Here is a 72,089-nt window from a genome sequence, read left to right as displayed (position 1 = left end):
AAAACTAAATTGTGTCCTCATCGGTGAAGAACAGCCTGTATATTTTATATTATACCACTACTGCAATCTTCAGAGAGAGAGAGAGAGAGAGAGAGAGAGAGAGAGAGAGAGAGAGAGAGAGAGAGAGAGAGAGAGAGAGAGAGAGAGAGAGAGAGAGAGAGAGTCAGTCCTGCAGGCGTTGATCGAGACGAACGTTCCGGGGAGCTTTTAAAGGCTGTAGTATTGCAGATTCACCTCCGACATCATGCATAAATGAGAGGACCAATGCAGGGCAGCATGCTCTTTGTCAACTTGTCCACCAGCCATGCACATCTTGCAAAAGGCTGTGCGTTGGACGCTGCAAGTCTGACTTGAAAAGCCTGATTACTCGTTTAGGCTTTAAACCTATACATTTAGGCAATTCACAATTAACGGCTTTTCTAATATTTTTTAAACAGAGGCCTACTGTAATTTAACAAATCCATTCATTCATCATTTTCTGACCCGTTTGCTCCTTTATTCAGGGTCGCAGGGAAATTAACAAATGTTCAAGAATATTTTATAGTAAATTCCACCCGATATATATATATATATATTTTTTTTTTCAACATTTAAAAACAATCGCATAATAAATAGGTAAAACACGCTAAATTAATTTTAATGCTACGCAAATGCGAAGTTGCATTAAACGCATAAGCTCTGCAGAGACGCATTGCAAAATATTGCCTATGGCTGGAAACCTTCATTTTGTATAAAATAATATTCAATACATTTTTCCTTTTTCAAGAAACGTCTGAAAAAGCAAGAAACATTTTTATAGTAATGGAGTAGTCCTATGGCCCGCTGAACCTATGAGTCAGTATTTTTATTAAAATGTTATGAATTTGTTTTAACACATAGGCTAGGAAACAAACAAACAAAACAAAAAAAAACATGCTCTTTAAGGTGTGTATTTCAGTGTTTCCGCATTTCAGAAACCTCTAAAACAGCGTTTGAGCCGTCGCGGTGAATATACGCACCGCCAGTTCGAGCCTGAACCTACACAGATACTGTATGTTGTTTCTTGCTCATTACACAGCCAGATTCTTATGAACAGCAGGCTGCAAAGAAATTCAACTCGTTGCTGGTGTGATGAACATGCAGCAGCTGCATGGCCTTCAGCAGCCACAGCACAGTCCGCACCTGCAGAAAACACAGGGGCACACTTGATTAACCCAACAGCAGTTGATGCATGAATGTGAAGTGGATTATTAGAATAGATTAACACAGAAGAGCTCACAGTGCTTTTATATGTTTGAACCGCAGGAGCATGCAGTACCTTCTCCTTGCCACTGCTGAGACAAGGCTGAGCAAATCAGTCACATTTTGCAGTCGAATTGCTGAAATGTGGTATGTGTGTGATATTTTTTTCTAAGTCATTATTTTACGAGATAAAACATGTAATTTAATTGCAGTAGGCCTAACAGAATTTATAAAATCTTAGTTAGGCAGCAGGGATATTTTCCATTAACGACAAAAACAAAATGATGAAGAGGTCTATCTATATTTAGACAGCAGCTAGCGGACAGAAAAAGTTCCACTTATTTTCATGGATCGTTTGGGCTGATATTACTATTTCAGCTAGTAATGTGTGTGTGTGTGTGTGTGTGTGTGTGTGTGTGTGTGTGTGTGTGTGTGTGTGTGTGTGTGTGTGTGTGTGTGTGTGTGTTTGAGTGGGCGACTTTGTGTGTCTTCCATGTCAAAGGGTATGTATGGTCCTGAAGGCATATTCCCTCCTCCTCCTTCCTCATGTGCACAGTGCAGGGACGCAGGATTGTCCGCAAATGTCACGCACACACACACACGCACACACACACACACACACACACACACACACACACACACACACACACACACACACACACACACACACACACACATACACACGCGCGCGCGCGCGCACACATTCATATCTTTGACATACACACGCATGCCGGCAGCTTTAGTTGAAACCGGCAAAATCAACCCAATCCATTCCATTATCCATTGTTAATAAAATGTTTTTTTTTTCTCTGTGAATGCAGAACTCAGGAGAATTCTGCTTTTTCACTCGTTTTCTTTCAAAGCTGGAGCTTCACAGAAAAAGATTCATTCCCTGTTTGAGTGCATGCTTGTGCGCGCATACACACGATGATTATTTGCGTCGTGTGTGCCTGCGAGCGTGTTTGTATTATAGGCCCAAAATACAGAGAGGCTTATAGCGCCTTCGCCTGTACCGGGCAGCGCGGACTGCGAGCAATAATCTCTAATAGTGGTCATGGTTACCATAATTGGACGGGAGTGTGCACAGTTTTTTGGAAAATAGATTTTAATATAATAATAATAATAATAATAATAATAATAATAATAATAATAATAATAATAATAATAATAATAATAATAACTGGAGTACATAAGTGAAGAAATAATCGACCATTTACAGTTTTTTTCATTCGCTAACAAGCGTTTTTCCAACCAGTTGTCACATTTTCAAAACTCTAAACACAATAAGCACAACATCGGTCTTTTGTGGCCATACCATTCACACAATTCATGTCGTTTTCACACAATATGCAGTCAGTGAACGCATTTCCACAATGCTTACATTTTCTTAACAGACAAGCTATACCTCCCAACAAAATTATGGATTGTTTTTATATTATTTATGAATGTTAACACACAATATCTCAAAAGAGTAAAAATAATATTCCAAACCTTAGATACAGTATAAAAACCTCTGCTTCTGCAATGATATCAGTTCAAAAACAATATATCTCAGCTAATAAACAAACTTTTGAATAATTGACACACAGCTGATTCATTACTTTGAGGAGTGATGTTTCTGGAAACATAAACATAAAAAGACAAACACTGTAATGTCCGGATGAAAAAGATTAAGAGCAAGGAGCCCAGGGAGAAGAGCAGAAGCAGTGAGAGGAGCAGGGCCAGAGAGTAGAGCATGGCCAAGTGGAGGGCAAGGTATAGGTGTAAGAATACGTGGTGGTGGCATTCTAAGGGCTGCAAGAACAGTAGTCACTAATGAAATTCATGCCACTATCATAGACCCTGCAATCAACCACAGTCTTTCACGAAGAGAGGCTGGTGAAAGAGAGCAGCCCAATTTGAGGCAGTTAACGGTTGCCTCCATTATATGCATCTTTCAACAAACCACCAGGCAAATATTGTATTCTACATAGATTGTTTCTATTCTCACTTGACATGTCAATAATTCTATACAGTAATGCATATGTTAATTTATTTGTCCCTCTAAAGAATGCAACGTCTTCCTCCCTCTGGAGGAAGAGGAAAGCTCCTCAATAATGATCAAGAGCTTGCCATTGTAGAATGGTGTTACAATAATGAATAAAACTGCATGAAATTCAAACAAGAATTGTGTAGGACCATAAGATATTTGACAATATCAATAGCCTCACAACCATCGTCCAAACACAGAGTGCGGATGAAGCAGCTCTACACTGTTCCCTTTGAGAGGAACAGTGAGAGAGTCAAGGAGCTACGACGACAATATATCCAGGTATAGTTCTGTCTATTCAATTCAATGTCCAGTTCTATAAGCTTTGCACTTTGCAAGTAGGTAACCTACACAGTAATAGGTTACAGCGTGGATACAGCAATATGATTTACATAAACTTTATTTCAGAGAGTTATGGAATTGGAGGCCAACCAGGCCCCTCATGAATTCATATATATAGATGAGGCAGGATTCAATCTGGCCAAAAGGCGTCAATGTGGATGAAATGTAATTGGAAAAAGGGCCACAGTTGATGTTCCAGGACAGAGAGGGGCAATCATTTCGATGTGTGCATGCAGCAATTGCAAATACTGGATTACTCCTACAAAACTGAGCGCCTCCTTGCCTTTCTCAGTGATCTCCACCAGCGTCTAGTTCCAGAGCAGGATCAGGAGGGTGAAAACATGAGGACCTTTATAATCACCTGGAACAATGTGGCTTTCCAACATTCGCAAGCAATAACAACATGGTTTGAAGTCCACCCAAGACTGGTACGTCTCTTTTTTCCACCCTATTCACCTTTCCTCAACCCCATAGAGGAGTTCTTTTCTGCATGGAGGTGGAAGGTTTATGACCATCAGCCACATGACCAGATGTCCCTCCTTGAAGCCATGGATGCTGGCTGCAGGGACATCACAGTTGATGGTTGCCAAGGGTGGATCCGACATACCAAGTGGTTTTATCCCAGGTGCATCACCTTGGATAATATCAAATGTGATGTTGATGAAAACATGTGGCCTAACCCTGAAGATCGCATAGATTAGGTAGTAATTTTGTGCTTATTTTAGTTCCCTCCCTTTTATCTGAGCTTTTTGCTGTTGTTTCTTTGTGAGAATGCTCATGGATATTTTGTTTCAAGTGTAAGCAATACTGTAATTTTTTTTTTGTTCTATCATATGTAAATAGTATTTCTACTGTACCTACTGTGATAAACAGTAAAGGAACAAAAAAAAAAAACTGATTTGCTTTTGTCTGGAATGCTTTTGAATGTTAACATTACATGTGGACATACAGTTCCCAAACAAGAAATGTAGTGTAAAAACGGTGGATTGCATGTTTTGCATGCAAATACCTGTAAAACTGAAACAAAAAAGTCTATGCAGTTTTTGTAATGTCAACAATAGCCAGTATTTTGAAACCTGGTGTACTTTGATTGACTGCATGTACCTTGTGAAGTTAAAACAAGTGTTATTCTTTGACAGGATCATTTCATTTTGAGTCAGATTTCCAGTGTTGGTAAAGTTAGTGTGTGTAAGAGAAAGATGTGTTCTATTTTGAAATGAAGAGTTAGTATATATTTAACAAAATGTGTTTTTGAGAAGAAAATAATCCATTTGGCCAATGTGTTTTGTAGGTGTGAGTCTGTGTTAAGAGTTTAGAAAAAGTATCTGAAATATGGGTAAGCACTTGTTAGCGATTGAAAAAAACTGTAATGCTTTTACAATTTACAAGAAGGGGGAACGCTGCATTAAAAAAATCCTAAGGAAAACTCTAAGCCTAGCATGGCTGTTCAATGGGCGAAAATTAATTATTTGGCAAACTCGTTTCAAAATGTAAATAAATAAATAATATTGCATATGCGGATTTGGCCTCCTTAAAGGGGACATATCATGCTAAATCCACTTTTTTAGCCCTTAAATGCATTTTGTTGTATATTTAGAGGGCTTAGAAGTACAGAAAAAATCAAATTAGTCTCTTCTGGTGCTCCATAGATATCTTTATATTCTGTTTTGGTCATATTTTTCAATCTGTTTCGATTTTTCTTTTCTCTATTACGTTTTTTGAACTATTACGTCACAGTATTTGCAGCGGAACTGCCAAATTAAGACATTGACTCCAGGCCCAACACTGAGCAATCCACCATTTTTTTTTCTCGCTTTTATTTTGTAGTCCAAGCTCCAGGATGCCGAAGTTACGAGAGGACAAGTCAAAATGTTCAGTTGCTGGATGTAGTAACCCACACACTTCATTACAACGTCTCCCAGCATCAGAACCTTTTCTAAGTGCCTGGTTGTGTTTTATTTTTCACGGAAATGTACCCACATCTGTGGGTAAGGTCATTTTTGTGTGCGCGAAGCACTTCAAGGATGACTGCTTCAGCAACCTCCGCCAGTATAAAGAAGGATTTGCCGAAAGACTTTGTCTGATTGAGGGTTCAATTCCTTCTATCTTTGGAGACGACAAACAGAGCACTTCGATAAGCTGTATATAACGCTATAAAGTGTGATGATAAGACGTCCCTGTCATTGTTTTGTTAGCATTAGCAGTTGCACCGTCTTCATATGTTAGCGCTGTGTGCTCGTTTTAGATCCTTGATGATATGGCCTACGTGATTTAATTTAAGTCTAAAGTTTTCATTAGTCATTTCATTTTGCCATTTTTGTCTCCGAAAAGACTGTATTAAATTGCATTTCATGACGTTAGCGTGGCGCTAATGTTAGCTCGGTGCTAACGTTAGCTCGGTGCTTGTGCTAGCTCACTTGTTAGGGTTCTGCAGGTTCATCATCTTCATTTTCATCTCGCTCCGCTGGGTCAGACTCTGGCTTGAACATGTAAGGCTGGATGGACAAGTCTTCCGTTGTTGACATTTTGTAAATAACGTGTGAATAAAAAGTTTCTGCGCCGCGAGACAATCGTATCTCTTCTATCAAACTACAAAAATGGCCAAACAGGGTGGAGTTGAACAGAGTGTCACCTCTGCAACCTGGAGAGGGGGCGGGGTATGAAGTGTCTCATTTGCATTTAAAGAGACCGCACCAAAACGAGTTGCTCTCAGAAGCACATCAGAAAAGGGGTAGAAAAGGGGTGGAGCTATAATAATGAGGAATTCAGACCCAAGCATTGCAGTTCCACTTTATATAGACCACAACTGTATGATTTATATGTAAAAAGGAAGGATTTAAAAGCATGATATGTCTCCTTTAAGCTATAAATCAACATTAAAACAGGCCAAAGCCATATTAAAAAAGGGCACTTGTTTTTCTGCCGGAACGCATCATGTCACTAAAGTCTCACACTTGTCATTTTCTTAAACTTGGTAGCCCTGTTGTTACACAAAGACAAGTGTTTAACAAAAAATTGTTTGAGTATCAAGGTTGACTGGCAATAAATGCAGTAATAATGACATTTCGATCAGCAATTTAATCCACACCTGTGAATTGAATAACCTAAAATGTTGGAATGATGCCCGCTATCAATTTATTAGTTTTACATTATGACAGAAATAAACCTTGTTCATAAGCTAATAAAACGATAAGGCTGGATGGACAAGTCTTCCGTTGTTGACATTTTGTAAATAACCTCTGAATAAAAAGTTTATGCGCCACTACATAGACGTATCTCTTCTATCAAACTACAAAAATGGCCGAGCAGGGTGGAGTTGAACCGAGAGGGGGCGGGGTATGAAGTGTCTCATTTGCATTTAAAGAGACTGCACCAAAACGAGTTGCTCTTAGAAGCACATCAGAAAAGGGGTAGAAAAGGGGCCTGTGGAGCTATAATAATGAGGAATTCAGACCCAAGTATTGCAGTTCTGCTTTATATAGACCACAACTGTATGATTTATATCTAAAAAGGAAGGATTTAAAACCATGGTATGTCCCCTTTAATGATCAGCATTCCCCAAGTTTCCTCAGACTTTCCTTTACTGTTGCTCCCTCCAGGAAATACACGGGACCCAAGTTGTCATCACAGATGAATTTATTAAGTTCTTCACCAATCCGCTTATGTCCAACGCCAAATTCACCGTCAAACTATTACACAGAATAATGCTTAATGAACTTAAGTCATAAACAGTAAATATACGTAACAGAATGGACATAAATGTAGAACAAACACACATACCTCGCTGGCTGCATAAAACCACAATAGAGAGAATCTTGCACAAAAATGATGTAACGTTCCAGGTATTTCAGGTACTTAACAACCTTTTAACTTGCAAAAAGAACACACTTTAAACTTGTACTTATTCAAAAGCAGAAGGAAAAAACACAGCTGCACATAACACGGGGACATTATTTCGACCCGTTTTCCATTCCTGAGTGTTACATCCTAATGTGTCCCGAGTAAGGTCACTTCTCATGTGTTTCTCAACATAGTTAAATCCGTATTCATGAAATCAAATCTCTTAAACAATATGTGTGAACAATCAAATAAAATAAACACAACATAAATTACATTTATGGCAGTTAAACTCCCACCAAATAACAAACCTTGTGATTTCGCCTCATAATTTTCTTTCATACAATAAACATAATATCATCAGCATCATTATGAATAACCATAACACTTACTCTGCTGCAAGCAGTTGAACTGTCCTTTGCACTGGCCTATCAAGATAGACTAACCTAGTGGTACGTATACCCTGGTTGTTTAAAGGTATTGTAGACGATGTTTAGCTTCCAGGTGGATCATCAAAACTATTGGTCCTCCAAATTGTCAATCATGTTTACAAAAGGCCGTCGTACGTGCTCGTGCCCGGTGCGCACCGGGTCCTTTGAAAATTGATTTTCACTTACCGGTGGTGAGTCTGACATAGTGGGAAAAGTGCAAATCTTCTTTTGTAAGGTAAGCTTGTATGACCGATGTCCACACCAACTTGTAAACAGAGCTGTGCACGAGGAAAACGGGGCTCGTGCACGCTCTCCCGCACACGTAGGCGTGTTGCGCATGCGTGTTTTTTTTTCAAAATGTGGAGAGGGCGTTTCTTTTTTAAACATCGGCCACATTACCTTTAATGTCTTATCACTCATCAGCAGTTTCACCTTTCTGACTCTACCATCGGAACTGGGATATACCTCTACAACTCTTGCTAGTTTCCACTGGTTTCGTGGAGAACCATCATCTTGAAGAATGACAATGTTATTAACCTTTGCCTCTCTTTTATCCCTTTGCCACACTTGTCTTTGCTGAAGATTAAGGAGGTACTCCTTCTTCCACCTTGTCCAGAATTCATTTGCCAAGAACTGAACCTGGCGCCATCTCTTTCGTAGGTATAGATCTTGACTCACATGCTGACCAGGAGGGGGCAGTATTATGCTGGACTTCATCATGCGAATGTGGTTTGGTGTGAGTGACTCAAGACTTGTGGGATCATTTAAATGCTCTACAGTAAGAGGTCTACTATTTATAATAGCCATCACTTCATACAAAAATGTCCTAAGTGATGCACTATCAAGTCTTTTAGCAGACTTATCTAGGACTGCTGTTAGCACACTTCTAATTGTTCTCATTTGTCTTTCCAATATGCCTCCCATGTGGCTTGATGATGAGATGTTCATTCTGAACTCACAGCCAAGTTCTTTCATTTGTTCTTGATTCAGCTCCTTCATTGTGTTCGCGAACTCTCCTTTTGCTCCTACAAAGTTAGTGCCTTGATTGCATCTCAATTGCCTTACATTTCCTCGTATTGCAATGAATGCACATAATGCATTAAGAAAGGCATCTGTAGTAATGTCATCTAACATTTCAATGTGTATTGCTCTGGAGCACATACAAGTGAAAAGGAGACCATACTTCTTTAGCTCCTTTCTTGCTTCCTTCACATAAAACGGTCCAAAACAATCTATGCCACAATAAGTAAATGGAGGTGTTGTTTCCATCTTTTCTTCAGGCAAATCAGACATTTTTGGGTCTTGTGTGTTCCTTCTGTACTTTCTGCACGTTGTGCACTTATAAATATGCGAGGTCACAGCGTTGCTACATCCAATAACCCATATTCCATTGGATCACAATTAATTTACTGTTAGCCCTCTTCCTTGATGATGCACTTTCTCGTGGTAATGCTTGATAAGCAAGGAAGACACATGACTTGCCTTTGGCACAACCGCAGAATGCTTGACATGTGGGTGAAGGTTAGATCTTGTCAAACGTCCTCCAACCCTGAGCACACCGTGCTCATCTACAAATGGACTTAGTTTGTATAGCTTGTTTGCTTTGTCTTTGAGTTTTATTCCTTGTGTTGCCTTTTATCTTTGATTTCTTTGCTAAATGCTTCACTTTGGACCAACTTGATTATGAAAAGTTCTGCTTCTTGTCTTTCATCGATACTTGTAGCTTCACTTGTTTTTGGTTTGAGACCTTTGATTTGTTTGGCATGGCGTCTGAGGCAAGCAAAGGCTTTGACAGCTCTTTTCCAATCAGAAAACTTTGCCAAACGGTCCAGCAATGTCCTCTCTTCCTTTGCCCTGGTATTGAGCACTTGAACCTTTCAAAGTTCTGGATCACCATCAATGACTTCTTCCATCTTAACACCTTCCATGGGCAAGTCCCTTTTCCACAGAAAGTCTGGACCTGTGAACCAGTTTGAAGCAACAAGCTGCTCTGCCTTTAAGCCTCTTGAGGCATGGTCCGCAGGATTGTCTTGAGACTGTACAAAATGCCATTGCTTAGGATCTGTAGTGGACTTGATTCTTTGGACCCTATTAGCTACAAACACATGAAATTGTCTGGCTTCATTGTTTATATACCCAAGCACAACCTTTGAGTCTGTCCAAAATCTGTCTTGAATCTCATCTATTTCAAGCTCTTTCCTAAGCACAACACTTGTTCTTACTGCTACCACTGCTGCAGATAACTCGAATCGTGGTATTGTAGTTACTTTGGTTGGAGCAACACGCGCCTTCCCAAGAACTAACGAGCAATGGATTTCTCCATTAGTGTTGGATGCTCTGAGGTAAGTACACATGCCATAACCTGTGACGCTAGCATCTGAGAAATGGTGAAGCTCATACTGCTTGACATCTGTAAAGTCTGATGGAATGTAGCATCTTTTGATACTGACATTAGACAAGTTTTGAAGATCTTGTAGCCACAATTCCCATTGTGCTTTCAGCTCATCTGGGAGTGGCTCGTCCCACTCCACCTTGTCTTGACATAGTTGTTGTAAGATCTGCTTTCCACGAAGGATGAATGGTGCTACAAACCCCAACGGGTCGAAAATGGAAGCTACTGTTGATAGCACCCCCCTTCTGGTTAGTGGATGCTCTTTGACAGTAACCGAACTGAAAGTTATCAAAGGACACACACCACTGAACACCAAGAGCTCTTTCTACAAGCGGCTCTCCCAAGGCCAGATCCAGGTCTTTGACACTTTCAGTGCACTCTTCTCTTGGTATTGATTTCAATACCTCTTTACTGTTAGAAATGAACTTATGTAGTCTGAGTTTTCCTGTACAACAGAGATCCCTTGCTTGTTTGACGAGCTGGATCGCTTCAGCATCAGATGTTACACTCACCAGTCCATCATCGACATAAAAATTTCTTTGGATGAATGTCACTGTTTTTTGTTCAAACTGATCCTGACCTTCAGTTACTAGATGTTTGAGACCAAAATTGGAACACCCAGGTGAGGACGCTGCACCAAAAAGATGGACTTTCATCCAAAAAACTGATGGCGGAGACCCTAGATCACCATTCTCCCACCAGAAGAACCTCAGGTAGTCTTGGTCTTCAGGTCTTACGGGGAACTGATGGAACATCCCTTCCACATCGCACATGACAGCAATTGGACCTTTACGAAACCTACAAAGCACTCCCACCAAGGTGTTTGTGAGCTCTGGACCAGTAAGAAGGTTGTCATTTAGCGAAGTGTCTTGGAATTTTGCAGAGCAATCAAACACAACACAAATTTTCCCAGGCTTTTGAGGGTGGTATACCCCATGATGGGGAATATACCAGACTGGGTGATTGTTCAGTTCTTGCTCTGGGACTCATTCTGCATCACCACGAGCAATAATATCATTCATAAAGTTCACATTGTCTTCACAATACCTTTGGTCCTTCTTGAGCCTTTTGTTCCAATCTCATTAAACGCTTAACAGCACATAATTTATTGTTGGGTAGATTTGGTCAGTCTTGTTTAAAAGGTAGAGGCATCTCATAAAGACCATCATGTTTGTGTCTGATTCTGTCTTTCAACTTAGTCAAGAAGTGAAGATCTTCCTGAGAGACAGCTGCCTCTTCTCCAACTCTCTCACAGAAGTCGGATTCTAGCACTTTGATTATGTCATCTGAAGAGATAGTTTCTTTAATGAGTCTTGCAAACATAGTGAACTTCACCTCTGAGCTTGACTGATGGTTTGAGCTCAGGTGTCACTTGCTTTACAATGATGCGATGACTTACACCAATTGTGTCGCCATAGTGTTCACATGGGTCACCATAACTTACTATGCTCCAACCTTGGTTGGTTTTCTGAGCAAAGGGTTGGCTTTCCTCCCCACATACAACTTCCCTGGGCATTAGAGCTTGTGGGCATTTATACCCAATCAACAGACCAATTTCACACTCCCTTTGTGGAGCAATGTGTTCTGCGCGGTGCTCTAAGTGAGGCCATGCCATGGCAGTCTCTGGGGTTGGGATATGAGTTCGATTAGCAGGAATGAATTCACGAGTGTAAACTGTTGGCACTGTGATCTTCTTAGAGGAGAACAGTCCTCTTATTTGTAGACCTTTGATTCTTTTACATGATATGATGGTCCCCTTTGATGACATTGTAGATAGTTTTAGTTTCACTTGTTCTGTGTCTGTATCTAAGGTGTCCGCTACTTCTTCAAGAATGAAGGAAGAGTCACTTTGTGAATCGAGCAGAGCATAGACAAGAAACTCCCTGCTTGGATCACTTGGCACTGACACGTAAACAGACACTATTGCTGAAGTCTGTGTACTACTACCATCTTACACAACTCTGTTGGATGTGATTTCTGTGGTGATATCTTGTGTTTGGGCTGATTGTGGCCTTCTTTCCTCACTGTGACTTGTTTCTTTAGATTGTTTTCTCTTTGGTTCTTGCTCTTGTTTTGAGCGATCCTCGTGTAGGCATGAGGGATGACGTTTTGAGCAGGTGTTGCAGACCACCCGGTTTCTGCAGATTTTGGAATGATGGCCAGGACTCAAACAGCCAAAACACAGTCTCTCAGCTCGAATAAATGTGACTCGAGCAGCGATTGGCCTTTCCATTAATTTGTGACACTTATGTAAGGCATGTCCTATTTTCTTGCAAAACGCACGTGTCTATGTTCCTTTCACTGGTGTTTGTTGTGAATATCTTAGCACCTAAATTTTGGATCTTGGAGGCTGTTATGTTTTGGTGCATGAATTCATCATGGCGGCAAGGAAAACCTTCTGTTAAGCAGCAGGAACCTTGTGTGGATCCCATTCCTATGATGAACAGCCATCCACGTTATGCTGTGTTGGGTGTGTGCAGAGGAGAGGGTGGAGACAGAGCCGCTGAGACTCTGTAACTCCACACTAAGGATCCCACGGACCTGCAAGACAAAAGCCAGAAGGAGTACAGGAGCAAACACACAAGGGAAGAAGCAGACATAGAGGGAGTGTTAGAGAGAGGAATGGGACCCTCTCCGGTCCCTCTCTAACCTAAATGACCTCTCTCTTAACGCCCTCTCCAACCGAGCATGCCAGACACCATCCCCCCCCCCCCGGCAGTCTATGCCTATTGCATCTTAATTATGAGCTATGAGATGGTTCCTAACTCAAAGCTTTACCAAAGAGGAATGTTTTGAGCCTAACCTTAAAGGTAGAGAGGGTGTCTGCCCCCCAAACCGTGGTTGGTAGATGGTTCCAGAGAAGTGGGGCCTGATAACTGAAAGCTCTTCCTCCTATACTACTTTTAGAGACAAATGGAACAACGAGTAGTCCAGCATTTTGAGAGCGTAGTGTTCTGGGGGGATTGTATGGCACTACAAGCTCCTTGAGATAGGCTGGTGCCTGTCCATTTAGGGCTTTATAAGTGAGAAGAAGAATCTTGAATTCTATTCCATATTTTATGGGAAGCCAATGCAGAGAGGCTAATACAGGAGTAATGTGATCTCTTCTCCTAGTTTTAGTCAGTACACGTGCTGCAGCATTTTTAACCAGCTGAAGTGTCTTAAGCGACTTGCTCGGGCAGCCTGCTAAAAGAGAATTACAATAATCCAGTCTAGAAGTAACAAAAGCGTGGACTAGTTTTACAACTGCGTAAGAAGTCAACAAGCTTCCTTAGCTCAGAACTTTCTCTTGCATCTATTTTTAGCCAGGCATGTAGTCTGTCTCTGAGTGCCTTGGCTATTACGAAGGGCTCTCCAAATCGTTCATTGAGCAGGTCCCATGCTGCATCATAGGAGTCCTTTGAACCAACCAGAAAGTAGCCTTCTAAAGCTTCTTTAGCTGCTCCTCCAACATATTTTTGAAGGAAGAAAATTTTCTCTACAGTTGGAATATTTTTTCTCTCAATTAGTGTCTGAAAGGATGACTTCCAATGATTGAACTTTAGTGGGTCCCCACTAAATACTGTAGGTTCTGGTATTGGTAACCTATTTGCAGATATAGCGTCAGCTAATACTTTTACAAGCTCTCTTGTGTCATCTTGAAGCACACTTCTTGGAGCCATAACTGTCTCTGGTTGTTGGTACTGATCCGCTGATTTAACTTGATTAAATGCCTGCACAACCAGTTCCGGGTTCTGTGGTTCAATTTCTTGTTCAGGATAGGCCTCATTGTTATCATGGATTTGAAGCTTTGCTCTTGCTGCATTTAGTCTTTTTAGATCCTCCAAGTGCTGAACTTCTTTTTTCAAGTTTTCTACAGACTTTCTTCTTACAGCATTCTCTTCTTGCTGTTTCCTTAAAAGAGCAGCTTCTTGTTTCTCCCTTTCTATCTTACGTTCAGTCTCTTCTCTTTCTTTATTAAGACAACGAGTTAATGCAGCTGCTTCTTGATCTGCAGCTTCTCCTCAGCTTCTAGATTTTGCAGTTTTTCTCTGCAGCTCTCTTACTCAACCATAACTCGCAATACAGCCTGTGTAGCTGCATACTCTGCAGCTGCTTCTTGCCTCTGGATGGCTGTTGCATTAGAGCACATAGAATTAGGTTTAGTACAATTAGAGACTGGAAGTGAAACACTGGAGCATGAAGATGCAAATACAGAGCTATTATGTGGTCAAATCAGATTTTCTGTCGTTCCTTGAATTTGGGATTGATCATTTTGTACAACAATATTGGTGAAAATGTACACAAAGTTATTCCCTTCTTAAAGAAACTGAATTACCATCTTTATAACTTAAATCAGTAGCAAATCAATGTCCTTATGTTTCTTAATAAACACTGACATTGTTAGGCTTCACACAGTCCCTTGTAGTTTTCCAATCCTTGTGTCACTCTTCAGAACACACACTTTAGTGTCTGGCTTATGAACGTTTTCATGAAAAACTGATGAACATGTGTGTCCTTAACGCTACACAGTGGCTTATCTGTTTTTCTGTCTTGATGAGCTGTCGGGGAAGATCAGGTAAGGGTGTGTCCGCGCAGGCTCCGAGTTTGACTGATGCTCCCTCCAGGAAATACACGGGACCCAAGTTGCCGTCACAGATGAATTTATTACGTTCTTCACCAATCCCCTTATGTCCAACGCCAAATTCACTGTTAAACTATTACACAGAATAATGCTTAATGAACTTAAGTCATAAACAGTAAATATAAGTAACAGAATGGACATAAATGTAGAACAAACACGCATACCTCGCTGGCTGCATAAACCCAAGATGGAGAGAATCTTGCACAAAAATGATGTAACGTTCCTGGTATTTCAGGTATTATTATTCAAAAGCAGAAGGAAAAAACACCGCTGCACAAAACAACACGGGGACATCATTTTGACCCATTTTCCATTCCTGAGTGTTACATCCTAATGTGTCCCTGTGCAACAGGTGCGAGTAAGGTCACTTCTCATGTGTTCCTCAACATAGTTAAATCCGTATTCATGAAATCAAATCTCTTATACAATATGTGTGAACAATCAAATAAAATAAACACAACATAAATTACATTTATGGCAGTTAAATTTACTATCGGTGTTTCCCATGCAACCTTTTTTCTCTCATGTACCCTTTAACTGTGACTCTTGTAACCGGCATTCTGAGTAATAAGATTTGGACGAAACAAGGTCACAGAGGATAACTGTAGCGTCAGTTATTTAAGTTATTCGAATGTTAATAAGAAACACATTACTTCAAAGAAATGTCTTTCCCCCTTATACACAAAACACTATTAGATACATGCGCAAACACTTGTATAGTGACAGCTGCACAAACACATTAATCACTGGCCAAAAAAGATCTGCTGGGCTTAGAGGGCTAGAAATTGAAAAGAACGGATGTGACAGACAATGGGAGAAAGTGTGTGTGTGTGTGTGTGTGTGTGTGTGTGTGTGCGTGTGTGTGTGTGTGTGTGTGTGTGTGTGTGTGTGCGCATGCTGGAAGCACTTGTGTGTGTGTGTGTGTGCATTTTGGTATTTGAGAGAGAGAACTTTACTGTGAATGCATCTCAAATTGTGTGTATGCTTCTGTCTCCTTGGCGTTACACGGTATAGAGGAGAGTCACGGAGGTTGCAGGGGTTTTGGCCGTGTGTGTGATATATCAGAAGTGGTCAGAGTCACTGTTACGTAAACTGGGTTCTTCTTCTTTGTCTTCAGCAGTAATGTTTCCAGCAGACATTACACTGCTGACTTAACCATACTGCTGACCTCCCATTCTTATTACTATACATCACCTGATAACCTCATCTTCTGCTGAGGCACTACACTATCATTCATGATATGACTTTCTATTGACAAAGGAATTACTATCATAACACTGTGTATAAGTAACATTTACAGCTTTTAAAGACATTGTGAATGATGGGTAGCTAACATTCTGTATTAGGTGCCTACTGACCCCATTTTTACACTTTATTGTAACATTTATGTTAAGAAAATGCTGATATTTGTCTGAGATTTACAATAACATCTTGTCTTTGCTGACAGGTTTATGTCTCAGAAGTACATATTACTGCATCCCAAAACACATTTATCTGGCCCTCTCTTCCCCTCTCTGTCAGTGAGAAAGAACAGTGTGCTCATTCTTCGACAAAATGGAGGTTGCCTGACATCACGCATGGCAGTCCCACAGTCGTAGCCTATTAGTTCCACTTGTGCTACATCATTACTACCCGGATGACAAGCACAACAAGCAAAGGGCTGCAAGTGCTGCTTATGGACAGTGGCACAATGTTGGGCGCCTCTGTGTGTGTGTATGTGTGTGTGTGTGCGTGTGCGTGTGCGTGCGTGCGCGTGCGTGCTTATGTGGGCGTGGGTGTGTATGTGTGTGAGAGAGAGAGGCGTGTATTTGTTTGAGGTCGTGCATGAGTGGGATGTGTGGATAGTGTGTGTGTGTATGTTTAACCAGTGGATATGTAACCAGTTTAACCATGTGTGTGTTTGAGAATAGTGAAGTGACCCAGATCTGCTTATTAGCATTAGGAGGAGACAGAGAGGGAGGCGGGGGGGAGGGGGCTTTGTGCTTGAGCATTGAACTGTGCTCGGGCTTCCTCATGCTTCATACTGTAACTCCCCCATCACTTGCTCACATACATAACACACAACATGCTTACTTCATTCTTTTTTTCGCTACTGGGTACAGTATGAGGGGAAAAAGGAGAGATTTCTACCTGTTACATTGTTTATGAATGAAGGCGTTTCAAATTAAAAGTGCGCTTTATCATTTTCACGGATTTCAATGACATTTACAAGCGTTGGAAAAACTCATATTCCGTGATTTCTAAACAGCCCCAAAAATTACATCATGGTCCTTTCTGCCTCCCTGGCTTCAGACCGCCTTCATTCACAGACTACGCACTTTTGGTCGATTTATGCGCGGTGGGCGTATCAGGAGCCTGGACCGGAGAATACCTGCAGGAGAGAGGTGCGCAAAAATGCGCTTAAGTCCAGACCGGAGGATAGGGACCCATATGTTTATTCATTCATCTTCTGTGCCAGGTTTATCTGCCTCAGCTCAGATTGATTAGAAGGTGGAGTACACCCTAAATCGTTCTGTCACATGGCCAACACTCAGAGGTGGATTGTCATGGTCTTTGGGGTGTGTTGGGATCAGTTGTCAGTTTGTAACCATGCAGGTAAGTCAAAAAAGCAGCGCAGCGGCGCTGTTTTTGGCTGTGTTCTATTTTCCCCCTGTACTTAAGTCTGTCGCTGTGTGCCTTCATCCCAGTTAAGCGCTCTGGGTGGAGCGGCCCTGAAATGTGGGCATTGCCATTCAAATCTGGCCTTGTGCGCATTTTCCCGTCTGCAGTAGTACACTAGATATATGGACTTAGTTACAATTTAAGCCACACACACTCATAATATTGCAGAAGAGAATCCTCGAAAGAATTGATCAGCCTGCGCTGCAAAAAACTAGCTTGAGCAGGAGCACTGCTGCTAACTACGCACTTGTATATTGAAAGGAAACCAACAGCCGAAGTTGCAATAAGGAACCTAATGGGGCTGTCCAATGCCTGTTAAGGGCTGCAAATCGCCTCATTAGCTCGAGTGAAAAACACTGCTGATAACTAAGGACAATAACAACATAAAGCCACAGCCAAAGCTGTGAAAACACTGAGTGGGGCTGCAGATCGCCCTGTTAGTTAGAGCACTGCTGCTAACTGCGACTAACCCAGCGCCGGATCAAGGTAATACAAGGAAAAACACACCGGTTGTACGATACCGTCTTATGGTGTCCTATCCAGCACCTTGGAGGGCAAACACAGACTCGCAGCTCCAACCTATAGGTCACTATGTCTGTGTTGAAACTTTGCTTTATTAGCTCAAAGCATGTGGGAAACAGTCTTGTGCAGAATAAAATATCAAAGTGATCAATCTGTAGTCCATACATATTAGCTGTTGCTAGATAATCACACGGCGCCATACCTGTTCTGTATCCCGTTTTGGTAGGAAAACTACTGTATTTTACCCCTCTATCCCGCCATCGTCCCGTATTAGTATTTCCTTTTAAATATCTCACATTTTAATGTAAAAATAATAAAAATCTTAATAAATAAAAAAAACATTCCCCTGCCTATCCAAACTGAACGCTGTCATTAGCCTCTCGAGAACTGCCACTTGAAGTGGCTGGGTGGCAGTTTTCGCGAGATTAGTGTCGACAGCAGGAACACACCCGGAAACAACTCAGAAGAGAGATGGAAGGACGGAAGAAGAAGATCCGGCAAAAAAACAAAACAAAAAAAAAAACAAAGAACTTCTGATGTGTAGTTTCAAAACAAAACCCTGTCAAATTTTCAAATATGAGACTTACTACAAATGACTTTGGATTCATTTTTAAAGAAAACGCGCTGTTCTGACGGTCTAATTCCACTTCAGGGTTGTAGTACACGACCCCATAGTGTGACCCTAAAAGTTATTACAGTATAATTCCACTTCAGAGATGTAATACACAAAGCCATGGTGTGACCCAATAACTTTCAAGACCTTCTGATGTGTAGTTTCAAAATAAAAGCCTCTGAAAGTTTCAAATATGTGACTTATTACAAAAGATTTTGGATTCAATTTAAAAAAAAAAACACCCTGTCATTACAGTCAAAATCCGTTTCAGGGTTGTAGTACACGACCCCATAGTGTGACCCTAAAAATTATTACAGTATAATTCCACTTCAAGGTTGTAGTACACAACCACATAGTGTGACCCTAAAAGTTTCTAGTCATTCTGATGTGTAGTTTTAAAATAAAAGCCTGTCAAAGTTTCAAATATGAGACTTATTACAAATGAATTTGAAATAAAAATTTTTACAAACGCCCTGTTATTACAGTCTACTTCAACTTCATAGTTGTCGTGCACGACCCCATAGTCTGACCCTTTAAGTTTCAAAACATTCTCATGTGTAGTTTAAAAAAAAAGCCCACCAAAGTTTAAAAAATGAGACTTATTACATATGACTTTGAAATAACTTTTAAAGAAAGTGCCCTGTTATTACAGTCTAATTCTACTTCAGGGTTGTAGTACACAACCCCAAAGTGTGACTCTATAAGTTTCAAGTCATTCTGATCTGTAGTTTCAAAATAAAAGCCTGTCAAAGTTTCAAATATGAGACTTACTACAAATTACTTTGAAATCATTTTTAAAGAAAACGCCCTGATATTCCGGTCTACTTCCACTTCAGGGTTGAAGGACACGACCCCATAGTGTGACCCTATAAGTTTCAAACCATTCTGATGTGTAGTTTCAAAATAAAAGTCTACCAAAGTTTAAAAAATTAGACTTATTACATATGACTTTGAATTCATGTTTAAAGAAAACTCCTTAATATTACAGTCTAATTCCACTTCAGGGTTGAAGGACACAACCCCATAGTGTGTAAGTTTCAAGTCATTCTGATGTGTTGTTTCAAAAGCCTGTCAAAGTTTCAAATATGAGACCTATTACATATGACTTTGAATTCATTTTTAAAGAAAATGCCCTGTTATTAAAGTATTATCCACGTCAGGGTTGTAGTACACGACTACATGATGTGACCCAATAAGTTTAAAGTCATTCTAATGTGTCGTTTCAAAATAAAAGCCTTTCAAAGTTTCAAATATGAGAGTTATCATATATGAATTTGGATTCATTTTTTTTTTTTTATTATTATTTTTTAAAGGCCAGTTATTACAGTATAATTCCATTTCAGGGTTGTAGTACACAACCCATGGTGTGACCCAATAAGTTTCAAGTCATTCTGATGTGTTGTTTCAGAATAAAAGCCTGTCAAAGTTTAAAATATGAGACCTATTACATATGACTTTGAATTCATTTTTAAAGAAAACGCCCTGTTATTACAGTATAATTCCACTTCAGGGTTGTAGTACTTGACCCCATAGTGTGACCCTATACGTTTCAAAACATTCTGATTTGTAGTTTCAAAATAAAAGCCCACCAAAGTTTAAAAAATGAGACTTATTACATATGATTTTGGATTCATTTTTAAAGAAAACTACCTGGTAATAATCTTTTTTTTCACTTGTTTGCATATGCTGTCAAAAGTCAGCACTACAAGAAGTGCAAACATTTGGAGACAGCAATGCATGTTTTGTTATTGCAATGAAATAACTTAATTCATTTTATTGCATAATTGTAACCATCACCATCCCTCTCTAAGGAAGGGTAAGAAACATTTTATTATAGGGAGGATATAAAAAGGGAGGGCAGTGTTACACATAGGTCAGGGGTAGTGGGGGACGGGTAAGGGATGAGAGACTCAAGGCAGGAAATAGAAAGGGTGGGGAAGAATTGATTATTTTATAGTGAGAGTGAGATATGAAGTTGTAGTAGAACATATTGTGCTTATTATGTTGTGTAATCAAGCCAGTCTGTTGACAAGTGTGAAGCTTAGGTATGGTGGTGGCTGTGGACAGAGGGAAGGAGTGAGTGGTAATACCTAAAACAGGTATTTGGGATCAACGTGTCTGAAATTAAGCCCTCTACAAGTTTTATCCCACAGTCCAAGGCATGCCAGTGCATCGTAGACCGATGTATGTGCAAGAACCGCCACTGACCCAAGCACTGCCCTGGACCCAAAGATGCAGCCAGGCTAGCAGAAATAGCGGGGGCCAGGGAGCCCAGGCCAACCCCCCACAGCCGAGCAGCCCTCCAGACGCCCCTAAGACACCAAGCCGAGAGGCAGCCACATACACACCCGAGAAAGCACCAAGGAGCCGACGACCTAGCGCACCCTGCCACCGACCCCAACTTTCAACCCTAAGGTCCCCCACCAACATCCACCCCACTACCCCCACCCCTGCAACCAATCCCAAGAAGAGAGCCCCCAGCATGTTTCCTTTCTCCAACTTGAAGTTACAGGGGGGGTGATTAGAATTTCAGCCAGCATTTTTGACCTGTCAAAATAGGGATCCCCTCATTTAAAGCACAAATGTCACACAAACCTCAGTTGATGTGTATTATAATGTAAAGCACATCTTAATTAATAACTAGGAACATTTTCAGCATGTTTCCTTTGGCACAACGCCGGCTTCAGAGGAATGCATGCCTGCCTACAGTAGATGGTAAAAAAGTTACCTTAAAAGAAAAGTGAGGCTGTTCTGTCAAAAAAAAATGACAAAAAAAAAACCAAAACATCCGAATGTGTGTAGGTATTATTATTAGTTGTTGACATTCTTACGCGGAAATCATCTCCAATGGGATGGGATTAGATGAATATATTTAATTTAATATTATAATATTACAGTGCAGGCAGGTTAGCGCCCAATTTAGTTTATTGTTCTTAACTTGATAATTTTCTTGTCATTTTTAAGGTTGGGGAATGTCGCTTTCTATTGTGTCTATAAATGTAAGTGGGATTCGAGTGCAGCTCAAAAGAAAGAGCTTTTTTCTTTTTTGTCAAAATAAAGGTGCAGAGATGTTTGGTTTTCTTTTGATACTAATCGGTCAGCAGGGGTCACAATACTCATGGGTAAATTCAGAGGACAGATCATCAAACACATATCTGATACACAGGGCAGGTGGATCATTTTAGTAATCGAGTATAACCACACATAAATTGTATTAATCAATGTCTATGCATCCAATAATCAATGAGTTAACTCTAATATTTTAAAAATGGTGGAAGACAAAATAAGCAGACACGGGCAACTCTATCAGATATAAAAGTTATTTGGGGAGGAGATTTTAATACTGTAATGGACGAGAATATGGACAGATGGCCCCCAAAATCAAGAACAATGAATGAACTGCATTATATTGCTGAAAGGTTGAATTTGATGGATATTTGGCAGACAAAACACCCAGACAAAAGTGAATCTACCTGGAGCAATAAAGACAAATCCATCAAGCCATGGCTAATTTCAGCAGATATTGAGGATAAGGTGGATAAAGTGAAAATAAATCCTGCAATTTTGACAAACCATAAAGTTACTAGAAATCAACCTTGGGAAGCACAGAGCCAATGCATTTACTGACTGCTGGAAGCTCAACAACTCTCTTCAAAATAAATTGTTTCAGGATATTGTAAAAAAATATTGAGAACTATTGGAAGATAGCCCAAGAGACTAAAGAGTACAGTAATAACTGGGAATTGCTGAAATATAATGTTGGACTAGTGGCAAGGTAATTCGCACAACGTATATCTAAAGAAAAAAAGAAAGGAAACTCAGATATTGGATAAGTTGATAACCCTCTCAGGGAAAGCCTCTTTGACATCAGAAGAAACAATAGAATTAACAACAATACAGAGTCAGCTTGATCAGTTATATGAAGAGAGGGCCAGAGGAGCTTTTATCAGATCAAGAGTGAAGTGGTTAGAACAGGGAGAGAAATGCTCCAAATACCCTTTTTAGCTTAGAAAAAAGGAGCTATGAAGGCTCCTCTTTATGTAAACTAAAAATTAATGATGTAAAGCAGGGGTCCCCAATCCAGGTCCTCAAGGGCCACTATCCAGCATGTTTTAGATGTTTCCCTCTTCCAACACACCTGATTGAAATGACCAGGATTGTTATCAGGCTTCTGCAGAGCTTGATGATGAGTTCATCATTTGAATCAGGTGTGTTGGAACAGGAAAACATCTAAAACATGTGGATAGTGGCCCTTGAGGACCAAGGTTGGGGACCCCTGATGTAAAGTGTGAGGACCCAAAACAAATATCCAAATATGTTGCTGAGTTCTGAGGAGGTGTAGAGGAGGGGGAAATTAATAGATTACTAGACAAAATTAAAACCTCCAATGAGAAGATGAGCATTGATTTAAGTTTTAAGGTCATTTGTGATGAGGATATTAAGCTTCTAGAAATATATGAATGCATTGATGGCTTAAAAGACAATAAATCACCTGGCAATGATGGCATAACAGTGGAATTTTACAAAGCTTTTAAGTCATCCATAGCCCACTTCTTACTTAAGGTGTTTAAAGAGACCATTGATACAGGAGCTCTACCACCAACTCTCAAACAAGGCCTAATTAAACTGATCCCCAAACCAAATAAAAACAAATTAAATACTGAAAACTGGAGACCCATAAGCCTGTTAAATAATGATACCAAAGTGTTTGCAGCAATTTTTGCTAAGAGACTTAAAAGCTGGCTGCCAGACATCATTGATGAAGAACAGTCGGGCTTTATGCAAGGTAGAAATATAACGAATAATGTCCGATTAATTATTGATATGATTGAATATAAAGAACTCTTACCAGCTGAAAGCCTTATACTGTTCATAGATTTTTACAAAGCCTTTGATACAGTGAGCCACCAATTTATGTTTAAAACCCTGGAGGCGTTTAGCTTTGGACACAGATTTCAAAAAGTTGTTAGGGCTCTGTATAATGGACGCAATAGCTCAATAAAATTTGGCATTGGAACAACACCCAGATTTTTTATTAAGAGGGGGATCAGACAAGGCTGTCCACTAAGTCCATTTCTCTTCCAACTGGTTACACAAATTTTGGCTAAACAGGTTTTATGGGCATCAAAGCACTCAATACAGAATTCAAGATTGCACAATTAGCGGATGATACAACAATTTTTTTGTCCAATAAGGAGCAGGTGGGAAAGGCTGTGTAATGTATCAAGGAGTTTTCATTGATTTCAGGTTTAAGAATGAATTTGAAAAAATCTGTTGTCCAACCTGTCCATAGTTGTGAGATGGCAGATATAGCAGGCTTTCCATACTGAAACCATAACATACGTAGGTATTACTATAAACAAAGATCCTAAAAAGTGGCCATAACTTAACTTTGACCCCATTCTACAGAAAATCTCTAAACATTTCTCCGCCTGGCTGATGAGAGACCTTTCTTTAAATGGTAGTGTTATTAACAAAAGTGGGAAGGATCTCAAGGACAGTTTATACCTCATTAGCACTGGAGGTGCCCCTCTCCACAACAAAAAAACTGGACAAAATATTATTTAACTTCATTTGGTGAAGTTGTCAGGTGCCATTATTTAAATGACATACAGTGTAAACCGAAGGACGGGGGGGGGGGGGGGGGGCTTGAGGTGTTGTCATTTACGTCAATGAATAACTTATTTGAAATTAGGTGGGTGAATAGATTGTTCAAGAAAGGAGGTAATATATGGAACATCTCCCCTAACAATAGTTTTGATTCTGTGGGGGGGATTAATTTCTTACTAAGATGCAATTACTGTGTGGAAAAAATACCATTGACATTCGCACAATTTCACAAACAAGCTTTAACTGCCTGGAAGCTCATTTACAAACATAACATCTCTCCAACAAACTGCACAATATGGAATAACGCCTGGATTTTGTACAAAAATAAAATGGATGGGTGGAACGGTATAATATTAGTTAAACAACTGTTAAATGACCAAGGTTTTTTGTTAAACTATGAAGAATTCCTTAATTGGTTTAAGTTTCCGGTTCCACCCAAAGAATTTGCTATTTTTTTCAATGCCATACCAAATGGAGTGCTTTAGCTCCTGAAAGGGGGAGATAATATACATCGACCATTATTCAATAAAAGTGCCGGAATTTTCATTGGAAACATTAATGCAACTACTACCAACATCCCTAGATCAAACACTAACTCAAGAGACCCTGCTCCTCGTTGCTCAGTCCTTTTGGAACAGTCAATACACCGACATAAACTGGAGAAAAGCCTGGACCATTGCAGAAAATTTTTGTTTGAGAAATAAAGTTAAGAAGTTCATTATAAAATAATCCATAACATTTACCCTGCAAAAAAAAAAAAAAAAAAAAAAATCCATCAGTTTGGCATCGAAGAAGAGCCCAATTGTACATTATGTGATCAAGAAATAGTCAATTACTCACCTGATGTTTCATTGCTCATTTTCTAAGGTCTTTTGGAAGGATATTCAAGAATGCATATCAATAAAAATGAATAAACTTACGATTATCAATGCTAAAGACATTGTGTTATATGTTAGTGGCCATAGTAAAACCATTACATTTATTATCCAGTTATTATTTTGGGTAAATTCCACATCCACTGCATGAAATGGACAGAAAAAAAACCCTCTATTATTTGCTTTAATAATGAACTGCAACGTTACCAGGACACTATAAAATACATCAACACCAAGAAAACTGCAAAAACTCTTTCTGTTATTGAACAATTGAACATAACATTTTGAATTCCAACCTTGTAATTATGTTTTCCCTTTGTAAAATGTATGTATATATGTGCTTGTGCTGTGATGTGTGCTTTGTTAACTGTAAAAATAAATAAATAAATAAATAAATGAATAAATAAATGAATAAATAAATAAATAAATATTTTTTTACAGCAATGGCAGCTCATGGATGGAGCCTCACAATTGTTCTTGAAAGTGAACAGTTTACTATTGTAGCCAATGGAGCTAGACCGGATTTAATGGTTTGTAATGCACTTTTGAACGGTAAGATATTAGTATTATTATCAGCGTATCTAAACCCATTAACGCGTGCTTAAGGCATATTAGTGGATTATTCCCCGCTAAACTAGTAAATTTGTGATTTTATTTTAATTTTTTATTACTATTATTATTATCATAATTTTTTTTCATTGTGTTGTTTTCATGTTCAAAAAAAAAAAAAAAAAGAAAAAAAATCTAAATTCTTCTTAGAAAATTAAGGGATCATTAGCAGATGGGAAAAAAGTGCAAATGAAGTATTTGAATATGATTGCTTCACAGATTTTTTTTTATTGTTATAATCCTGATATATTTTATTTTTTTGATTGCTCCTGCAGACTTTGGCTAACCATTTCTTTCTCCTCTCTGGTTCGGTTGGGAAGCCATACATTTTCATTCCTTTTTTCTGAACGAGTGGAGCATCCTCATACAGCACAGCAAACTGCATGACAAGTTATTAATGTTTCTGACTTTGTTAGACATTTATTTAATGTATTTATCTTGGCACATAAGTGCACAGTAAACTAAAATCTAATGTCTATTTTTATTTTTATATATGTATGAACATAATATGTTTTCAATGTGTCCTGTCTGGACTGGATGTGGGTGTTTTTTAAAGACCCCCCCACCCCCCCCCCTTTTTTTTTTTTTTCAAAGAAAATTGAAAGCATTACATCCCATACATTAACACATTTTTTAACCAAATTCATGTTGGCCTTAACTATGTCAAAAAAACAGGTATGGTAGCTGTTTATCCTCATTATTAATACAAATTGCGTTAGGGAAAAAAATATTATGAAATTACATAAACATATATTGTATATACACATACATATGACGGTGTACTGTATATATATATTGTCAATTAATGCAGTTATTGATGACAAATTACCGAAAATCACAGTTATGTCACTAACTTCCGGGAATAAATTCAGTTTTACATGAAGCACGTGACGGTGAAGGATTTTGGACTTCCGTGTAGCAATTCTCTCTATACGGCTCTGGGAGGGACGCAGCCCACTTCTATACCCATTCACTCACGTTAAAAAAATGTACATGCAGAGTAACTCCTCTTCAATAGAAGTCAATGGAGTGTTGGATTACAAGTTTGCAGCTATCATTTTATTGGTGTAAATATCCTTCTACACATTAGTGAATATTTTTTTCTGTGACTATTTTCTACACGTTCACCTTTTCCCATCATTTGTGACATGACATTTATTTCACGTGTGGATTATTTATTTTTATTTTTTAATATCACATCACATTCTACAAGCTCTCACATTTACCTTAATAATTTTTACTGAGTAATGTGGGACACCTGAGACATGTCTACAAACTTATAGTTTACTCAGACTGCACTTTGTATTTAAGATTATTATACAAATGTTTGGTTAATATAGCTGACAAAGAGGACAAATACAATATATATATATATATATATATATATATATATATATATATATATATAGAGAGAGAGAGAGAGAGAGAGAGAGAGAGAGAGAGAGAGAGAGGGGCTGTTAAGGCAAATCATTTTGGAAAATTGTTCACACCAATATCCAAGATTTTTGTAAAAAAAAATAAAATGGCAAATTATTAGTTGATGAAATATTTTCACATTGTTTTAGTTTATTTGATTATGTACATCCCGCAAATCTCATGATTAGCTTTATATTGAAAATACTTCTTTAAACACGTTTGCTGATCGGAACTCTAAACAAGTATCTACACGGTACTATTTTGAAGTAGCAACATTTCAAAATGGCTTCTAGAGACGGTCCGGTGTGCCAGATTTTCTCCTTCCAGGACACCAAAACATCGCCGGATCCGGTTTTTGAGCTCCCGATTAATTGTCTAATGCCCACACCGGTTCCGCTGGTAATAGATAACGGATCCTTCCAAACCCGGGCGGGCTGGGCGGCAGTCGACCACGATTTCCCGCGGCTTCTCTTTAGGTCTGTGTCTGCGCGGAGCCGAGGCGCTGCTCGGAACGAGACTCAGATCGGAAACGACATCCCGAACCTGGAGCCTCTGCGCTGGCTGCTGAAGAGCCAGTTCGACCGCAACGTCGTGGTTAACTTTGAAATCCAGGAGCTAATCTTCGACTACGTGTTTAGTCACATGGGCATCGCCTCAGAGGTCAGTGTTGACTGTGGTGCAAAGAGAAGGGGCTCGGTGCAATGTTTCAATTGGGGACCTAGTTAATTGGTGAACGACTTCCTGAATTTGTCGCTGGTTGCTGGTGGTAAACTAAACTCGGCTAACTTCTGCAAAAACACGGGCGGGTCAATGTTATCGTTTAATTAGACAGTTATATATTGAGCGCAGTATTACAGTCAATTGCTTTACAGAAAAAATCCAAACATTATAAATAAATATGAATTCAATCATATATTTATTTATTTACCTGTGCTGTGCATGGGTAAAAAGGCTGTAAGCCATAATCACTGCTCTGCATAAATGACTTAACTCCATTCACACATCGCAGATGCCTTTTTACAATAAGCCTTTTCACACTGTCGCACTGGCGCAGTTTTTCCGCATGAGGTCAAAGGTCAAAAGGGATAAACTCGTCATGGCTGACGGTGTAGGAACCGAGTCTGACAGAGATTTAAATTAATTTATTCGTTTGAGCGTTGATTCCTTGAAAGATTTTTTTTTGCGTAAATGTGATATCGGTCTCCGAGGCAGAAAGACCTAGTTAGCTGCTAAAGCTAATGCTGCACACAAGCTAAAAATTCTGTTTTTTTTCCTGACTTTTCAAACTGTTTCAGCTGATGGTGTTACTCCAGTTCACTTGTCGACCTGTCCATCTTGTGCACTTTCTTCAAATTTGTAAATTGAATTAAAATACTTGCTTAAAAATAATTATGGACCTGGTTAGTGAATGGTGTGCCTTGTAAATTTACCTTTTGAAAGTGTGAACTCGTGCTGTCCTTTTCACATTCGGAAATCTTGCTTGTCCCATCAATAATAATAATATATTTTACTTATGAAGCGTTTTTCTCTAAACTCTAAAACCCTTTACAGTTGTTAAAACAACTACACAAGTCAAAAAAAGAAACCAACAACAGTAAATACAGAAAATACACAACAATCAAACGTTAAAAGCTTGTAAAAGGAGTGTGGAAGCAGAGGTGGTCTGTCGCTTTAATACTGTTTCTCTCATTGGATTTACGAAAAATGCTCAGATACGTGCATAATTCCCGGGTAGAGTTTGAATCCGCCCACTGGAGACCCAGGTAGTCGGTGTTTTCATTTACCAGGGGTGGAAGCGAGGGGACTGCCCTTGCTGAGCTGCTCCCATCAGTAAGTGCTCGGATCGGCTGAAATCTGCATCAGCGGAAAACGCTGGACACCTCCTCGAGTCCAAATATGTGTAATATTAGTAATATGAACACTATTAAAACACTAACGATTTTTGGAATAACATTACAAACACGGTTAGGTTGGATATATCAACAGAGTGGATGAGTTTGTTTATGTTTTTTATCCCTCTCAACCTATGACCCCTCAGGTCAAGCATGTGAAGTTTTAGAGTAGGGATGTAACGATTCACTCAACTCCCGATACGATTCGATTTACGATACTGGGTTCACGATACGATTTTCTCACGATTTATTTTACAAAATGGGAATGTTGACAAATGACTGAATAATATTCCTTTATTTTTTGGGGGAAAATACTATACTATTTTCCTTTTATTTTTCATTGTCAAAAGAATCCCTTGATAAACTATGCAAAATGATGCAATTTAACTAAAAATAAATCTTAAATGAAATACATAAAGGAATAATACAAATGAAGAAGAAACTTATTAATTTTAAATTCAGGATTCTATAGTAAACAATTCAAAACTGCATAATAGTTATTTTTCTTTTTAAAAGTGCAACTGAAAGAGTATTTTGTGCCTTAACAATTGGACTTTGAAAAAAAACAAAAAATTTTACTGTATTTACGTCAGATATTTGTTTAGACCAGCAGAGGGCGCTGGTAACCCAGTGGTCGGTTGGCATGCATTTATTCCACCAGTGAAGAAGAGAAGCTATGCTAGCAGACAGAGCTAATAGAAAAACGTGACTTTTACAGATATTCACGTAATATTACAGATATTCTTTCGGTGCTGAAGGAGTAAAGAATCATTTATGAGCATGTTTAACAGTAAATGGCGGCCAGAAAGAAAATAGTAGCAGATTCCGCCCGTCACTCCGCTTCTGGAAGGATTAATATATAGCGCCCTCGTTTGTTTAAAAAAAGTACTGCGATTCAATTTTCAGAGCATCGATGTGAACCGTGGTACCTATGAATCGATTTTTAACTGCCTTACGATTAATCGTTACATCCCTACTTATAAGTAATAATAATAATGTATTGGATTTTATATAGTGCTTTATCATAGACACTTAAAGCGCTTTACAGAATTACGGCATTATTCTTTCACTCCACATTTAGTGGTGGTAAGCTACTATTGTAGCCACAGCTGCCCTGGGGCAGACTGACTGAAGCGAGGCTGCCATAGTGCACCATCGGTCCCTCCGACCACCACCAACCCTCTCTCACACTCTACATTCATACGAGGCCATGTGGGTAAAGTGTCTTGTCCAAGGACACAATGACAGATACCACTGGAGCAAGTGCCACCCCACTGTGGCACCTGGAATTCTCAGTGGTCTCTCATCCAAGAACTAGCCAGGCCCAAGCTGCCACACGTTACATTTGTTTGTATAATAATGATGAAACTATCTAACTCTGTAGGAGTCATCAGTTTTTTTTCTTTCAAAATTTTATTTCAGTTCAACAGCATTGAGAAACATGAAAAAATTGCATAATTTGAACACGGGGTATATCCATTTAAATCACAGAGATTATTTTAAAGATTCCCAAAAGTTTATAGTCTGGAAATTTTTCTTTTTCGTTAAACCAGTGTTTCAAAGTGCATCTTCATTTTGTATTTAATTTGGAGGATGTTGGCTTTCTGCCACTTGCATTACGTTCCATATCCTTTTTCTCTAAATGAAAAATAACATCTGTTTTTTTGCAGATCGACCTTAATCCCACACGGATTCAAACATATTTTCAACATCAAACCAGAAAAACTTTACATGGATATATTTATAAAATAAATGTAGAATTGTTTCTGTCTCAACGTTACAGAATACAAAATAATCACAAGTATCTGCTCTGTATTTTTTAAGGACGTGGTTGTGAAGTAGATTAAGTGTATCATTTTAAAATAAACATTAACCTTATTGTTCTATTAATTCCTTAAAAAAGACTAATAATATTTGGCATGATAATTAGTTGAACATTGCTGCATACAGTATGTCTAAACAATGCATTATTTATTGCATTTGTTATCTTACGAGTACGATTTGTTATAGTTACGAGTAGAAATCTGTCCAATAGTGCTGTGGCTAAATTTAAAGAGGCCATTCCTGCTGCCTTAAACTCAGTGCACCATCCAATAAATAACTATGACATTAATTATAGCCCCTCTCAACTGGATCTGCTTGTCGATAGCTCTGCTAGTCTACTAAAATCCACCTTGGACTCAATTGCCCCATTGAAGGAAAAAACTATTAAACGTCAGAGGAAAGCTCCGTGGTTTAGCTCTGAAACTCACACACTCAAACAAACAACCCGTAAATTAGAGAGAATGTGGCGCTCCAATAAAACAGAGGAGTCACGAATACTTTGGCAAGAAAGCCATAGTAAATACATGACAGCCTTACGACATAGTCGATCTACATATTACTCCTCACTAATTGAAGAAAATAAAAATAATCCGAGGTACCTTTTCAGCACTGTAGCCAGGCTAACACAAAGTCAGAGCTCTATTGAGCCCATGATTCCTCTAGCCCTCAGCTGTGAGGACTTTATGACATTTTTTAACGATAAAATTCATAAGATTAGAGATAAAATTAGCCACTCCCTGCCTTCACCTGGGCCTGCTGTACCATTAAATGTAAATAGGCCTAACCTAAACTGTTTCACACATATAGGACTTCAGGAACTTAACTCTATTATTTCATCCTCCAAACCATCGACCTGCCTTTCAGATCCGATCCCAACTAAGCTGTTTAAAGAAGTTATTCCCCTAGTCTGCCCATCTTTGTTGGAGACAATAAATATATCCCTATCAATAGGCTACGTGCCACAGTCCTTTAAAGTAGCTGTAATCAAACCCCTTCTCAAAAAACCTACTCTTGATTCCAGCACTTTAGCAAACTACAGGCCTATATCTAATCTTCCTTTTATTTCAAAGATTCTTGAGAAAGTTGTGGCGGCTCAGCTCTGTGAATTTCTTCAAAACAACAGCCTGTTCGAGGACTTCCAGTCAGGTTTTAGAGCTCAACACAGCACAGAGACTGCTTTAGTTAAAGTAACTAATGATCTACTCTGGGCTTCAGATGAAGGACGACTCTCAGTGCTGGTTTTATTAGATCTTAGTGCAGCTTTTGACACTATAGATCACTATATTCTACTAGAGAGATTAGAGAAATTACTTGGAATCACAGGGACTGCCCTAAACTGGTTTAAGTCCTACCTATCTGATAGGTACCAGTTTGTACACGTGAATAATAGGTCTTCTGTGTACACTAAAGTAAGCTACGGGGTTCCTCAGGGCTCTGTGCTAGGTCCAATCCTCTTCTGTATCTATATGCTCCCCCTTGGTAATGTTATGAGAAAATACTCTGTTAACTTTCATTGCTATGCTGATGATACCCAACTGTATGTATCAATGAAGCCAGGTGAGACAAATCAGCTATCTAAACTTGAGGTCTGTCTAAAGGACATTAGGGCCTGGATGGACCAAAATTTTCTTCTTCTGAACTCAGACAAGACTGAGGTCATTGTACTGGGCCCACGACACCTTAGAGAAACCTATGCTAGCTTAACTGCCCTAGATGGCATTACTCTGGCACGAAGCACAACTGTTAGAAACCTTGGGGTTCTATTTGATCAGGATTTATCCTTCAACTCTCACATAAAACAAACTTCAAGAACTGCCTTCTTTCATCTCCGTAACATTGCTAAAATCAGATCTATCCTGTCTCAGGGCGACGCCGAAAAACTAGTCCATGCTTTTGTTACCTCTAGACTGGATTATTATAATTCTCTCTTAGCAGGCTGCCCGAGCAAGTCGCTTAAGACACTTCAGCTGGTTCAAAATGCTGCAGCACGTGTACTGACTAAAACTAGGAGAAGAGATCACATTACTCCTGTATTAGCCTCTCTGCATTGGCTTCCCATAAAATATAGAATAGAATTCAAGATTCTTCTTCTCACTTATAAAGCCCTAAATGGACAGGCACCAGTCTACCTCAAGGAGCTTGTAGTGCCATACAATCCCCCCAGAACACTACGCTCTCAAAATGCTGGACTACTCGTTGTTCCATTTGTCTCTAAAAGTAGTATAGGAGGAAGAGCTTTCAGTTATCAGGCCCCACTTCTCTGGAACCATCTACCAACCACGGTTCAGGGGGCAGACACCCTCTCTACCTTTAAGGTTAGGCTCAAAACATTCCTCTTTGGTAAAGCTTTTAGTTAGGAACCAGCTCATAGCTCATAATTAAGATGCAATAGGCATAGACTGCCGGGGGGGGGGGGGTCTGGCATGCTCGGTTGGAGAGAGGTTGGAGAGGGCGTTAAGAGAGAGGTCATTTAGGTTAGAGAGGGACCGAAGAGGGTCCCATTCCTCTCTCAAACACTCCCTCTATGTCTGCTTCTTCCCTTGTGTGTTTGATCCTGTACTCCTACTGGCTTTTGTCTTGCAGGTCCGTGGGATCCTCAGTGTGGAGTTAGAGTCTCAACAACTCTGTCTCCACCCTTTCCTCTGCACACACCCAACACAGCATAACGTGGATGGCTGTTCATCATAGGAATGGGATCCACACAAGGTTCCTGCTGCTTAACAGAAGGTTTTCCTTGCCGCCATGATGAATTCATGTTGGGTGTGGGATACATATGTATGTGTATATACGTATATATGCATATGTGTGTATCCATAAAATGAAGAGTCCGTCCTTAAGACTGCTCTACTGTAAAGTGCCTTGAGATACCATTGGTTATGATTTGGCGCTATACAAATAAAGATTGATTGATGAGATTGATTTAATATTGATGCCATTCAACAAGATGTCAGTCTTTAACATAGGTCAGGGGTCTTCAGCCTGCTGCTCTGGAGTCTCATGTGGCTCTTTGACTGTTTTACAATGGCTCCCGATAGCTTTGAAAAATATTGAAAATAGAGGTTTTAATTGTGTGGGGGACAGATTAATTGAATCGCCAATGTGCCGGTTAAATATGCATGCTTTGTGTTGACCACATGATCATGCATTATCAAACTTCATGTTACTTTTTGTGGCCCTTTAAATACACGAACTAAAAATAATCTTCTTTATATAACATTGTGTTCATGTTAACTGACGTGTAGGAATTTGAAGATGCAAGATACTGTTTTGTTGTTATTTCTTGATGTTCATTTATTTTAAACTATTTTTAAGATGCCATTTACATGATCATTATAAATTAAATCAAACATTATTCTATAGAATTTAATACACTGTATTGTCTTCATTGAGAAGGCATTTTTTCGCCTCTGGGAGGATTTTAATCCAAATGAGATGAGGCAAAATCGTTCCTTTGAGGGTAAAGGTTGCAGACCACTGACATAGATTGTTTATTAATTACATTGCTGCCTTGTAATAATCTTAAGAAACATGCTGTTATTGCATCAAAAACTATACAATATTCACGTGAAGGTATTGGAATACCGTAGGTTTTCCTGCACTTGAAAGCTGTTCCTTGATGGTCTGAATTACATAACGCAATTCATCTATAACTGTATCAAAACACGTTTTTAATCGTTCTGCAAAGATGTGAGCCAAAAATTTGGCATCATTGTTAATTAAAGTTTTAAGGTGATTAAACCTTGACACGTTGTTGCCAGGAGCTTACCGACTTCTATGGCCTCCTTTGAAAGATAAAAAATAAAATAAAATAAAGATGTAATGAAAATTTAGAAATGTGTTCTTAATAAGTAAAGTCTTATAAAACTCGCCGGTAAGTCCGTCATTTCCTACTTCTAATATTATTTTCAACTTCTTCCATGGATAAATCTTAATCACAAACATTTTTTTTGAACTTGGTCAATAAGCCTTTTCACACTCTAGAACTGTGCATGCGTGACCTGGGGGGTCATAGGTCTATAGGGATATAAACGTCAACAAGCTCGTTCACTCTGTTGATATTTCTAGGCCATAAGGTGGACCATGAAAAATTGTCTAGAAAATGATTTTTGTTTCCATGTCTTGGCACTACTTTTTAAATGCATTGTTGTTTAGAGTATACACTAATGGACTTTGGGTTAAAAGTTCTCCACAAAATATCCTGCAGTTTTTAGTCACAAGCCAAAATTTCTATGTAAATATAGATTTAAAAAATGAAAATTCCACGGTGTTAGATTCACTTGTTTTATTCATAGACATTGACTTTAGCAACACAAAATCTCTCACAAATTGACATTTATATATGCATGATAACATAATGTATGTACATAATAACATAACATAATAACTTTATGATATTTTTATTCAATGGATGATTTTTCTTAGAGGATGTTTTATGGTTGTTTAATAGAGGTGTCACGATCTGATATTGATATTGGATATCGGTCTGTTATCAGCCAGAAGAAAAAATATCGGATTTTATTGGACTGCATCTAAAATCTCCGATGTATATTATATTTATTCAATTGTAGAATACTGTAGATAATGTGTTGAAGGTTGAAATGCATGTAACCAATTGGTTAATAATAAATGGGTCAGTTATTCTCATACCTACTGTTGCTGACTATTGTTCTCTGTTTGAATAACATCACTTGATCAAGCTTTTTATAACATTACACACGACAAAATAAGTAATAAAAGTATGTATGATTCGTGCTTATATTGTATCGGATCCATATCGGTAATGGCCAATACTCAAGGCTGCAATATCGGTATTGTATCGGGACATCCCTATTTTTTCATGCGTCTAAATCATCCTCATCACTGTCAGAAACGTCTTCCCATGTAGTTAAAGCTGTGTCCCATGAAGCACAATGTGCTAATCTACTTAGTAGTGACACAACTTGTTATGAAGCTGTTAGAAGGTCAACAGTTAGACTGAGACACAGACTTGGGTATATTGACATAATATGCTAATGTGGGTGCACCTGTGATCTAAGCAATCAGATTATACAGTTCAAGTGGCACAACACATTTTGCTGTAGTCACATTTAAGTCATCAGATGTGGGAGGCCATGGGCATGTCATGCCAGGGGAGTCACATAGGAGCCTTTTTAACCTCAGTGCCGCACAATAAAGTGTCATTGTGTCTAGGCCTGTGCCGAGAACAGATTTTGCTGGACGATATATTGTCCCACAAATTATTGCCAATAAACGATATTATTGTCGACATTGTTTTAGACCAAATTAACCACTAATGTAATGATAACATCATAATAATGCAAGTACACCTATACAGATGCAGTCAACTTATATTTCTCTTTAGTGTTTTTTACCTTTGTAATTGGAATGTCATGAACTTTAAAAAAAACAATTAAAAATAAAATGGACTCCACGTCTCTGTTCGCAAAAAACTGCATTTTAAAATAGTCCATGTCGGCATACTGGCTCATCTATGTTGATTGGCTCACCATGGTCATTTGGTTTGAAACCGAAATATTCCCACACCTTGTGGCCTTGGCTTGGCAATCATTTTTTCCACCAAATGTCTCAGAGACGCCGACGTTACCTTGCGTTGCTCCTCACAAGGCTCACTTTACTCCTCTTTGTGTGTATATTAGTGGCCCCGCCTTCCCCCACAGAGACAAAGAGATTGGATGACTGACATGAAAGTTATCCAACCCGTGCGTTTGGCTAGCGCAAAGCAATGTTGCTCTCATAATTTTTGTGCTTTTTTGATAAGATTGTTCCTGTCACCACTAGAGGGTAGTTTTACATAGGTAAATGTGTATTGGTAATTTGTGGTAATACATGGAGGTTCCTGACTGCTGCTCTATTTATATTCTAGTTTTCAATGTTATCATATTGTTTTTATGTACCCCACTTTGGGAACCTAGGCTATAGAGAACATACTATTTGGATTTGATGGAGCCAAATTAGAGCTAAATGTTTTGTAGAGGAAAAAAATGAATGCGTTGATTTAGTTTGTTAAATATAGTTTTAAGTCACTTTTGTAATTTTTTTTAAATAAATGATTTATTTTATTGCAATAACAAAACATGCATTGCTGTCTCATAATGATTGCACTTCTTGTAGTGTTGACCTTTGACAGCATGTGCAGACGAGAAAAAAAAAAAAAAGGTTTAATTTTTACTCTTAACTTCCATATATATTTTGACATTTGATGTGATTTTTGATTTTTTTCAGTTTCCGACTTTTGACCCTGATGTGGTGTGGCATCAACTGAGAAGGGTGTGAAGTCATGAGTGACAGCTGATCATAAAGGCTAGGAACCTTTCCCAATTATGCTGCCTTTGGGCAACGTAGGAACTTAAACGACTTTGACTAAACACTTTATAGATGGAATATTGCATGTGATTGGAAGTGTAGAAAAGTGAATGCCCAGTGTCAAACATTTAATTAGAAAGCAGTTTGACTGCCTGATGTTCCTGTAATGATAGTTGTACAGTAGTTCTTCATAAGTTTAAGGTCCACAGGACTGTAGCCAACCTTTATGGACGTCTATGGAGAATTGATGATGAATTAAATAGACAGATAATACGAATGGTAACCAAAGAGCCCAGAACAACTTCCAAAAAGATTAGAGGTTGACTTTAAGCTCACAGTACATTAGTATCAGATCACACCACCTGTCACTGAAAGCAAATCCTAAAAAAGCAAGACTGGAATTTGCCAAAATGCATATTGACAAAGCCACAAAGCTTCAGGGAGAATATCCTTTGGACAGATGAGACAAAACTTGAGCTTTTTGGTGAGTCACATCAGCTTGATGTTCACAGATGCAAACATGAAGCATACAAAGAAAAGAAAACTGTATCTACTGTGAAACATGGAGGAGGCTGCTTTGCTACATCTGGCACAGGGTGTCTTGACTCTGTTCAGGGTACATGAGGAGTAGGACAAAATGTCTGGCACCTACAGGTGCAAAAGTCTAATTGAGAGTTATAGAAAAGTTGTGCAACAAAATATTAAGTTATGGGTACCATGATTTTTGTCCAGGCCAGTTTCATTATTTTGTTTTTTTTAAAGAATTCTTTTAAACCATAATTCAAAAGCAATGTCTGATTTTAATTTGTTAATTTTCAGTATTTTTTAAATTTATTATCACTTTTGTTAGTTTCAAGTTATTTCAGTTACCATTGTGGATTTTTCTTTCTTTCCCAGAAGCGTACCAACATTTTTGTCCACGTGTTTACAGAATATGGAAGTGAAAAGCGAAAATGAATCATTATTCAAAAAAATTACTGATGTGAATCCAAACTATATTTAAACTGAAAAAAACTATACTTTAGTTTTTTAAAAGCATCAAACATTTGGCCCTAATTTGGCTCCATTGATTTGATGACGCAACATTTGTATAGCATTTATACAGCTTAACTGTTTATGTCAAATCTTTAAAGATGTAACACCGTCATAAGGGATATAATAAGCATCTAACTTACTATTATGTTTAGCACTGTTGTCCTAGACAGTTTTGAGTCCATACAAGTGTGTTGTGAATGATATGACACAGAATGTTGTTTTTTCCACAGGCTAGGACATAGGGCTGGGCAATTTTGCCTAAAAAAACTCGAGTTTCGATTTGATTTTTTATTTTTATTTTTTTTCAATGCACTTAAAAATGACTGCAGACATTAGATATATTGTCAAAAGTGCAGCTTTATTGATGTGATTGTTCTCAAGAGTTAACATGCAAAGAACAATCCCAAAATAAAAAGTAAATGAGGGTCTGTCATTCATCAAATGCAAGCTTTAACCCAGGTTTAAGCAAAAGTACAACAGCAACTTCACAGTAGCTTAAATTTTCTGATTAAGAAATCTGATAACTACATAATTTCTAACATATAACATTACAATTAAAAAAATAATAAATTCTTCCCTTAGCATCTCAGCATATTGTGAATAAAAAACTAAACATGCCTATGGCACACATATAGCTACTCAAAGGGTAAACGAATGTAAACAAAGAGGGGATTGGCTCACATCAAACTACGGTAACCAACAAGGACGGAACGCGGTAAAAGTTGTTTATCTACAAATTTGATCAATCTATTTTTTTGCCCAGCCCTACTAGGACATAACATAATATGTGTGGTGGCCCCCCACTCTTTACACTCTTAAGGAAACCAACATTTCACACAAAATCTGTTTTAGCATCCATTTAATCAAAAGGAGTGTCTTAGGAAAAACTTGAAGTGATTACAGAATCTAAAGACTTGGGCCACCATTAAAAGTACAAATAAAAATAAAACACTAGTACTCCTTTGGCTGCACAACAAAACAAATCAAAACTTTTGTCAGAACACATACACATGCAGTCTGTATGTCTGAATACAAAATTCACACTTCGATGTATCAACGATACCTGTGCCCATATTCACAAAGCATCCTAAAGGTGCGTTCACAGCGGCCACGGTTACATGATGTTTTTTCATTCCGAATTAAATCATTCGGAATTAAAGTGTTCTGCTTCACGTTTACATGGCAATGGTAATTCCCGAATGAGGTTTACATGGAAAACAGGTTTGTTCGGCTTTAGTTAATTCCGCTTTAGGTCTAGGGGGAATTATTGGACGGGGGAGAACATGACGTATCACGTCTATCAGGAAAAACACACAACAAACTTTTTATTGTCTGCTATAACACAGAACACCACACATGAGAACTGTTTTCACCTTTATTTTGATTGTAGTTTTGAAGCAGCAGCTCGACAATAACACACGGTTTCAGTTTGGACCACGGAGCGGAAGAGAGATAGGAACTAATCACCGGTAAAAAGCCTAGTAAAACTCTGGAAACCAATCACCAGTAATACATAGTTGCTCCCTGGTAAAGATAGTAGCTCTAACAACTGGTAAAATGATAAAATTGGTGATATTACAGCCTGTGAATGCAGTACAGGGACGCATTTACTCCGTCTCTGGGTCCTAGTGCCAGCCGGCCGGTGAAGCCTGTTCCATTTACTGTGTTTACCGAGATTCGTGTGTGTTTAATAAGTCCGTGTGAAGGTCCGCATGTTTATGCGTCCGTCCATCCACGCACTCCCATGTAAACATGGCCAGTCACTGAAGTGACTAGATTACATTAAAAATTAATGTAAATGACACAACCTCAAGTTATCTCCCCTTAAGTGACGTGACTTGCGTGATTTGTTGAAAGTTGAAAATTTGAACTTTTTAAGTGACTTCAAGCGTCAACTCTTGCGTCCTTCACTGTCTGTAGAGCTGCAGCCCCTCCCTGCTCCCTCCCGCTTCAGTGCAGACGGCTGCTGCAGAGGGCTGTACAACTTCCTCAATTTATCGGGGCAAAATTAAAGCGGTTAACTTCTTGAAAACCACAGTAACTACTGATCATAACACATTCTCAGTGAACTCATCCTTTAACTCAGTGCCAGACATTTTCAGATTTTCTACCCCCCTCAGTGTTTTTGAGCATTTTGACTGATTTTAAAGACCCACAGAATATTTTCTACTATGACTATCTGAAATCTGACACCAGATTCTGAAATATTGAAGCCTCTACTTTCATCAAAATGGTTCTGGCTTGTTTCATTCTTTTGTAATCAGCCGTTGAATAGGGCAAGTTTTACACAAATCTTCAGTTTCAGAGCAAAAAGCTGAGAAAACAGCCTTTTTATTAAAAAAAAAAACCCTGTCAGTGACATTTAAGCTATTTTTTTTGCTTTAGTGACAACTCTAAAATCTGAACATTGTTTCCTTATATAAAACATTAAAAAAAAACACTGAGACAGAGCTTTTGATGGCAAAACTATTATTATTTTGCTATCTGGGTCAGAGTTGAATTGATTTCTTACTGTATTTTGGCATTCCTCCAACTTTCTCTCCCGTCAATCTGCACACACATAACTTCCTCCTCCTCCCAGACATACAGAGGGTCACTGCTTGCCCCGTTTTTTTATGGTTTTATCTCACAATCGCCACATTATCCAATGAGTTCCACACATGCTCTGGTCGATTATCCACTGCTGTGCGCTGCTGGGAACATCAGCTCTGTACGTAGCGCCATTTTCTGTCTCGTAAATGCCTTTCCTTTCTTCCTTTGAGCTCTGCGGAGCTACCTCCTACATGTCACCTATTATTTTGCTATCTGGCTCACAGACTGGGGGTATTTTGTACCCCCCTTCACACCCCCTCTCCTCCCCCTCCTCCCGACACGCAGGGATGACCCGTTTAGCCCTGTTAGTTGATGGTTTTATCTCACGATCACAACATTATCAATAATCCACTCAGGTCCACTCATGTTCTGTGTTAGTATGTGGAGCTGTGAGCTGCTGGATACTTCACAATATCACAATGTAGAGCCATAATCTCCCTTTTTCCTGCTTCTTCCTGCTTTGCTGGGTAACATCAGTGGCTAATCACTCATCTAAAGGTGCACTGCTGCCTTCTTCAGGACACAGTTGGTCACTACACCCCACAGCTTAGATATTAATGAGGGACCTCCGCCAGGGTGTTTTCTAGTAATCCCCGTGAAAAAATGCAAATGATGAGTTATCTTGTCAATGGCACTGAGTGAGTTAATATTTCCTTAAGTTGATCATTTAAACTGTAAAAGCGGCGCAAGAATTGAAATCAGTGTTTATCCTTCTCTACCCCGTCACCGGCTCAACACACACACACGTGAAGTGATGAAGTGACCAAAAAGCACCACTATGTGCAAGCGACTCATCAGGGGCGATTTAAGTGACTGCAGCGCTACAGTCGTGTTCAGTGTAAACACACCTTAAGGCTAACAGTAGCTGTGTTTTTTTGGTCATGTGTAAACACACCTTAAGGCTAACAGTAGCTGTGTTTTTTTGGTCATGTTTAACATCTTTGATTTGTGTGTAGGGCAATATAGCTCACCCCATAGTGCTGACTGAGGCTCCCTGCAATCCACTGCACTGCCGGCAGATGATGTCAGAGCTGCTGTTTGAGTGCTACCACGTCCCGTACGTCTCCTATGGTGTGGACGGCCTTTACAGTTTCTACCACAACAACAATCAGACAAACCATTCAGCGTCACCCACTGGAATTGTCCTCTCCTCAGGGTACCACTGCTCGCATATCCTGCCTGTTATCAACGGCAGGTGAGAACTGACAGACACAGATTGTTGAACACTCAACCATGATGGGAAATTAAAAATATTCCTTGCTGTTTATTTACAAAGTTCATTCTTGTTTATTATTTGAGGTTGGACGCAGTAAACTGTAAGCGTGTGAACGTGGCTGGGAGCCAAGCAGCCTCATACCTGCAGCGTCTCCTGCAGCTGAAATACCCAGGTCACCTTGCTGCAATCACCCTCAGCCGCATGGAGGAATTGCTGCACGAGCACAGCTACACTGCTGTAGATTATCATGAAGGCGTGTAAAACAGTGTAAACATGAACATCCGCCTAAGAAAACCTAAAGATTTTTTAACTTGTGGTTTTTACTCTGCTCCTTTTCTAGAGTTGGAAAAATGGCGCAGCCCAGAGTATTATGAGAGGGAAGTTCACAGAATGCAGCTTCCATTTTCCAATAAGTTGCCAGGTGGTGGCACGTGCATGGAAGACAGGCATGAGAGGCGAGCTCAGCAGCTTCGGCGGATTAATGAGATCAATGCTCGCCGCCGAGAGGAGAAATTGCAGCAGGACCAGGAGAGGCTGGACAGACTAATGACAGTACAGGCAAGGACATGCATTAAATGTATTAGCCGTTTGTCAAAGACCATTTCAAATCTATATGTGACTGGTATAACATACAGATCCACCTTTAAAAAAACACAAAAAAAAAAGTCTTGTGTATGAATGTAAGGCACTGATTGCAGAATTTTTGTGGGGGCAGGAGCTACTGGAGGATGGTCTGTTTGATCAGTTTCACAAGAGTCTGGTGGAGCTCAACATGGACTCTGCTGAGGAGCTGCATTCATACATCAACAAACTGCAGCTGGCGGTGGAGCAGGGCAGACAGAAGCTGCTGCATATTGATGGAGCCGAGGGAAAGGTGGAGGTACATGGCTTTAACTTTGGGTGCTCTCACACCGAAGAATCCCACAGCACTTAAAACGCTTTATGATTCGTTTTCTCGGATAGATCAAACAAGCAAATTCTAGAGGGATTGCTTCTGCCAGTCTCAAAGCACTTCCAACTGAAACCTAGAGCGATTCAGCTGCGTCCTGAACACAATTGGACTCAGCACGCATAGATATACAGTACTTGTGCTCGGCACAGAGTAACACCAGGAAGTATGGGATTAGAGTGCATGACAATGTGAGAGGGCAGGAGAACCAGCTGCAGTGCAAAACAGGGCATTGAAACCACCAAAAGCATGGCAACTTGCTGCTTCATTGTTGAAACAGAGGAAGCAGAATTATCTGTGCTCTCGAATGCACTCACTTTGACCAATAGATGAGATTCTCTCCTCTAGGTTTCTGTTTGTCTCCCCAGAGAAGTCTCTACTTTAGTAAGGATGCCCCCCAAAAGAAGTAGGGCCGGAAATGAAAAGTGGTATCTGGTAGGGCTGCTCGATTATAGAAAAAATAAAAATCACGGTTATTTTAGTCATAATTGAAATCACGATTGTTCAAACGATTATTTGTTAACCAAAAAGTTATATATTTTTTGTACAAAAAAACAGAAAATATATTCTTTAAACATAATAAAATTATTCACACACTAAAATCAATTATGTTCACTTTTGCACAAAACAAAACACTTCTTGCATGTGATGCATCTTTGCTTTAGGTCTTCATCAAACTCAAAATGTTCCTATATTAGAAAATTTGACTTGCTTTGCTTGTTTTTTACCAACCGTTTTTTCTGCCTTGTTGACCTGCAGGCTAGCTTTGGCTTTGAGAGGGGCGGGGCAGAGGGGAGGAGCTTGCATGTGCATTGATTAAACAACTTAATGTTAGTATTAATGTGTGTACCAAGCTGTAATATTTGTAGATGTCTGTAATTGACTTTTGCCTGTGTGCCTGTGAGCAGGCATGGACAGGGATGCACGCCTTTGGGCCAGTTCGACCCAAAGGTCCAGAAGTGCATCCAAATGAAGAAATCACAAAAGCGTAAAGGTGGTGTGGAAAAGCTCTGAAAAAAGACTAAAAAGCCTATAAGTGGATGCAGTAAATGTGTGAAGCTCACAGATATGTTTGCCATTGCCTTCACAAGTTCAACTGTGGCAGCAAGTGCAGCTTGGCTGGAGAAGGAGGGAGGATTAGCTTCTCAGGTGGATTCGGAGGAGAGAGACGAGAGCAAGAAACAGTTTGAGGAGGAGGTCAGAATATCAACTGTTAGCCCAGTCAGAGGTGGCCAAAATGTCAATTAGAGATGAGGTTTCATGTATGGAGGGCTGCTGTGTGTCCCTGCATGTGTGTGAGTAGACAGGGGGTGTGGGGGGTATGCTTGGTCAGCCAAGCAGTCAGAAAAGCTGTCTGAAACTTTTTGGCTTAAGGGCCACATGGACTTTTAAAAATTGACAGACGGGCCGGGCCAGCACCCGATGCATACATACATACATTCTTCTTCTTGTCTAAATTTCAAATTTATAAAACTTCATAACAAATCAACCATATGCCTTACAGATGTGCAACTTTCACCCAAATTTAGCCCCAATTCTAAAGAAACGTTTGTACATTTAAGGAGAGACAGGCCTGTTAGTAGAGCAGTGCTTCTTTATTTAGGCATGTGGAGAATAATCATAAACAAACTTTTAATAGCTGATTTAAAACATTTATTTACTATTTTTGTTCTTTTAAGCTTTTTGGCACAGATTGCAAACAAAGTTTTGTTGTTTCCTGTCTTTTTTGAGTGCTGTACTTTTACATTTGTTTTTTTATGCAGGTAATTAGTTTAATTTAGTTTTGGAGTTTTTATTTACTTATGAAATATACTTGCATTATAAAACATGATGTTACTTGTTCCCTGTTAGTTGATTTCATACTTGTATTCCTTTAAAACCGCAATGGTTTTTTGCAAATAAGGCATACAGCCTTTGACCGGACTTCAGTGAAAAAGTATTTACTTATCCATTCTTTATTAAACACTCGGCACTTACTGTCTTCTTTTCTTTGGGCCAGTCATTGTTGCAGATGGGTATAACCCTGGATTTCCACTGGATACGTAACTGCTGCGAAACAGCAATGCAGCTGATAGGTTTCCATTAAAGTCAATGTACCAATTTCGAGTGAATCTGCTCCAGTAACAGCACCGCCACTGCTGAGTCATGCTGGAGCCCTCTGCAGCCAATATGCAGCACTTCTATTTTTGCTCGACGCTGGAGTTTAGAATACAATATCCAGGTTTTATTCAAAATAAAATACTTCGTGTTCAAGGGGGAAAACACCGACCTTCCGGAACCTCCACCGGTCCCATTTTGGACTCTACCCAAAAACCGAATCGTAAAATCGTATTTCACATATAAATATTGCATTTATCCATGGTTCAATCACACACATGTATTACACGTGAATTAGCAGGATCTCCTGAGTCCTTGCTGCAACAGATGCGCAGTAAAACCGGAGGCGGTGGGGATTGCTGGACTGCAGATTGTGCTGAAGTTACGCAGCGGAACAATTTTGGTGCAGATACGCATCCAGTGTGAATCCAGGGTGAGGCTGTGTCAGCGCCGCGGTTTTGCTCCGTCAATCTCCACCTAGCGCGTCACAGCAGTGCAGCGCTGCCTTGCGAGCCAGCCATATTCACGCAACACCACAAGATCCCGCAATAAAACAACAGCAAACTTACTTTGATTCTCTGAAGTGGAAGAACGTAACAAACTGGGTTCTATGTTAATGAGTAATGTTCCACATGTAGTTTATTCATTGGTTAACAGGTGTTGTGGTTTCCCATGGCCTTGAAGGAATCATTGTTATGTACACCCTTCTCTGCCAATGTTTGTCTTTGTTTACATGTGTTCTGCGTGTTGATTGGCTGGGAGGCTGGAAAAAGGGCAGGCGTAAGCGGGGAATGGGAGAAAATTCTCTTCCCACTGGTGTTGAGGAGATAAATGACGGAGTAAGATGGTTCTGTTTGTTTTGTTTATCTTAGAGAGAGAGAGAGAGAGAGACAGACAGAGAGAGATCTTGATTTTAAGAAAACGCTTTATTAAACCACTTCACAATTCATTTTTCTGCAACATGATTCAAAACTTCTACATTATTTTAACTCACATTAAAATAAATGACTGAAAAAAAACATTGCTTTGTAGAACCTAAAATCCACCCGCACTCTGACTCTCACCATGGACACAAACAGGTCCTTCACCTCTTCTGTTCTTGAACTTATTTTTTCTACTTAAGTAAATATCAAGCTTAGCCTGTCCAGTTATGAAGTTTAAGAGTTTCCATTTTACTGCATTTTCTTTCCTGTAACCTGCTCCAAATATAAAAACAGTTTGTGACCTTACTTCTTTGAAAACATTAAATACATTTTTTAAAAGTTCAAACATTTCTGTCAGTCTGTCACACTGTACAGTGTACAATATTTTCAACGGATTCACAGTAAAAGCATTCTTTGGAAACCTGTGGATTAATGCGAGACACCAAAGAATTTACATCTACGGCTCTGTGGAGAAGTCTCCACTGCAGGTCTCCTGATCTCTTTGTTAGAGGGTCTTTATATAAAACCCTCCATACTGGTTTTATACGGGCACCCAACTTCAGCCATTGTCTCCATTTCATGTCTACCCTGCTGCACAGTCCGTTCCTGTTCAGTCCATTCACACACAAAAAGTAAAACTGCATTACTGTAGCAGTGTAAAAAACAGTACCTCCATTTTCCCACTGTCAGAGCCCAAGGAGAGGCCCAGCTCAGGAAAAGGATCACCTTCATCAGGGAGCTCAGTAACATGAAGCATCTCTTTTTCTTCCTCAGTGAGTCTAGCCTTCCATATTCTGAGGGCTTTGTCCACAAAGCGTGCAGAGTAAGAACCAAGAGCAGCAGTTACAGATGCACACCTGTTCAGATCAGGCCCTGCCACATCAACAAGCTTTCTCAGAGTGGTAAGACCTGTAGATGTCAGTGCATGGGACAACCCTGGTAAGGATATCTCTTGGACATCCAGGCGGGCTTCATGGATCAGAGGCTCTTCCAGCAGCCAATGTAAAGACAGTGTGCGCTCCAGTCTCCTTGATGAAAACAGTGTCCGGGTTTTAAATATGCTCTGATAGAAAGCAGACAGGGTGGACAGATTAAAGCAGTCAGTTTTCATAAGAAACAGGGAAGAGTCTAGACCAAGTCCATTCACTGTTTTAAAAATCATACTGGCCACTGATTTCTGAAGGAATTGGAGTTTGAAGGCAGCAACCCTACTGGTAAGATGCACCAGACCATGCCCACCTTCATCTCTTGGTAGGAACACCACATACTGTGGTTCCCAATGAAGATTGTCCCAAAAGAAATCCTACATAATAGACTGTAGTTGCTTAAGGTGACCAGCTCTAAACATACCACCTTGTGCCAGAGACAACAGGAGACCAGATTATTGATAATTAAGACCCTTCCTCTGTATGACATTTGTGGTAACAACCATCTCCATTTCTCTAACCTCCCCCTCACCTTTTCTACCAACCCCTCCCAGTGTTTCTGTACGGTGGCCTCATCCCCTAGAAACACTCCCAGATATTTAAAACCGTTTCTCCTCCAAGTTAATCCTTCTGGTAGTTTAGGCATGTGAGCGGATCAAAACCCAAGTGCCAGGCCTTCACTCTTTGCCCAGTTAACCTTTGCAGATGACACCTTGCTGAATTCCTGCACTATTTTTTCTTGTTTATTTATTTCAGTTTGAGTTTTTATAATTAAAATAATGTCATCAGTATAGGCTGAAACAACAAAAGCTCTCTGACATTGTGTAGCACCAGCCCCTGAATTGAGGAGTGCAACTTACAAAGCAAGGGTTCAATAGAGATGGCGTATAACATGCCTGAAAGAGCGCACCCCTGCCTTATTACTCTTTGAATTCTTAATGGCACACTTAATCCTCCATTATTTCAGTACACTCTCAATGTCCTGGTACAACACTTTCACCATAGCTATGAAACCAGGGTTGAGGCCAAAAGCCTTCAGAGTGTTCCAGAGGTAGAGGTGCTCAACCTGATCAAAAGCTTTTTCTTGATCCAAAGAAATGAGACCAAGTTCTATGCCCAATGAACTAGAGACGTCCAAAACATCCCGAATTAATGACACATTGTCATGAATTGACCTACCAGGCACACAATAGGTCTGGTCCTGATGCACGATCTCTTCCATGACTTCTTTTAATCTGTTGGCCTGCACTTTGGAGAAGATCTTGTAATCAGTGCAGAGCAGTGAGACAGGATGCCAGTTTTTTTTTTTATCTCATGAAGATCGCCCTTCTTTGGCAGCAAAGCAATCACTGCTTTTCTGCAACTAAATGGGGAGTCTCCCTTTTAACAGGCTTTCATTTACCACAGTCAACAGATCTTTACCCAGCTCCTTCCAGAAAGTCTTATAGAAATCTACAGGAAGGCCATCAATACCAGGGCTTTTTCCACCCTCCATAGCCTGCAGAGATGCAATCAGTTCCTAGAGATGTAGAGGTACTCCCTAATGACGGTTGGACTCCTCAGAGACACAAGGCAAACTTCTTAGTTTTCTGTTGTGTACAGTTCGGAAAAGAACTGCACAGCTCGTCTCCTGATGGCTCTATCTTCTGTTAGCTCCAGTACCGCTACTGATCTCAGAACATGGATATGCCTGCTCTGCCCATTCTTTTTTTCCAGCCCAAAGAAAAATTTGGATGGGGCATCCATATGAGTTGCACTCTAAAACATGGATCTGACCAGAACTCCCTGATCTCTGGTTCCTAGTAGGTCTGTAAGAGCTGACTTTTTGGCTTTTAGGACTTCAATATGTCCTTGTTTTCCTGTGGACTCTAGCAGAGATTGGAGTTCCACAATTTCAGCCTCTAGAGCTTTCATGGATCTTGTGATGTCCCGTGTTGCATTGAGTGTACGGCTGACAAAACATTTGCATTTCGACCTTACCACAATCCCACCACTGTTTATGAGACTTAAAAATTGTACACGTTGTCCTAAAATCATTCAATAAATATCTAAAACTCTCTACAAATTTTTTATCAAGCAACAAAGACATGTTGAAGTACCATGCAGCGCTTTTGGTTTTAAAATTGTTAATAAAAATATTACAGAAAACAATGGAGTGGTCAGTAAAGGGGGCAGGTACCATAAAAATATTCTTAAACACATTCATCTGGTACTTGAAGGTATAAAACCGATCAAGTCTGGCTAAAGAAATAAAACCATCACTGCTATGACTCCATGTGTATTGCTTCTCATTGTGAAAAAATCTCCACGTCTACAAGCTCGTGATTTTCAATGACCTGGTTCAAAAGTCTTTTAGAAGCAGGATGTGGTTCAATATGATTCCTATCTATAGAGTCCTCGGCAGTACAATTAAAATCACCTCCTAAAATCAAAAAAGTGCCTTGAGTAACACTGTTTAATAATGTGTTAATCTCACTCAAGAACAACAGTCTGTTTGGACCATTGGCGGGAGCATAGACATTTACCAAAAAAAGCTCACACTGCTCAAAAACAGAGTGAACTACCAACAGCCTGCCAGTGATCACTTCAGTCGCAGTGAAGGATATGGGCGCACATCTGTCAGAGAACAGCACAGCTACCCCTCCACTGCTGCTGCTAAGTAATTTTCAATTTTTACTCCCCACATGTTTTTTGTTTTCTGCAAAAAAAGTTTTATTTTTTCAATACTGTAGTCTTTTTTTATTTCGTTGTCTTTGAGAAAACCGGCAGTGAGTTGTATCACTATCAGTTAGCTGAGAAGAAACTTCATCAGCACTGAATTCTGACCCTTCAGATTCCTTCTGTTCTCTTCCTGATTTTACTTTTGCTTTCTTACTTGTTTTACTTGTTTCCTGCAAAACACAGTAATTATTTTTTGTTTTTCTTTTGAAACAAGAGGTGCTAGGAGTAAAGCCCTTTTCTCCATCCCCTCCTCTGTATTATCAGCGCTCCCGTCTAGGGACGCTGTGGCCTCTGTTTCTATCATCTCCTCAGCCTGTTCTTCAGCTTCTCTACTCTGTCTGCTCACTCGTATGTCCTTTATCTGCACCATTCTGTACCTGTTCACCTGTTTGTTTGCCATCTACACCATTCTCTTGTCCACCCTGTAACTATTTCTCTCCCTGCCTTTCATCAACACACTTCTGTGTTTTTATAACTGTTTCGAACTCTTCATCAACTTTTCTACGCTCATTTGCCTGCCTGTTTTTCCTTTACACCCTTTTACCTGCCTCGGTCCCGCTCTGTATCTGTTAATTTATCTATTCTCCAATCTCTAATTCACCTACCTTTCCTTTATTCCCGTCATTCTGCTCTTGCCCACCTGCCCTCCTCTCGTCTACGTTCACTTTGTTCATCTACCTGTCTGCCCTGTTCCTGCGGCTCCTCACCTGTCACCCCTTGGGTGTTCTCCTCACCGCCCCTTTCTCACCCACCGGTCTGTTTATCAGCTGACATGCTGCCGCCCCCAACAAAATCTGGACATGCCGTGACCAGGTGCCCCTCTTTCTTGCAGTGGAGACATTTCATATTTTCAGACGTAACATAAATAACAATTGAAATCATCCACTCTTAAACTTAACACAAGACTTATGTCCTCATTTCTTTTATTCAAAATCATGTACACTTAGTGTCTGTGTGACACTACATGACTCAACTGTGGTGCTTTGCATCCTGACGACAGCTTTTTTATAAGAAAGATTATTTTCCCATGCCGTGAAACTCTCTCACAAAAAAAATCATCACTTATGAAAGGCGGAACGTTCGACAAAGTCACACGTTTTGCCGGCAGGGACAGAGAAGATACGGCAACAAACATATCATTAATGACCACTCCGCTCTCCACCACCGCATTTGCCTTTATGTGTTTCAGGAGTTCAAAAAAACATGTCCAGGATCTGGTAGCTCATGGGATTTTGAGAGAGAGCAATAGCCCTTGGTCCTCCAATGGCAGTGATTGTGAAAAAGAAAGACTGTTGAACTGGAAATTGAACTGTGTCACTTTTAAAGATGCTTATCCTCTTCAAGAGTTGAGGAATCACTCAATGCCTTGGGTACAGCTGAATTTTTCTCATCACTTGATCTTATTGACGGTTACTTTCAGGTTGCAGTTGATCAGCAAGATCAGGAAAAGACAGCTGCGACCACGCCCTTTGGTTTATACCAGTGGTCCCGTATGCTGTTTGGGCTTTGCAATTCCCCAGCGACATTTCAGCGTTTGATGGAGGTGGTTCTTGGTGACCTGTCCTATGAAGTCCTCATTGTGTATTTGGACGATATTCTTCAATTTTTGAGTGATTTTGATTGCTATTGCAAGAGACTTGACCTGGTGTTTCAGCATCTTCATGAACATGGGCTTAAGCTGAAGCCCAAGAAATGTTTTTAATGAAGACGGAGGTAAGATTTTTGGGACATGTTGTCTCTGCAACTGGAGTACAAGTCGACATGAATAAAGTGAAAGTCCTTGAGGACTGGCCAAAATCTTGCACTACCAAGGATCTGCGTGAAAATGTTGATTCATGTCTTATTATTGCCGTTTTGTTTTTGTTTGTTTTTGCACAAATGGGTAGTGCCAAGAAAGGGAGCAAAGTCGCAGACTATCCCATTTGTGTCGAGTGAGGCATGTCAAACTGCATTTGACCGGCTTAAGGAGTGCCTGATGGCACCTTCAGTTTTTGCCTAGTTGAGTGGAACAAGTGATTGCTTATGTAAGTCATGGCTTGCGTGGATCAGATCGCAATGACAAAAATTACAGTGCTTTTAAACTTGAATTGCTGGCTCTTAAGTGGGCCATCACAGAATATTTTTGAGATATGTTGTCATTACAGAACACCACCCTTTGCATTGGTAAGATACGGCAAACCTTGGTGCAGTGGAGCAGAGATGGGTGGCACAGCGGGCTGAGTTTGATTTTGAGGTGCAATACAAGACAGGTAGAACAAACACAAATGCAGATGTTCTATCTCGGTTCTCTTTGGCAGTCAAGCCTGAGGTTGATGATGCGGAAAAGGATTTTCGACTGATGGGAGGGTGTGAGGTGCGTAACTGCCTTAGTCATGCTTTTGACAAAGATGTGTTGCAGGTGAAAAATAAGTGTCACTCAAGCTGCTGTAAAGGGAAAAGTTGATGGACACAGTTGGAAGGATCGAGTTACAAGAGCAGCAATCATAAGACCCTGAAATAGATGTGACAGTCACAAAGGTGAGAACTGGCATTAAACCTGGGCGTCATGAAGTGCATGACATGAGCCACTCACAACGAAAGTCTGGTTAATCAGTGGAAACGTTTGATGGTTCATAGTGGTGTGTCGTTTTGGCATTTGCAAGACCCTCGGGATAGGGAAGTTGTGCGGCAACTGGTTATGCCAACATTACTGCTTCACCACATTTTTGAGACCCAGCATGACCATGGTGGTCATTTTAGTGACAAAGGTATCATTGATCTAATAAGGCAGAGTTATTATTGACCCACTATGAACCAAGATGCCGTGTCATGAGATATATCTTGTTGGGAGACTATGGAGGCTATATTAAATATTGTTTGTTTCTTTAATGGTGTTTTATGATGTTGATTTTGTTTGATTGCTAATTGCTTTTTCATGTGGATCTTGTTGGGTTTTTTTCTTTCTTATTATGAATTTTATATTTTGATAAGTGCATTGAGATGACTTTGTTGTAAATTGCTTTATACAAATAAAGTTGATTTGAAATGAATTAACACTTGCCAGCAGAAACTAATGAAATTATCATTGGTGGTCTCGATTTGCAATGTGCCTACCCAACCCTAGTGGTCACGCCACGTCACTGCCAAATCCACATCAACAACTCTGAAATGAGCAAGAAACGTGGTTACCAAATAATTCTGTAATAATATTCAATGGGCCAGGGAATATTAAAGCATTGTTATTGTTTCCTAGCTTACCAGCGACAAACTGGCGAGCCTGCACCACGTTAGATGTAACGTTCATAATAATGATGAGGGAATATTGTAGCAAGCGTATTGGTAGTAAGCTAACAGCAGGGTTAAAAAAAACTTACTAGGATCAGTAACAGACTTCTGCAGGATGGGCTGTGCCGTGGCTGAAATTCTATTCGGCCCGTGCTCCATCCACTTTTCCCTGAATCTCTTTGGTCAACCACAGTACCAGGAAACAATGTTCTCCTCCTCTCACCACTGCTTTGTCTTTTTGGACTCACTTTTAAATGTTTTTTTGTCGGATGCGCGCTAATGCGACCAGCCACCCGGAAGCTCTAAAAAAATGGCTGCTTTTTGTTTTTGCTGGATCGTTAATAACCCTGCCAAGTACCCGCCCACTTTGGAGCTGTGCTCTGGCCTAGGAGCTAGTTGGGGCCAGCTCGGCTCTATTTTTCTAGCTCCGACAGCTGGAGCTCTGTTGGTGGAAACAGAAAGAATCAGTGCGAGTTAGCTCCGGATCCTGCCCGGTGGCAAAAGCCTAATAGTCCGCTAAGGTGGAAAAAAAAAAAGAAAAAGACAAATTAGAGGCAAGTGCGCCTTCAAGGCCATGTGCATAATAGCATGCATTCAACCCATTCAACCATCTTGCTTAACGAGCTCCGAGCCGAGGATGGAGATCTCGGCTTCGAAATCATGGAGGCCTGATTACCCTCATCATCTCAAAGTGAGATACTAAAGCATTGGCAAGGGCAGGGTTGATGCCCCCCCCCTCCCCTGGGGGGCGTCTGGGGGGCTGCTTGGTCGTGGGGGGTGGCCTGGGGATCCTTGGCCTCCAGTTTATCTGCTGGCCTTCTTGCATCTTTGGGTCTGGGGCAGCGCTTGGGTTTGCAGTAGGGTTCTTGCACATGCATTGGTCTTGAATGCACTTGGGCTGTGGGATAAAACTCATACTGGGCTTAACCTTAGACACGTTGATCCCAAATACCGGTTTTAGGTATAACCACTCACTCCGTCCTTCTGTCCACAGCCACCACACCGTTCCAAATACCCCGAGTGTGTGCATCTGTTATTTTGGAGTAATTTGGTGATGCAAAACGGTTCATAATTACGGCTCCCTCGGTAAGAGCTCGCTACTTCCGGTTCCCGGTTCATGACGTCACCATGTCGCAAGTTGTTTGGGTTAAAAAAAAAAGGTCAATATTAAAAACGTTTTTGTACCGCTAAAAGTCATTAAAGTTAATATTTCATGGTTATTTAATATTATTTTCGTGATTCCAAACTTCCTTTATCTGGTTATTCATACAGAGGAATGTAGCTTTTTTGTGGGGTCCACAACACGGTTGCACAAAAACACAACATAAAGATACAAAAATACACATGACCAAAAAACATACATTATAGAAAAATACACCAAACAAAAAAATATAAAAGTGAGTAAAAAAACAAACAACAAACACATTTATCATGCACATGTCTCATAGAATTAAACCAGGAAAATTGCACCCACATTTTGCACCCGCAATTATACCCCTTATGCTCCCACATGAATGCATACTTCCGACGGGCACTGTACTAGTTTATTTAATTGCAATAACAAAACATGCATTGCTGTCTTAAAAAGATTGCACTTCTTGTAGTGTTGACATTTGACAGCATGTGCAGACAAAGAGAAACAAAGTTGAGGGTGCGGCCAATGTGCTGGAGTGCTCCATTTGTGAATTTTCAGTCAAACGTGTCCAGTAAAAGTGGGTGTGAGGATGCAGAACATTACTGACAGTCACTCATACAGTGGAATGACTGAACTGTAACAGCCACTGAATATCTCGGTGAGCTGAAGTTTCAAAAATAAGTTTTGGGTAATGTAGGAAAAAGCAAGGCACTCACAGCTTTAATAAATCGGGACTGATGCATTGTGCTCCGTGTGCAGGTTGGCGTCCGAGTGGAGGGAAATTGCATTAGACGGAGTGAAGGCGGAGGTCATACATCTGTTTAATATTGTTTTTATTTTCTGTCTAAAATACGATTGCTGTTTACCAATACCGATTTGTTGCCAAATCACCATGTTGGGTTTGTTCAGAAGCAATTGTCTGGATTCTGAATCAAAGTGCAGACTCACTCCTGAGGCAGTGCACGGTAAGAAGAACAAACGGAGTACATCAGTCTTGATCCAGTAAAAAGTGACCATAAAAAGCTGTAAATGGACTGATATGCAGAGGTGGGGCAGTGAGTTAATGTGGAGATGGAAACCCATCAGTTGAAATTTTATCAGAATACGCGGAAATCTCCCTATCGGGAGTCTAGCAGCCTGCCTACCTGCCCCTTTTGATTGAAGGGCACCCTCATCAGTCAATAGGGTGCAGCCTTTGTGGGTTTTTATTGAAAAATTGCAAAATTATTGTTAATGTTGAGCCGCACAGGCGCTAACACCAGGCTAACCAGGCCCTCAAGCCAATAAGTGGGTTTACAATAAGTGGGATCACTTCTGGAGAAGGGAGCACAACTGCTGTCTAACTGACTAAATCACAAATGGTAAATGGTAAATGGACTTGATTTATATAGCGCTTCGTCACCACACTGAAGCAGTCTCAAAGTGCTTTTACATATCAGCTCATTCACCCAATCACTCTCACATTCACACACCAGTGGGACAGGACTGCCATGCAAGGCGCTAGTCGACCACTGGAAGCAACTTAGGGTTCAGTGTCTTGCCCAAGGACACTTCGACACAGTCAGGTACTGGGATCGAACCCCCAACCTCTCGATCAGAAGACGACCCTCTACCACCTGAGCCACGGTCAACAACTTAAACACACTTCAACATTTAATCAAAAGGAATAAACAAATGGATTCAATAATCTTACTGTTCGTTGGGAGAGGTCAGAGCATTGTTTGACCACACCTGATCTCAAACCAAAAGAGAGTGGTGCAAGACAAGCTTTGATGTAAATTTTCTGTGTTCAAAACAGGGGATGGGACTTAGATAAGCAAACTGCTTCTCTCGTCTCCTTTTTTGGCATGTACAAAAAAACAAAAAAGTTACTGTAACCATGTCGGAAATAAACTGAATAAATAAATAAAAATAATTAAAGAACAGAGAGAAAATACACTACTGTCTGGCCGCAACTCTACTACTCCGACAGACACGGTCACAAGACTCCCAGCTTGTTATAGCGTAAGACTATTCCTTTTGTGTGTGTATGCGGTGTGCGCGAGAAGAAAAAAGGAAAGGAACCTCTGTTGACATCGGATTTTATTATTTTTCTCAGGTCATCCAGGGGTCACAGATGATATTGTTTGTATGCATACTCGAACTGCGCCATGTGCGAAGGTAACATTCAGTGCTGGCAGTCAGCAGGGATGAAATTGTACTTTATTTATAACCTTTAATGCAGACTACTTTTTGGGTACTTTTTTGTTTTACTGCCAAATAAATGATTGACCTAGAGACTAATGCTGAATAACTGCTTTTTTTGCATTTGTTCTAAAATAATAAGTTTAAAATGTAACCCCACTGATTCAGTTGAATATTCAGGAGAGCATGTTGTTACTATGACAACACTGCAGCTGTGTACAGGACCTGTCCTTTTGTGCAGTGGGGCTGAACTACAGTAGACGTGAAGCCTGAGGCTGTCCTGTCACTCTTTCCCAGGTGTCAGAGCTGGAGCAGCACATGGATGAGGCTGATGGAGTTTCATTGATAGATGCTGACTTCCCTGAGGATTTGCTGCCTGAAAAACCTGCAAACGTGGCTCAGGTAACGTCAGTAAGACAAGACGCTGCCGCGTACATATTTAGAGCCTTGTTCAAGCTACAGGCAATTGTATAACTGAAATGTATGGTCAAATGTCAGTAAAAACCTTATTTTGGGGTTCCCAGCTTAACTAGTTGGGTAGCTGAACTAACTTTCTGAGTCATTCCAGCCTGTGTTCAATATGGCGGAGTACCACCAGCTGTTTGTGGGAACGGAGCGTCTGCGTTGTCCTGAGATCTTGTTCCAGCCAGCACTTACAGGAGAGGACCAGATGGGGTTGATGGAAACGCTGCAGTATGTACTAGCCAGGTACTGAAGACCATTAAATCCAACAAACATCTAAACATTTTTTTAAATTATGATCCAAAAATCTTTAACATAGAAGTGTGGCAATACGCTTAGTTATACCTGCGTGATAGGTAAAGAAACAAATAGAGAATAATAATATGTTTTACTTGAGGTTTAAGTGTCTGTAACTTAAATTTTTTAATCCTCAGCAAACAATATTAAATTTTTTTCATGCACAAAGTTTTCATTAAAATATTGCTTCTTAAAGTAGCACAGTTATTACATACCATTTTTGACAATTTCCTAGATGGATTTTTGTGCAACGTCTTTGCAGATATGCGTGCACTGCCAGGGGGCAGAAAGCAACACATTTCTCATTGTTTACAAGTGGAGTCAACCAGCACAAATGGGCAAATGAAAATTGTTTAATATCCATTTGCCCAAAGAAGAAGATAATTATGGTTCCAGGCTATTAAAGGGCCGATTGAGGTCCCGAAGATTGTTAGGATGCACCATAAGATCTCTGTGCGCATACATCCAGGGATCATCAGGTATTGTCTTTAGTCCCTTTCCCTGAATGGGCAGGACACGTGGCCTCAAATTAAAAAATTATGAACATGACCACATGGTAATTTTTCACCGTTACTGAGGACTTGTTTCTTGAGATATTTGGTACAGTCTGAGCTGCTTAAGCTTTCGATATAAATGGTCAGCGCTAGGGGTGTAACGAAATAGTCAACTCATGATACAATTTGAAATACGATATAGGTCTCATGATACGATTGTATTCACTTTTATATTTAAAAAGAAAAAAATTAAGACTAACAAATGTGTAACAAATTTTGACTGCACAAGTTGGAGACTGTGTGTCGGAGTGTTAAGCTTCACAAATACACACATTTACCAATCTAACTGTTTTTGGACTTTCCATTCATTAGCTAGTCCCTCGTTCTGCATCCAACTATAAACATGACAAGAGCTTCATGTGCCACGACACGCTAGGTACTGACTTATGTCTGCTGTGAAGCATGCACACACAGCTCAGACAGCTGCTCTCTACATATGTTACTGGACACAGTTCCACACAACTAGTCGAGAACTAGTCATTTATGCATTTTTAACATCATTTATTCATGTATCAGAGGACAGCCATCCATTCACCTCCTCAACAAACATTTGTACGTCTTTCTTGTGCTCATCGAAACACATCACCTGACGGTTTATTTACCGCACAGCATCCGAGCTGTCCAACCAGAGACTGTTAAAAAGATAGAAATGAAGCCCGACCTTGGATTCGTGTGCAGCACTGTGATTGTCGTCAGAGTTTGCTGATCCAAGTGATGGTGCAGTAAGTACATCAACACTTTTTTGGAGAAGTACTGTTCAATTCCAAAGAGTGTGTGAACAGTGTTACTCTCTCTGAGGCACTGCAGCCACTGTGCGCATGCCCGTGAAAGAGAAAGTGCCGGTTCCCTGTTTATACGAAGACGGAGAGGAAAGCATTTTCAAAAACCTCCACCCTGGTGCCCGTTTTTAAAAAGTTCAGTACAGAGGATCTCTGTGAAATGACTGCTGCTGTATTGGGAACTGTGTGTCGACACGGGGCTGCACGTTGACGGGTCAGAAACGTAAATCACACTTGAGCGTGAACATTTTCCTGTTTTCACTCCATTTCCCGTCTCATCTTCAGCACGAAATACCGTGTCCAAAGGACACATACCCAAGTGGATATGTCGTGGATGCACGAGGGAGAAGCCAGATGCTCTGTCTCTCCCAGCTGACAGTAGAAGATGCGGAGGACATCTATCTGCTAGGAGTCATGATCTTTGGCCTGCTAATGATGGGGGTATGTGTATGTGCATGTGCCTTCCGGATCGATCGAAAGCTGAGGCGACTTTCAGAGGATATGAAGGTTCTCCGAAAGAAGAAGAACTTCACGTTTGGAGAGTTGGAGGAACGTAAACAACGACTGGAAAAGAAAGCTCGTGGAAATACGGAGGAAAAAGACTGTGAAGAGGAGTAACAACAGGAAAAATGACTGCAGACGAGAACACATCACAAAAAAAAAAAGGACAAAAAAAAAAAAAAAGGGAAGAAACGAGGTTGGATGTAAAATTATCTGTGTTCAAATTAGGGGACGGATCTGGATAAGCATAATGCTTTTTTCCGTCGCCCTTTCCGGCATGAAAAAAGACAAAAAAAAAAAACAAAAAAAAAATGATGTGATGTGTCACAATGATGTGATTTTGCTCTGAATGTCAAATGAATTTCTGTGAATGCAACCATGTCGGAAATGAACTGAATAAATAAATAAAATAAATAAATAAAAATCTTCTGCTTAGAAGACGCTTTAGTGCTCAGATGGATTGAAATACACCGAGTCTGTGTGCACTTACGTAGGTCCGTTTCCAGACAAGCGCACACTGACTTCAATGTTTACTCACTCCCTGTGGTATTTGTCAGTGTCGACAGAGCATCCGCTATCTCTATTCTGTCCTCCATGTTGTAAACACTGCAGTGTAGCAACTACGGCAAGCAAAAGAGTCAAATGTCATTTCGTCCCTTCATGTCTTGAAACTTTGTTTACTTGATTTTATTTTTTGCACCTATAAATTTTATATTGCAGTTTTTTCTCCGCGAAATTTCGTGCCACATTATTTTGCTACATTCCCAGTCAGTGTCATCTCTGTCCCAGACCTAGCTAACGAACTATCAGATGTTTAGTGTAATACATATCTAGTCATTTTATATTATGATTTTTTTCTTCTAAATATTGGCAGGCAATAAAGTAGCCTCATTGTGAACATTTATACTCTTAATTTTTTGCGATTTAAAAAAAAAAAAATTAAATTACATTTTAATGCAATAGAGTAAGATATAGTTTAGAAACTATGCAGAACCTCTATTGTATCAGTTCACTTCGAAGCAGGCTTTTGCCCCCTAGTTGCTCGGGCGCCTTGTATTGTTTGTTCAAATGAAAGATGTCTATACAGCTCAGAGTTATCATTGGCTGCTGCTTTGCTAAATGTTGCTACAGCGAGGCACCAAAAAAGCATTAATTCTATTTCTGTTTTGATCATAAAAAATTCCATCCATTCATCCATTTTCAGATCTGCTTGCTCCTTTCATAAAAAATTAATAATCAGATTATTCAAATATATATATATATATATATACAGTATATAATTTTTTTTTAATATATATATATATATTTTTCAAATGTACCTGAAATTGAATAATACTAAAAAATTAAAGCTGTTGGAGATGATAATTTCTCTTCAGATAAAAAAAATTAATGGGTTGAAATTGCAGCTCAAAAATTTCTATTGATCTCCACTGTGAACTGGTTATTTATTTTTTTAACATTTAAATAAAGTAGTTTACCTGTTCATTTACAGGTACACACCCGAGCAGCAGGAGGCTCTGGTTAGCAACATCTTTCTAACAGGTGGGAACATGCAGTACCAGGGAATGAAGCAGAGGGTGGAGAGAGAGCTTTTGGCCATCAGGCCTTTCCAGTCTCACTTTAAGGTGTGTAAGTGTTTCTTTAATTTGTTAACATTACTTTTCAAAAAGTAAACCACTGTGATGTTTAAAGCAGAACTAAGTAACTTGCGCTTAGCGCTCTCCCTAAAGGTTATATCACTGTCGTAAACACTCTGCGTTCCCCCCCCGCCTGCCCCTCACCATAGCTACGTGCGCACCTTTGCTCTCTTCCAAGATGGTAGCGATCGATCAATGAGAAAACCTAATACAACAGTGACACTAAGGGTGCTTTCACATATAGTCCCATGTGACCATGTGAACAGTATGAGGAAGAGAGACAAGTAAAATAAATAAATAATGTGGGAGTAATACGGAAGGGAGTGTGGAAGTGTGTGTGATGTTTGTTTGTGTGCTGACAAAGCGGCTCTGAAGATGAATGGATAGATAGATGGATGGATATAAGGATATTTGTGTGTGTGCTGCCTGATGGAGCGCTGGATTGTGAGTGTGTGTGCGCATGCCTGTTCCGTAATCACACACACTGTCGTTGCAGCACCGCTGCTGCATAGCTATCACTGCATGGAGTTGCTCCGTTCCTCGGACAAAGGTATTCTCTGCCTTTTTTTTTCTGGCTCCGCCACGATATGTTTGACAAAAGTGAATTTGTAGACAATTGTAGCATTAGTTTATATTTGGCTGCCGTAAAGCAGTACGTCTTGCCACCGGGTCGGAGGCAGAAAAGTTGCAAGTGCTGTTTTCTGGCCAAAAACAGCAGGGGGCGATGAAAGACCCCCCCAATCACCCCATAAACACTTGTATTACCCTCACAGAGACTACGAGAAGGATTTATTAGGGTGAAAATGTTACTTAGTTCTGCTTTAAGGGATGCTTCATTGTTTTTACAAATGTGGCCTAAAACCCTTGAAATATACTTATCAGAAGATCTATTCCTAACAAAACACATTATTTTGCACCATATTCGTTTTAGTAACTTTTTAAAATGGGACTACTTTACTGTTTTTGAGTCTGTGTGCTGTCATGTTGAAATTACGTCATTGATGAAAATCAGCCCTTTAGTTCATTTAGTTCTATAGGAGATAAAGCATTCAAGATCATCGAGCAGCTTTTTCAGTCAAAATGACAACTTGTGCTGCTTTGGGTTGCTCTAAAAATAAGTAAAGGTTAAAAAAAAGTCGATGTAAACCTCATTTGTTTACCGAAATTTGATAAACAAAATCCGTGACACAAAAAAAATCTGTGACTGCAGGGGGCGACAATTCCAACTCTGCTGTTTTGTAGACGGCATGCAGAAGAGAAAAAGAGCTAAGGTTGCATGTAAATACAGGCAATCAGGATCGGACTGCTGCTCAGAGCAGAGTATAAGTGATGGTGTCATGCCAAGAGCTCAGATGTTGGTGTGTTAAACGTTGTTATGTTCCGTGATGTGTGTGCCATGCACAAAAGTAGATGTTTGTCTTCTGGTAGATTGGCATAGGCAGGGGGAGAAAGTGGAGCTGTTTAGAGAGGGACATGGAGACATTCGCTTTTGAATTTTCTCGCTCTTTTTTCATCATCCGGATATCAGCTTAAAATAAAGCTTAAAAGTCAATCGAGTACTTTGTAATCTTCGCTCCATGTGCATCCCAAAAAGTTTTTTCTGTTGGGCTATAAAGTATATGAAGTTATCTCATATCTCATATCAAAACAAATTATGAAATGAATGGGATGTTAAAATTCAAATACCCAAAGGAATTAGGTGACCCAGATCATAACAAATTATTGGCTTGTGTAGAAAGAGGCTGTTGAGGAGGCATGATGACAGGACAACTAGATCCAAGTGAGGTGTGCAGCTCATTAACAGAGATCTATTAAAAATACTGGGACTGAAATAGGGATTACAAATCCAAGCCTCCCTCCTCTCTCTTTGTGCACCCTTGCTCTGTTAAGGAACAGTTAAATGATTGACCTCAATAGGTCTGATGTTCTGAAAAAGAGTGAGTTGGTGAATTTATTTAATTTCCCACTGACTTCTCACAGGTTAACATCGCTTCACAGCCGTCTCTAGACTCCTGGTTTGGAGCACAAGACTGGGCGCTGGAGCACCCACCAGCAGAGGGGGCTGAGGGGTGGATCAGTAGAAAGGACTACGAGGAGAAAGGAGGCGAGTACCTGAGTGAGCACTGTGCCTCCAACGCCTTTGTGCCCATGAAGATCCCCAAACCAGCTCAGCCCCCTGAGCTTTCAGTTACCACTCAGACTGCATATGGTGCTGCTGCTGCCGGTGTGACAAAGGTTTCATCTGCTGTAGCCACTTTCCTCTCCTCTAACACAGCAGATGTGGTCAAGATTACTTAATAAAATATTAGGTTTGTGACTTTGCTAATCGGATTTTACCAACTTTGACTCCGGCCAAAATTGTGCTTTGCTAAAAAAAAAAAAAAAAAATACAGCTTGTGACCAGTTGTGTGAACACTATTTAAAAGTTTTCTGTGCCTTTAAACTTCAGATGAATTCTGTATGAGTGCAAAACCTTCTCTCTAAATAGTTCATCAAATTGATGATAGTGAGTGACTTGTGTGGAATATGCGTTGTTGCGTTTGTGTTTTTTCCAACTCATTATTTGGGGCATGGCCATACAATAAGTAAAATGGAAGGTAAACAATTATCAGCACTCAACTGCTGATCCAGGGTTCTTGCACCATTTTGAAAGTAATATTTAAGGCTTTTTGAGACCTCTTTAAGACCATGACAAATATCATTTAAGACCTAAAAGTAACAATTTCTTTGGATTTTTTAATTCATTGCCTCCTACATTGGAAATCTAAACTTAATGTTTTCCATTTGTTACCACTACTGTGCAATGTGTAAATTGCACAGTATTGGTTGGAGACCCTTTCTTCCAAAGATACACTACTATAGTAACTAAAAACACCATGACCACCTAATCCCCTTTAATGTCCTTTGGTCCATTCTCACTCTAAATTGTACATCTAACACGTCCACTACTGTTTGGCCAATATAGATTTGATAACAATCAAAGCTCACAGATGGCATTTTCTTCTTTATTTTGTTCCATTGTGATGCAGAGCTGAGACAACTTAACATACATAAGTTGCATATTGGATTGGGAAGCCTTTTGGCTTTGACCTGATCCACATAGGTGACAATATATGGCTGCATTCCAGTGGCTCTCTCTACTAACAGAACATTTTGAAGCCAACAATGTCCACAAAACGGAAGAGGAAATGTATTACAGTTGGTCACTACCATAAAGTCTTCTCTCATTGGAGGTGCACAATGAAACCGGTAGTGTAGAGCTTTTAGGATTTGCTGAACTTGCCACACTGCAAAGCCATTTTTGAACGAGTTGTGCATTATGTGAAGGCCACATCTCCCAATTATTTGGAGTTGGGCTCTACGACACTGCTCTCTGTGTATAAGAGTTCAACAAATTTCCAATTAACTGTGGGCCCATCCATTGATGGTGAAAGCATTTTGTTCAAATTCAGCTACTTTATACATCCCTGCACATTAGGGAAAAAAGAGCCTAGGATCAATTTGATGTGCCAAGTAATACACTTAGGGGCAGATTAAAAAAGATCTGAAATAAAGGGTGGTACTGTAATCCAGTTGCTTCCCTAAATCCTCACCTGCTGCGCGGAATTCACTAAGATTGCAGCAATGATTAGTGCATGTGCAGAAGTGGTGGAGACTGCCCTATTCAAATGAACATTTTGCTCATTTAATGTGGAGACAGTACGCACAAGCACACTGCCATTTGAGTTAAATTGGAGGACTTCTCTGTATGCTGCACAAACAGTTAATAACGTAGTAATCTAAATAAACATTTTTTTTAAACAACTTTAAACCCTAATGATATTCTCCCCCACCCCCTCATTTAATGTGGGTGCAGATACAGAAACCGTCCCATTGATCTAAGTTAATACAGCTATACAGCCTGTCAATCAGTCTGCATTCTTTGAAGATGAACTACTGACCACCATCCTGAGCAGTGCTGTGTCACGCACATACTCATATGTCACCATTGTGCCATCAGTGAACATGTGTAATTTACGCACCTGATCTGCTGGTTCTGGCCTGACATCACCGCGACACAAGACTTTGACGGTTAAAACATGGAGATAAAGGAGCTCAGTGGAGCAGTGAGTCAGAAGCGACATCGATCCATGGTCATATCATATACTGTATCCATCTCTGTGCACAGCGACCCTCTCTCTCTCTCTCTCTCTCTCTCTCTCTCTCTCTTTCTCTCACACAAATGTACAACTGGAGCCTTTTTTCCATCTCTGCTGTGTTTTCTGTCAACTGTGTCTGCACCTGCATTTCAGTTGTACTATTTTTTAGTACTAAAACAATCACAGCAAACAGTTCCAGATTTCATGAATCGCATTGCGTCTCCTGCATTAATTTATTTGCATTTCCTCCTCCCATATTTTTGCTCCCCCTGGGAAATCCGCAAACTCTGTGCTTTACACAAATTTCAGTATCATCCTGTCTAAAGAGGACATGGAAGAACAGTAATAAATAACATGGGAGACAAGAACGGGAGAACTAGAAAAACAAAATAAAGACAGGTGAGGGGGTAAAAAAAGATTATGAACTGAATTTCCAAAAGGAGAAACAAAGTACACAACCAGGAAAAACCTCTCAGCTACAAAAACACAGATAAGATAGTACACAGTCACAGTATAGCACATGGGGAGGTGGGGGTTGGGCGAAGAGGGGAGAGGGCATCCAGCTGCTGGGGGGTTTAATAAATTAAATTTTCTCCATCACTGTCCTATCGATTGAATGACACATTTTGTAAATTTAACTAATTATTTTCCACAAGTTTAAAAAATGTTAAAATCCTGTATTCTGTGCTAAAATACAACACATCTAATTGTTACACTAGCCTATTGAACACACATGTATTTAAAACCAACAAAGAAACATTTAAAATGCATACAGAAAACAGCATTTTACCGCAGTACTTCTGGCCCGACACATCCAGTGTGTGTGTGCACAAAACACACTGGCAATCCAAGGGAAACTGGCACTTCCTGACTGGTGACCACTTCCCTTTTATAGCACCACCCATGGGGAAAGTGTGCCACCTTGTGGTTGCCCCTGCCACATTCCTCCCCCCCCCCCTATGCATCGACAACCCGACAATGTAATAATTAAAAAAAATTAAAACCCCAGTAAGGTTAACATTCTAACCTGCAGATTTGGGCAGCCGGTGTGGATTAGAATGCTTCCCTGCTGTTTCTCTTGCCGACCTCCGTTGCTCAACCACTAAGGGTGTGCCAGTTTCCTCAGTGGACCGTTGGCCTGGAAGAAGTTTTGCACCCAACATGTCATTAACATATGCTCCTGCTGGCGACTTCGGTTCAGGCATTGCAATTACATTGTCATTTTCAATCCAAGTGTTGTCTGAATTTTCCTCACTTTCTGTCCTTTCCACATCCCTAGTCTCTGGGACACCCCTCAACTCTGTTCTGTGAGCCTGTCGCAGGGGGCCCTCCTGACCTGCAGGCACTATAGAGTACACCACTGCTCTTGGAAGAGGTGAGCGAACGATTTGATAAGGAGTTGAATCCCAAAAATCCTGAAACTTGGCTCGACCTCTAATAAAGTGATTGCGTGTATACACAAGATCTCCCTGCTCAAAATCTGGGGCAGTATATTGGTCCTGATTCTTAGAGTCCCTCTGAGCTATTCTACTGTCCACTCTATTCAGCACAGTCTCATAGGCTACCCACTCCTCCAAAGGCAGACCTTCCTCTGTTTCCATACCCACAAGGAAATCAACAGGCAACTGTGGCTCTCTCCCAAACATCAAAAAGTAAGGCATCATGCCAGTCGTCTGATGGACTGTTGTATTATACGCAAAAGTGACCTGCGAAATATGCTTTGGCCATCTGCATTTCTGTTCAGGTGGGAGAGTTCTCAACAAGTCATGTAAAGTGCGATTAAATTGCTCACATTGCCCATTTCCTTGGGGATGGTAAGGGGTAGTACGGCTTTTGTCTACCTTGTACAATTTACATACTGTAGCTGCTGGACCAGTGTGCTTTCAAAATTTCGTCCTTGATCCGAGTGAATGCGACTTGGAGGGCCGAATAGCTGAAACCAATGCTGCTGCCACAGCGCGGGCCCGCTGATCTTTTGTTGGGACAGTTTGTGTAAACTTCAAGGAAACATCGGTCATTACAAGGACATTTTCTCTACCGTCTGTAGAGGGCTCTAAAACAGTAAAATCTATGGCTAAGATTTCATGAGGCAGAGATTCTCTAATCGGCCCCATGAAGGTTTTTACTTTTGGCTGCAAAGCTTTTGATAAGACACACCTCTCACAACTTATCCACGTCCGCATACATATTTGGCCAATAATATTGAGCCCATATTAACTGCAGTGTTCGCTCCATCCCCTGATGATCTCATTCATTATGCAGAGAGCGAAGAATGCTTTCTTGCAAACATTTAGGGAGAACGATCTGTTGAACCTCAGCCTGTCCATCTGGAGCATGCATAAAACGGTAGAGAACAGACTCTCTCTGTCTGAGACGGCCCCACTCCCGCAGCATCTCCCTGGAGCCTTTAGTGAGTGCATTTCGTTTTTTCCGCTCTGGCATACTACCCCTCAACCAGCACTCAAAAAAGGGCCAATAACAGGGTCCTGGTGCTGTAGGGTGCAAAGGTCCGAACTCATTAACCTTGGTAATGTGCTGATCTTTCTGTACTCCCATAACCCCTCCATCCGAGCTAACTTCAGACTCCTGAGTGGTGCCATGCTGGCGGGACAGGGCATCTGCATTGGCATTTTGTGAGCCTGGACGATATTTTATAGTTATATCGAACATTGCCAATTCAGAGGCCCACCTCTGCTCTGTTGCTCCAAGTTTAGCAGTAGCCAAGTAACTGAAAAAACTGTACACTGGTTGCCCAGCAGATAATCATGGAATTTTTCTGTTATTACCCATTTAAGGGCCACCAGTTCTAATTTCATCGAACTGTAGTTGTTCATGTTACGCTCAGTAGGTTTTAAACTACAGTTTGCAAAAGCAATAGGTCTCAACTTACCCTCCTGCTCTTGAGAAATAACTGCTTCCAACCCTCCATGGCTTGCATCTACTTCCCATACAAAAGGCTTCTGGAAGTCTGCATAGGCAAGAACAGGCGTAGTTATTAGAGCAGTTTTAAGTTGTTGAAAACTCTGCTCACATTTAGGGTCCCTGAATTCATTTAAGGTGCCGCCTTCTTTGAAAACCTACTTATAAATCTCCTGTATTAACTAGCGAACCCCAAGAATGAACAGAGCTCTGCAAGGTTGGTGGGCCGTCTCCAGTCTCGTACTGTCTCCACTTTTTCTGGATCTGTAGAGACTCCCTCAGCAGATACCGCATGACCCAAATACTTAACAGGTCTTTGAAAGAACTGGCACTTTGAAAGCTTCACCTTCAACCCTTCGGTTTGTAACCGGGATAGAACCTGATCTAGACATTGCAGGTGTTGGTCAACAGATGCCGAAAAAACAATAACATCATCCAAATACAGCAACACTGACTGGTATCTGTAATCCCCAAAAAGGCGCTCTATGAGACGCTGAAAAGTACTTGGGGCATTGCATAAGCCGAAAGACATGCGGTTAAACTCAAACAAACCGAACGGTGTGCAGAAAGCAGTTTTTTCTTTATCCTTCTCAGCCATCTCAACCTGACTGTACCCACTCGCTAAATCTAAGGTTGTAAACCACTGGGCCCCAAACAAAGAATCCAGTGATTCGTCAATCCTAGGTAAGGGAAACGCATCTTTTCGAGTTTTGGAGTTTAACTGTCTGTAATCTACACACATGCGTAACGTGCCATTTTTCTTTGATACCAAAACAATAGTTGAAGCGTAGGGACTACTGCTTTCCCTTATTATCTGACCCTGCAAAAGTTGTTGGATGTGTGTACGTGCTAAATCATACATAGGAGGGATACGTCTATAGGGCTGCCGTGCTGGAGTGTCATCCAACAATGGGATCTCATGCATTATCAAATTGGTACTGCCTACATCCAAATCACCCTTGGCGAACACACCTCTGTACTTAAGCAACATCTCCCTTGCTTGTTGCTTCTCCCTTCCTTGCAGGTGTTCGAATTTAGGCAAATCAAAATCCCTTTCACCCACCTTATCTTCATGAGTGGAAACCAAGGCGGTACAACTTTGTGAATCAACTGACACTTGGATCTGAGAATTAGGTGATACCACAGTGGTGGTTTGGACAGTTGCTACAACCCTACGAGCTGTTAGCCACACATCTGAATGACCAACCTTTATATTGGGAATAAATGCTCTCCGCCTCTCAGCCTTCGATAAAGAAGGAGAAACCAGCTGTCCCTCAGGTAGACAACAGCCTTCCGGGCCAAGAGGTTCTACACACAAATCTATTGGCTGGTTAGTGGGCACCTGTGGGCATGTTACTGGTACATAGCAAAGGCTGCCAGCTGTGACACAAAAATGGTTTCTTACCCTGTACTCTGATAAAATGGGGGTCTGAGGAGTTGGCCATGGCTTCCATCATCTGACAGCATCGAAGGGCTTTCCTCCAACCATGTGGTGCTGATTTCACCACTGATGACGATAAGTCAGAGCCATGTTGTTCATACAACTCAGAGTAAAGAGGGGTTCACACATTCATACCAATTAACCCAGGTACATGTATTGTCAGCAGGGTCTTCAATATTTGGACCCCCGACGTGGGAGTGTTACCCTGAGCACAGTTATGTCAAATTTCAAAAAATCAAGGTATGGGATTTTTAACACATTGGCCACCTTTAAACCCAAACAACCACAATCTTTGAGCTTTCTATCAGAGAGATGAGAAAAGTAATCTCTGAAAAAGCTCTCATAGGGCTTTTCCACCAAGAGCACGGAGGTTTTTTTGGAGCTGGGGTTGGTGCCAGTGCTACTTCAGAGCTAGACCTGTTTAGCTGAAGAACCAGTTTGGTTTTCCACCGCAGCAGCGGCAAGTTGGAGCCACGTCCTTGCGTCACCACAATACGTCAGTACGTCACTGATTACGTAACGGTTTACCCATGAGCACTTGCGCTGTAATGAAGCCCATGTTTTGACTGTTGACATCGTATGAATACTATCTTATCCTATGTAAAGATTCTGCTGAACAAATGTAACCATCTTCATTGGAGTCACAGGAATCTGCGACATTTGTGAACACAATTATCAAAGACGTTTTATTGCTTAACAATGACCGTGTTAGCATTTGTTAAGCTACTTACCTTCAACTATGCCTGCATAAGTACAGCAGATAAAGACAATACGTTGATTTTGATATGTTTGTTTATCATTATAGATGCTCTTAATGCTGACTGTGCACGTCCGTGACCATGCTGTTGGTGGGACTCAATACAACCAGAATCAGCTCAAGTTTGTGTCAAACTAACGAGTCCTGATGTCATTTCATTCATATATATTTGGACCAATGACTTACTGCGTGTGACTGAAGAGATGCTTTATTAAAATGTTTGTGTCCATATCATGTTGTTCAACTTGTTATTAATGATCAATGACACCTTATTGACTCCAACATGTTTTAAACCTATTGCTGCTGTTTGATTTGTTTCAACACATTTGGAATTGAGGAAATCTTAATTGCATTCTATTTAATTGTCCTACTTAATAGGTGAGTATTGTATGAACTTTTCAATTTTATAAATGTATCAAAATAAAAAAATACAAACCTAATAGTGTGTGCTACAGCAGGTTATGTTTCTATCTTAGGGCAAAAAAGTGGATGTAAAGAGTAATTAAATTAACTGAATAAAAATAAAATACATGTGTGTGCTTACAAGTAGGCAACAAACAATGAACAAAGTCCTTGTAGAATACAAAATAAGTAACTTTATTTACACAAAGTAAAAATAGATTTACAAATCAACTCAACATATATTAACAGTTACTTAAATGATTTTGGGTTTTCTATTAGAAAGGGCCAAAGCCTGATTCTATCTACTCCAGAATCAACACCAGTGCTGTGGAGTTCATCATGAGCTGGAGGTTATGGACCATGGATGTAGTCATGGCCCTGGTTCTGGTCCATGAACTGTGTCGCTGACTGCTCCATGGAAGAACATCTGCATTAACATCTTCCTCCTTTTTTTCCTGCATAGAAGCATTAAAAAAATATTTGAATTTATTATTTATTTCAGCAGTCTCCACAATAAGAAAATACAAAAACAAACACTCAACTGTGTAATCCTTAAGCCAAAAGTGTGTAGTTTGAAGCAAAGCTTATACAAACCTACCTTATCACAATAAAACTAAACAAGTTCTCTAGATAATCACACACAAAAAATATTTAGCTTATATTACTATTTTAACTATATATTCTACACAAGTTTTATATATACAGTGTATACATTCACATCAAACATATGTACATACATTATACTTACTAACAATATATGATTTAAAAAACTTTTTAAACTGATTTATGTTGTTTTGTTTCATCCCTTATGCAGTTCCATAATTTAACCCCTGATATTGTTATACTCATCCTTTTGACTGTTGTTCAAGCATTTTTCATCTTGAAAGGTAGTTCTCTTAAATTATTTTCCCCTTCTCTCTCTTTTCTGCAAACCTTTTGGAAGTGAACCTTTACTTGTTTTATAAATCATTTGGACAGTTTTGAGTTTGATGAGATCTGGAGTTTTAAATCTGGTGTTTTTAACAATAATCCATGTGTGTGTTCTCTGTATCCTGCGTTATGTCTGAGTTTGATGGATCTTTTTTACATTATAAATAACGGTTGGATGTTCGTCATGTATGTATTTCCCCAAACTTCTAGACAGTAACTCAAATATAGTAAAACAAGTGTATAATAAAGAGTGTACAATGCTTTTTGATTAAGAATGTGCCTGGTTTTGTCCAGGAATAGAAAACAATATTAGTTCTTAATAATAGTTTCATTTGTTCATAAACAAATGATATTTTAGGATGGACCAACAGATAATATTGTACATGTTTGCATAGAATGAATGAATCTTACTGGATTTGTTCTGAGATGAAGACGAGCTGAGATACAGATGAACCTTTAAATCTAACTCTGAAATGAGCAGAAACTTTGTTACCACATAGTTCAGTAATATTATTCCATGACCATTGTGTAACAATAAGGGATGTTCTGAATACAGATCAATGAAATATTACTGCTGCTTTCAGGAATATTAAAGTATTATGGTTTCCTAGCTAACCAGCGGCTAACTGGCTAGCCTGCACCACGTTAGACGTAACCTTCATCATATTGATGAGGGAATATTGTAGCAAGCTAATATTGGTAGTAGTTTAACAACAGGGTGAAATAAAACTTACCAGAATTAGTAACAGTTCTACAGGACGAGCTCCTCCATGGCTGTAGTTCTGTTCGGTCCGTGGGGCTCCGTCCACTTTCCCCTGAATCTATTCAGACACCCACAGTACCAGGAAACAATGTTCTCCTCCTCTGACCACTGCACTATCTTCTTGAACTTACTTTGGACTCACTTTTAAATATTTTTTGTCGGATTTGCGCTAACGTGACCAGCCGCTCGCCAGCTTAAAAAAATGGCTGCTTTTCGTTTTTGGAGGACCGTCGATAACCCCGCC

The 72,089-nt window shown here is 40.0% G+C and overlaps 2 protein-coding genes across 3 annotated transcripts in view; one reads left to right on the top strand and one right to left on the bottom strand.

Annotated features, from left to right (window-relative positions):
- Positions 1–65, bottom strand: part of LOC114466765 (vesicular inhibitory amino acid transporter-like) — a 3,272-nt gene extending 3,207 nt beyond the window's left edge. The window contains exon 1 of the mRNA XM_028452481.1: positions 1–65. This exon is cut by the window's left edge and continues 606 nt beyond it. The gene's annotated coding sequence lies outside the window, so the exon portion shown is untranslated.
- A 27,393-nt stretch (positions 66–27,458) lies between these two features.
- Positions 27,459–67,685, top strand: actr5 (actin related protein 5). 2 transcript variants are annotated; one of them, XM_028452480.1, is made up of 10 exons: positions 27,459–27,842; positions 41,806–42,044; positions 42,149–42,318; positions 42,406–42,623; positions 42,781–42,945; positions 56,562–56,666; positions 56,833–56,972; positions 60,350–60,482; positions 62,475–62,803; positions 65,913–67,685. In XM_028452480.1, exons 1-9 carry the CDS (start codon positions 27,465–27,467, stop codon positions 62,790–62,792), a joined length of 1,866 nt encoding a protein of 621 aa, XP_028308281.1. In that variant the 5' UTR covers positions 27,459–27,464; the 3' UTR covers positions 62,793–62,803; positions 65,913–67,685. The 2 variants fall into 2 exon arrangements, with proteins under 2 accessions (XP_028308281.1, XP_028308280.1); XM_028452479.1 differs by lacking the exon at positions 65,913–67,685 and having other exon boundaries at positions 62,475–65,136.
- Positions 67,686–72,089: the final 4,404 nt, after the last annotated feature.

The sequence above is a fragment of the Gouania willdenowi genome, chromosome 7, assembly GCF_900634775.1.
Source record: "Gouania willdenowi chromosome 7, fGouWil2.1, whole genome shotgun sequence".
In the NCBI taxonomy this organism is placed as follows: domain Eukaryota; kingdom Metazoa; phylum Chordata; class Actinopteri; order Blenniiformes; family Gobiesocidae; genus Gouania; species Gouania willdenowi.
This window is presented reverse-complemented; position numbering and strand designations above follow the sequence as displayed.

Coding starts and splice junctions, on each gene's coding strand:
- actr5 (XM_028452480.1), top strand. CDS start 27,465: ATGGCTTCTAGAGACGGTCCGGTGTGCCAGATTTTCTCCTTCCAGGAC. Junction 27,843..41,805: donor ACATGGGCATCGCCTCAGAG/GTCAGTGTTGAC, acceptor ATTTGTGTGTAG/GGCAATATAGCTCACCCCAT. Junction 56,667..56,832: donor AACCTGCAAACGTGGCTCAG/GTAACGTCAGTA, acceptor GAGTCATTCCAG/CCTGTGTTCAATATGGCGGA.